General features: G+C 44.1%; 2 protein-coding genes across 3 annotated transcripts; one reads left to right on the top strand and one right to left on the bottom strand.

Annotated features, from left to right (window-relative positions):
- Positions 1–12,541: 12,541 nt before the first annotated feature.
- On the bottom strand, positions 12,542–32,110 carry BANF1 (BAF nuclear assembly factor 1). Of its 2 annotated transcripts, none has more exons than XM_040328839.1 (3): positions 32,013–32,110; positions 19,821–19,965; positions 12,542–13,018 (listed from the first exon to the last, which is right to left on the bottom strand). In XM_040328839.1, the coding sequence occupies exons 2-3, from the start codon at positions 19,944–19,946 to the stop codon at positions 12,872–12,874; spliced, it is 273 nt and encodes a 90-aa protein (XP_040184773.1). In that variant the 5' UTR covers positions 19,947–19,965; positions 32,013–32,110; the 3' UTR covers positions 12,542–12,871. The 2 variants fall into 2 exon arrangements, with proteins under 2 accessions (XP_040184773.1, XP_040184774.1); XM_040328840.1 differs by lacking the exon at positions 32,013–32,110 and adding an exon at positions 25,957–25,986.
- A 50-nt stretch (positions 32,111–32,160) lies between these two features.
- Positions 32,161–64,123, top strand: EIF1AD (eukaryotic translation initiation factor 1A domain containing). Its single transcript, XM_040328838.1, has 6 exons — positions 32,161–32,304; positions 35,869–36,053; positions 45,001–45,109; positions 46,879–46,987; positions 60,543–60,593; positions 63,475–64,123. Exons 2-6 carry the CDS (start codon positions 35,967–35,969, stop codon positions 63,659–63,661), a joined length of 543 nt encoding a protein of 180 aa, XP_040184772.1. The 5' UTR covers positions 32,161–32,304; positions 35,869–35,966; the 3' UTR covers positions 63,662–64,123.
- The last annotated feature ends 7,966 nt before the right edge of the window (positions 64,124–72,089 follow it).

The following is a 72,089-nucleotide window of genomic DNA, read 5'->3' as shown; positions in this document are numbered from 1 at the left end:
AGGTACAGGGCGTTAGCATAGTCCAGTCTGGAATTCACGATTGTTCCCACCACGACTGCTACGTCTTCTTTGGGGATAAATGGAATAAGTCTGCGTAGTAGGCGCAACAAATGGTGCGCTCCGCTGACTACTGACCCTATTTGTGCGTCCATTGTCATGAAGGTGTCAAAAATGACTCCTAGACTTTTGACTTTGGAGCTAGGGGTGATGCTTTGGCCCAGAATGGGCGGCGGTGTCCAGGTTGTTGCCAGTTGACTCTTTCGGCTGGCGTGAAACATAAGAAGTTCTGTTTTGGAACTGTTGAGTTTAAGATAACTCTTAGTCATCCAGTTTTCTATCGAAGAGAGACATTTCTCTAAACTGAGATGATGATCCTTTTTGTTGCAGATGCGAAAATACAGTTGCGTATCGTCTGCATAAGAGTGATAGAGTAGTTCTTGGCTACTGATAATATCAAAGAGAGGGCGAAGATATATGTTGAACAGTACCGGTGACAGGGGGGATCCTTGGGGGACTCCACATGGCACCGTGCGTTTTTCCGACGTGAAAGATCCCAGTTTCACTGTTTGTGATCGGTTTTCAAGAAAGGAGGAAAACCATGGTAAATCACCTTCTGCGATTCTGGCTACCTCGGCCAGTCGCATCAGTAACATTTTGTGGTCTACTGTGTCAAAGGCTGCGCTTAGGTCCAGCAGAACCAGGATTCTCCCTCGTCTGCGGCCTCGAGGGCATCGTCCCATATTTTGAGTAGGGCCGTTTCTGTCCCGTGTCCGGGACGGAAACCTGATTGAAATGGATCGAGTAGATTGTGAGTATCCAGATGCTGTTGCAGCTGTTGTACCACTATTTTCTCCATTATCTTGGAGAGAATATTTAGGCCTGTTATGGGGCGGCGGTGAGTTGGGTCCTTGGGATCCAAGTTAGGTTTTTTCAGGATGGGCTGGATTGTGCCCTCTTTCAGCAGGGATGGCACTGTGCCTTCCTTAAATGACTGATTTATAAGCTGTGTGATGGGAGGCGCCAGAATGTTGGCGCATTCCTTCAGCAGCTTGGTGGGAATGATGTCATTGGGTGCTGTGCTGTTCCGCAACGCACCAATGATATTTTTGGTGGTATCGATGGAGATGGGTTCCAGAGTGAACTTAGTTGATTGTAGAAGGTTTCTGTTGGTGTTTTGTAGTTGATTGAAGAGGGGGCTGAGGGGGGTATTATTTTGCAGAATACTTACCCGGATTCTTTCGATTTTGTCGATGAAGAAATCCGATAGTTCATTACAGAACTCTTGGGTGTCTGAATTGGGGACTTCAAGACATCCCGGATTCATGGTCTGGGTGACCATCTTGAATAGTTCTCGGGGGCGGTTCATGGCGCTGTTAATCGTCATAGAAAAATGATGTTTCTTGGCTTTGAAGATTTCTTTATGATATCGTGTTGTTATTGCCTTGTAGATGATGAGGTGATCTTCTGAAGGGCTTCTTTTCCAGGTGGCTTCCGCCCTTCTGCGCTCTTGCTTCAGTAGGGACAGCTGGTTGTTGAACCAGCCGGACTTTTTTTTCCGGATGCGGACTTTGCGTTTCGGTGCTACTAAGTCGGCTGATTGTAGCAGAGCTGCATTTATGGCATCCAGTGTATCTGAGGCTGTTAACTGAGGATGAATAGTTTCGATTCGGTTTCCCAAGGTAGATTTGAAGAGTTCCGAATGGAGCTTCTTCTGAGATCTAGCCCAGTGTATTGTCACCGGCTTGGGTGCTTTTATAACTGGTGGAATTTTGGAAATTATGAAGCTAATTGCATGGTGGTCTGTCCATGGCAAAGGTTCATTTCCCAAAATGTTTATTTTCAGATTTTGTCTGAAAATTAGGTCGAGTGTGTGACCTGAAGCATGCGTGGGACCGCATATAAGTTGCTGTAGCCCTAATCCTTCCAGGTGATCGATGCAGGCATCCGCAATGGGATCCTGTGAGGAGTTGGCCCACAGATTGAAGTCCCCGAGCAGCAAAAGATGTTTGCTGTTAAGGGTATAAGTGGATATGAACTCCGTTAATGATGGTAGAAGCTGCGATTTTGGCCCAGGTGGCCTATAGCAGAGGAGAATGTGAACAGTCTCCTGGGGGTTAGTTTGAAGTTGAAGAGTAAGGGTTTCCATAAATGGAAGAGGATTTTGAAGGACCGGCTTAGTGATTGCAATATGAAACTTATGGATCACCGCCAGGCCTCCTCCTCTTTGCCCTATTCTGTTTTCCGTTATAATTCGATAATTTTCTGGCACCAATTCTCCAAGAATGGTGTTGCAGTCGTCTGAAAGCCAGCTTTCTGTGATAAAGAGGCAGTCTAGATCGTTTTGTAGTAAGAAATCGTGGATTTCTGATCGGTGTTTTACTGCCGATCTTGTGTTGATCAAAGCACATGATATGTGCTTGAGCTGGGTTAAATGGTTGAAATTTTTGATGGTCGATCGTTGATCGAATCTCAAAAGTTGGTCTATTTTTAAGGCCTTTTTGGTGACGGCTGGTAATACTGTTGCGAATTGTCTCAGACCCCAAATCGTTTCTGCAGAGTATCGCAGTTTAACCATTGTTGCCAGTCACCGGGGGGGGGGGGATTAATTGCAATAGAGGGAAGATTCGCTGAATCCTCTCGCTTGGCCTTGGTCCAGAGGAAGGCAAAAAAACCCTGGCAGTGCTAAGCCAATTTGCTGTCGCAGGGAAAAAAAATTCCTTCCTGATCCCTGAAAGGCGATCGGACGAAACCCTGGATCAAGTACTGTTTGGAATGGGGGGAATGGGGGGAAGAAGGGTGTCACTGTAGCTGAGGAGTACCAAGATGGCCGCCGACCGGGCCACAGGCCTCAGGTTTGGGGGCTGTTTGGCTTGGGGGGTATGAGCTGGTTGTTAATCCAGGGGAGGATGGGATCCTCCAGGGATAGGGGGATGATCCCTGACAATTCCAGGAAAATTTCCAGGCTGTCAGTGCTCCTTTTTGCGGCGCACCGCTAGGCCGCGGCTGAAGCCGCGGTCTTTCCTAATTGCGGCGGCCGCGAATAAGGCCTGGTCTGGCGCGGATGCGGGAAAGAGCCACAGATCGCCAGAAAAAAGCGCTGCTATGCGCGGCGGGTGGCCGGGGTGATTATGGGTGACTGATTGGGGTGCATGCGGCTCTAAGAGAAGGTAAACAGCCGCAATTTGGATCGCTGGAGTGGCTGTCCTGAAAAGGACGGTCACTAGCGATTCCTGGGGGTGGAAAGATGGCCCTGAAAGACAGGGTCTTACCTGAAGAGAGGGGCCCACGAAGGGAAGGAAGGAGCCGGTCCTATGGGCTGCAAGTTGATTCATGCAGCAAAGATTGTAGGAGCCTGCCTGTCTGCGGTGTCTAGCTGGCTATCTGTCTGGTCCCTGGAGAGAGCAGACTCGTCGGGAAGCGTCCTACTCCCTCACTGAACTGACACTGACTGATTATCCAGCTATGCCACCTTACCTGTGTAAAATAATGTTTATATTTACATAATTTTAGTTTGCTCCGTTCACATGATCTTCTGTGTCAGTGAGTGGTGGGTGCTGGGAATTCTGGGAGCGGTGATGGCACCCATAGGTTTCCATATTCCAACTGTTGTCAGCGCTCCCTCTTCTCGCCTGCAGCCACCCTTCTCTGACACACGGGAGCTGGAGCTGTGGGATCACATGACCAGCCCAAAATGGGCTAAAAAATAGGTAAGCATACACATCTTTCTTTACATCCATTAGATAGCATAGGTAGCAGGTGGAGGTAAGTGACATTTTTAAACATGTGTTATGCAGGAATTCTACTTTAATGGGTTTCACCATATTCCATTATCTTTAAAAGTGCGAAACAGAGTCAAGTAAATAGAGACTAAAAATTTGAAATACAAGGATAGGAAGAAGAGATTATAGGAGAAGAGGGAGAACATGATAAAGGTAAAAGAGGTTAGGGGGACTATAAAGGGGTCAAGAAGGGGATGTAGGTACAGATAAAATAACTAAAAAAGACAATCTTGGACAGTATTGGGGAAGTTCAAAGGGAGGACTTACTGAATTTGTGTGGTACTCTAGTGTAGATTGAAAATTGTATCTAATTCCAAGTTTTGCAGAATCACTCTTCTGTGTGCTTTTGTTATGTACCACGTACCTGGTAGCCAGAGCCTGGTCGCAGGAGGAGGCCTCTCTTACGGCTCCGGCTCACGAGCTGCTGGAGTGGGGACAGCGGGCTCGGGAGCACGGCGGGGTAGGAGTGCCGGAGTAGCGTGTAGTAGATGCGGGTGCTGATCCCTTCTGGAGCGGTGGGACTGGAGACCACTGAAGCGGAGGAAGTGGGTCAGCGACCCTAGCTGAAGGTGCAGGTACAACGGCAACAATCTGGTAAGGTAAGCTGGTTAGCAGGTAATAGCAGAGTGATCAGGTAATCAGGTACGGAAGGCTGAGGCATAGTCGTGATACAGGCAGGAGGGTCTGGCAGCGGTGGATCAATCAGAGGAGCAGGGTCAACGGAAGCCAAGGTCAGAGGTTGGAGAGGTACGGATGGTCAACAAGCCGGGTCAGAAGGTTTAAACAGACAATCAGGTTCAGATGCAGATTAACACTCAAAAGCTGCAGATAAGACAGCAATGTGCTGGGAAAACTAGTGAGCTTTTAATGGAGTTTTGGCGCCAAGCCGAATTAACGTGCACGCGCACGCTCCCACCGCGCGCCTTCCCGTTGTGCCGTTGGCGCATGCGCAGTGGACGCGCAACGGCGCGCAGTTACAGATGACCGCTGCTGTCTCAACCGAATGGTGGTCCGCCGGGATTGAGAGGTAAGTCCCTGACAGCTTTGTAGCGGCAATCAAGCCTTTTGTCATTTTACTTTTGTCTATAATTAGTAGCCAAAGACCAATTACATGAGGAGTGGTTGTTTCCAGCAAAGTAGTGTACAGGTGTTAATGACATTTAGTAAATGTATGAGAAGTAGGAATAAACTACGTATCGACATCACCACGTGACCCCGGAAGCACAGGCGTTCGCAGCCTGCTGGCTGCCTTTTAAATTTTGTTTTTTATCCAAACTGTTCCGTTCCATGTATTGTCTTTTTGGTGTGATATCTAATAAATGATCCACCGTTTAAGAGGTAATGCACATCGTTGCCTATATTTTTTTTCTTCATACTGTCTCCGGCTTTGTCCGCTCTTGGAGCGACCAACAGTATTGGACCCATAGCGGTTCTCCCAGATATCAGGACGAGGAATTTCGAGGAGCTCAACGGTGATATCCCGGTCTACCACATAAACCCTGCAGAGGTTATCTGCAAAGCCATCACGTCCTTGTCATCTGAGGTCCAACCCATCTGGTAAGGGTCCCCCCTCTTTCATTTGTGTGTGGCACTTGAGGAAGTATCCATAGCGGTGGGGGCTGACAGATGCTCATTCCCTGCAACCTCACTTCCCTTCGGACACAGTGGCATCTGTATGTCCATCTGTGGACTTTTCAGTTCTAGTTTGGACATTTGTTGCTCAATTGAAATGTGATATGATCATATATGTTTAAGAGACACTATTTAGATCTTCATTGTGTTTTTTGTGTGTATTTAATTATTATTTTTATAATAGTTTTTTCACCCTTTGGCACATTAATGAATGGTGATTTTCATTATCACTAGTTTTTTGATTGCATTTTCAATAACTGTTTTCCATTGTTGGTCTATTCACTTAGTGAGTTTAATTAGCGCAACTATACCATTTCTTTCTACTATTTTCACATGGTTATCACATGTTTCTTGTGTTGCAGCTTTTCTTTCAATTCACGTTTATCAATTTTTAACCATTAGCGCAGAATTTACCCCCTTTTTCTTACAGGGATAAACTTGGTATTGGTCCAAACCCATGTTTATCCAAAGCTAGAAGGAAGCTGTCAGTGCCAGCTAATCGGTTAGGGCAGGGGATTCCCCATCCCATGGTTCTACATACACTGTGGTAACCAGATATGGTAACATTTTCTTAAAGCTTTGATTGCTCTAAAGAACCATAGTGGGAATTAGATAAGTTGAGGAGTGGAAAGAAAATTTCAATGACTTCCTTATTGCACAGGCCCCATGAATCCTGAGCCTCCTCTGCCCAAATTTGCAATAATTCCTGCAATCCAACACCTAGTGGGCAAATTTGAGTGAAAAGGAACTTTGCTGCTCCCAAGGTGGAGCAGACTTACACACGACCGTTTTTCGGGTTGTAAAAATTACTTTTTTTTGTATGTCATTAAAAACAATCATGTGTGGGCTCCAGAGCATTTTTCACGATGTAAAAAATGGGCATTAAAAATTTTGAACATGCTCTAATTTTTCACTACGTTTTTAACGTCGTAAAAAATGGTCGTGTGTGGGCTTTAACGACGTGAAAAAAACGTGCTTGCACAGAAGCAAGTTATGAGACGGGATCGCTCGTTCTGGTAAAACTAGCGTTCGTAATGGAATAAGCACATTCATCATGCTGTAACAGACTGAAAAGCGCAAATCGTCTTTTACGAACACAAAATCAGCAAAAGCAGCCCAAAGGGTGGTGCCGTCGTTCGTGTTGTACGTCACCACGCTTTGCTAGAGCATTTTTTTCACGATCGTGTGTAGGCAAGGCCGTTTTAACGATAGGGTTGAAAAAAAAACATATTTTTTTTAGACCATTAAAAATTTCATTTTTTACAACCCGAAAAACGGTTGTGTGTACGCGGCATTAGAATTAGGCCAAAGAAAGAGGATTTTGGATCCTTCATTCTCTTCAATAGCTTTTCTCAGGCTTTCCGATTGAACCAGCCTGGCCAAGGGGAGCATGGTGTTCTGACATCTCAAACATGTCATCATACAATCCTTAGACTCTTCTGACTCACCTAGACCTTTTGCTGTACTAACTTCTACCCTTCTTTAACGGCATGGCTATTGGGTGTCTTATACAGTTATTACCATGCTTTTGAGGCAGGAAGGCTACTTCAAGGAAGATTTACCACAGGACCTGTAAATCCTATGTGGCCTGGTGTGAGACTAGGAAATGTAATCCTGGCGTGTATGTTGTGGCCCGTATTTTGGCTTTTCTACAGACGGGGGTTGAAATCCGGCTAGCTTTGAGTATGATCAAGGGGCAGGTTTTAGCCTTATTTCAATAGCTTTTCATTTCTTGGGGTGTATCGTTCCTCCTGTCAAGCTGCTTTTTACCCCGTGGGATCTCAATTTGATCCTTTCAGTTTTGCAGAGACCCCCATTTGGGACAAGAGAGTGTATTCCTGGCTGCCATTACTTCAGTGTGAAGGTTATTGGAACTGGCAGCTCTATCTTTCAAGGAGCAGTTACTGATACTTTACCATGACAAGGTGGTTCTTCATCCCCTACTTTTTTTTTTTGTCTGTCGATGGTGGTTTCAGCCTTCTGTCTCAACCAGGACATTAGTCTTTTTCTTTTTCAGGCTTAAATTGCCATCCTTTAGCCATTGTCTATCCTTTAGATGCATTTTGAGCTGTCAAAATGTCTCTGAAATACTGGCAGACTATTTGTCCTTTCTGAAGGGCCAAAGAATGCTTACATGACTTCCAAGTCTACTAATTCCCATTTGATTCATCAGTTTATGTCTCAAACCTATGTTTGAAAGGAAAAGATCGACCTAGTCTGGTGACAGCTCATTCTGCAAGAGTGTAGTATCCACATGTGGATTTCAGTGCCAATTCAGCTTACAAGCCATCCCTGCTCTTTCACCAGGGTCCAGGTATCGTCCATATGGGATCAGGGACCAATCTGGAAAATAGAGCACTGAAGCGCAGCAGAGAACTGAGAAAGGCAGTACAATTAGAAATCTGTGCATCAAAGCAGAAAGAGTGACAGGTTCATCACTTATGGACAAAAACTCAGCAATTCTGGGAGTGGGAGGGGTTATGATGGGTGGTGTCAAGCATTGCTGTTTGCCAATGTATATTCATTCTGTCTCAGAATTAACTTTCTTGTAAGGTATGCTTAAAAAATTGTTTTGACTTCTTTAAGTTTTACAATACTTCCTGCATTGGATTTAGATAATGCAATCTGCTGACTGATTTGAGCACCCCGCTCTCTATATGGTAAATTCCCTTTGGACCCTTTCCAGAATTCATCTTCTTCAACCTTCTAACCATTTTGTCACCCAACAGAACTGCACCCTCCCCATTCAGATGCAGCCTGTTTGTACCATAGTAACCAACCAAATATTCAGACTAGTATTGCAGGAAACTGAAACCTTCCTTCTTACAACAGTTTCTCAGACACTTAGGCCCCTTTCAGACTGGGGCGGGAGCTGCGGTGGCGGTATAACGCCGCTAAAAATAGTGGCGCTATACCGCCGGAATTGCCGCGGGTATCAGCCGCTAGCGGTGCGGTATTAACCCCCGCTAGCGGCCGATAAAGAGTTAATATCGCCCGCAATGCGCCTCTATAGAGGCGCATTGCGGGCGGTATTGCCGCGGTTCCCATTGTTTTCAATGGGAAGGAGCGGTATACATGCCACTCCTCTCACCGCTCCAAAGATGCTGCTGACAGGAGATTTTTTTGTCTCCCGCCAGCGCATCGCCTCAGTGTGAAAGCCCTCGGGCTTTCACATTGAGTCTGCAGTGCAGGATTTTTTCAGGCGGGATAGCAGCGCTATTTTTAGCGCTTTACCGCCTGAAAAACTCCTCAATGTGAAAGGGGCCTTATTATCTCCCCATGCTCCTGCTGCATCAAGTGGCTTGTGACACAGAAGTATTTATAAGAATACAACTTTTCTTTAGCTTACTATGCAATTCCCTGAAATCATTTCAAAGAGGATCCAATTCTCTCAAATTTAGTAATTTGTTCCAGTATGGACCATGACAGTTCAGTCTTCCCCAGCCCCCTTCCAAATTGATCTACAATGTGTCAAATTCAAGCACCTGGTAAACAGCATGCTGTTCGGTAATCAAGATCTTTGTGTGGAGCGCTCCTCCCCCACTGGCAAGGAAGCAACGTGTAAAACTGTACTACACTAATCATTGCTGGCCTTTCTCTCCCGTCCATGCCAGGCACTTGTATGTGATATATGAGATGGATGAGAGGAGGGTGGGCAGGAATATGCCATATGTTGTGCGATAGCCACTTCACTGCATATGGGTGAAATCTCTGCCCTACTTATTCCTGTGCTCATCCGTACACTGCTCTGTTGACCTTCCATCTTCTGCCCTCCTGACACGAGTAAACTGCCCTTCTGACTCCTGTCCTCCCTGCTAAATCTCATTGTATACAGTAATGACCGGTTGGCAAATGGTGAAGTACATTTTCATATAAAAAATACTTTGTGTTTTTTTTTTTTAATTGTCTGGCAGGAAAAGTGTACGTTTGCACAGTTGCTGCCAAGGCCTAATCATATAAAACAAATACTCAGGTATCCCAGTTAAATACATAGGGCCAGTTTCTTAAAGACTTACGACGGGCGTATCAGTAGATACGCCGTCTAAAGTCTGAATCTGCGCCGTCGTAAATTTAAGCGTATGCTCAAACTGAGATACGCTTAAATGTTGCTAAGATACGACCGGCGTAAGTCTCCTACGCCGACGTATCTTAACTGCATATTTACGCTGGCCGTTAGGGGCGTGTACGCCTAGAATATGTAAATAAGCTAATTACGCCTATTCACGAACGTACGCCCGGCTGTCGCAGTAAAGATGTACGCTGTTTACGTAAGGGGTTTTCAGGCGTAAAGATAAACCACCAAAAACATGGCGCAGCCAATGTTAAGTATGGACGTCGGAACCGCGTAAATTTTTTTGTTTGCGTAACTCGTCCGTGAATGGGGCTGGCCGTAATTTACGTTCACGTCGAAAGCATGACGATTTGCCAACGTCATTTGGAGCATGGGCACTGGGATACGTCCACGGACGGCGCATGCGCCGTTCGATGGAAACGTCATTTACGTGGGGTCACAGTTAATATACATAAAACACACCCACAGTTTCTACATTTGAATTAGTCGGGCTTACGCCGGCCCTAATACGCTACACCGCCGTAACTTTGGCGGCAAAATCTTTGAAAATACCATACTCGCCTCTCAAAGTTACGGCGGCGTATCGTATAGGCGATACGCTACGCTCGCCTAAAAGGTATGTGAATCTACCCCTTAGCCTATTAAGGTAGGATTCCAGGCAAACGGATACACAAAAAAGGTATATGTACCCTGTCTTACCTGTTAAAGGATTTGCACTTCTGCTCAGCCAGATTACCTTTACAAAACCACAGAGCCACATAAATACACTATTTAATACACTATGTGGAGCTTTTCATCATTGTTTTACATGGTGGGCATGGTTGTCGGTGAAATCACTTGTGAATGAGACCCAATTGGATCAAATACGTCTGAACTACGTGACTAGGAGTGACTACCCTTTATATGCCGTTTATGATCCTCTGTAATAAGGGATCATGGAGATCTGGTAAGGAGTCAGTCCATAGCCTGGTGGAGGATTATCACTGTTTCCTTTGGACACGTTTTCTACTATATGACATTTGGCACAAACCACGGGTGTTTTTATAAAGACTTTTGTTAAAAACTTATGGACTTTATTGCCACAGTTATAATATTTTTTTTTGTTTATTTAGGATTTCCAGCTTCTGTTTATATGTGTTGTTTTATTGAAATGTATATATTCTTTTGTTGTTCTCATTTAGCACTGTTTATTAACACTGAGGGTTTTTGAGATTGCCACCTAGCACCGTCTAGTGGCTATCAATCTCTATTATTTTTGATGTAGCAGTGAGCTATATTTATTTTTAGATATCACTTGTATTCAGAAATCACCATGTTTTGCTTTCAAGAGTTCTTGCGTTTAGAGTTAGCGCGATTTATATATTTCTCACAGTTTACAATTACTTCAATTAATAATTTTGTGTAATTCACATTATAAAAAGTATGCAATATTAAAAACAGACCAAGTTTTTTGGTAAATGTTTAATCAAATAGATATTAGAAGAATTCACCCTTCCCAAACAAAGCCAAGCAAACTAATAGTTAAAAACAAATAATCATAAAACTTTTCTGGTGACATGAAATCACTATGTATTAAATGCAGTAGAATACCAACCATGCTTACAAATTCAGCAATCAATTAAAAAACTTTAAAGCGGGGTTCCAGGCATAATTTTTTTTTTTTTTGCACGCTAAAATTAAATCACATTAAATAGTCCCTAAAACATATTAATAGCTCCCCAATCGTTCCAGAAATCATTGCAATCACTTGCCTTATATCCTCCAGCTCATGTTGTGGCCATATCCATCATATGTGTGGGCATGTGAAGCCCAATTCCCTTTTCTTCCTGGTTTTCAGGGAGAGGTGCATGCTGGGTGATTTTTAGGCACAGTAATGCCCAGAGACTCCTGGGAAATTAGTGTCATAATTTCCCAGGAGGCAATGGGGTCTTAGGACAGGAAGTTGAACCACCTAGGACCAGGAACTCTGCAGATTACGAAATGTGCCTAGTAACAGCCAGATAGAAGTGAAAAACAAATCTTAAATTTTTTTTTATTTAAATTAAAGGCAAGCTGTTAATAGAAAGTACATTTTTAGCATGGAACTCCGCTTTAAATTTGCAAAACCACCAATGTGGTGATTCATAGATTCTAATAAAATGTAAACATTTTCTTTGAAACAAGGAAAAAAAATGGCTTGCGCTAGCTAAAAGCAGTTTTCACATTTTAGAGATTGGAGAAACAGAAAGTTAAAATATAACCTTCCTCAAGATTATATATGAGGCTTAAGAGCACCTTTAGACCTATGCATTTACCACAAGCCAAACACAAAATTCATTCAACGGGACCTCAACACAGTACAGTAGGCTCCAATGGACTTGCACTGTAGCGCACCTTAACACACATGCCATGGGTTGCAGTGTACTGTGGTAAAAATGCAGGTCCAGATTTTGATTCTTTGCTTTGTATTGGCAGCCTATATATAATAAATGGGCTGTTGTAATGCCATGCACATAATGAGCATGGAGTACCGCACTACAACAGATGTCAAAAGGTCTGAAGGGGTTCTTGAGGGCAAATAGTAGCAATCCCGCAAGTGGAAATGGTTGGACTAGAGGTAGAAAGTCGTACGTTAATTACACTCACTGCTGTGCCCTGCTGATTTAAATTTGTTACTTGAAAGTCCTGATCTATGTGTCTATGATATCCCATCAGTCAGTGTGAAAGGTTTACATCTCTTTAAGGTTATAAACACTATAGAGACATTTCTGACAGGTGAAAGATGGGGAAAAAAATAAAAACATTTTTTTTAAGCTGGATTTTCAAGTTGTAAATCAGAAGAATACTAATCCACAAGTAATTTACTTGCTACGCTGTCCAACAATCGCTACTCACATTAACAATACACTTGACTTGAGAAAAACACCTTCTACTGATAGCAACCAGATTGTAGAAAGAAAAGTTTTTTTTTTCAGACATCTTTCAATCGCGATGTGATTAAGAGTGAATAAATAACCCCAGAGCAATCCATAACACAAGGCAAAAAACAAACAAAAAAATAACCCAGAAAAACTGTCAGTTAAACTTTAAAATACAACATTTTATTCTTCTCAAAAGATGTTTTCATGCTGTAACTTTGAATTAAGAATATCTATACGATTTACAATAGCATATTAATATTGGTTAAAACATTCATCTATAACAAGTGTGTGGACCAAATTACTGATGCAGGAAGAAACGTGAACAAGTCATTTCATACTGAATGTAATTTGAGAAGTAGCAATCCAATTTTTCAAACGTCCAGATAAAAACACCCATATTTGTAACTTTCAAAATTGGTGGGCAACATTTAAAATGAACGATAAACTTCAATAACTGGGTTAGAGTTGACACCAAGGCAAACACAGGTTTACAAGAAGGCATCACACCATTCTTTAAGGCAGCCAAAGCAATCTCTTCCTTGTTTTGCATTTGCTCCACATGTATCTTTTAGCCAATCCTTAAAAAGGTCTTCATCCTTCTTCAGCACAAGGAACTGACCTAAGAGAACATAAGCCTAAAAAAAACAGTGAAATATAATGTATTAGTAAAGGGTAAACAGGCTTCTTAAAGCAAAAATAAACCCAAAAGATTTCAAGCGGAACTAAACCCACCTACGCTTTACAGCCAAGGAAGCCATCTTAACCTCCGTTTGATCTGCAGTTGCCATGGTGCTACACGTGATCAGTTATGACATCAGCCATTTGATGGTTTGACAGTTTGGTTGAGAGAAAAAGCAGCCATGACAGTTATCATTCGCAGCAAGCCTTGAATATAACTTTTTCAGAAAAACTTTAAAGTTTTAAATAACAAATATGTTATACTTACCTCCACTGTGCAGCTGGTTTTGCACAGTGTGGCCCCGATCCATGTCTTCTGGGGTCCCTCGGCGGCTGTCTCTGGTCCTCCCCGCAAGAACTACACATATTCATGAGAAAGAGCTTGCATTGTGTGTAGTCCTTGCGGGCGTGCTCCCGTGATACAGCGAGCGGCCATAGCCGCTCACTGTATCACTCGGCCCCGCCCCTCGGCGCGCCGCGTCACTGGATGCGATTGACAGCAGCACCAGCCAATGCATCCGCTCTAGCCAATCAGCGTCCAGGCTGAGCGGGCGAAGAGAATGTGGGGACCGAGCGCGGTACTTTCAAGGGGTCAGGTAAGCATAACGGGGGGGCCGGTATACTCTGAAGTTTTTTCACCTTAATGCATAGAATGCATTAAGGTGAAAAAACGTTTTCCTTTACAACTCCTTTAAAATCGATGGGTTTTAGTGTAGCTTTAACTGCTTCCCGAAAACAGTTACATTCAAGGCATGCCATAAATGATAACTGTCACAAGCGATTGTGCGCTAGACCAAACTGTCAAGTCATCAAATAACTGGTGCCATAACTAATTACTTGTGCAGTACCATGGCAACTGCAAATCAAACAAAGGTTAACATGGCAGCTTCCTTGACTGCAAAGGATTGGAGGATTTAGTTCCACTTTAAATCAAAAGTATTGTGTATTTTCAGTGTGAACATATTTAGTTATTGCAGCAATTGTTTTAATGTTATCTAAACATTGAAAATACAAAAACAAACAATCGAACCGTGTGTTCGAGGCTTTAGTCCAATATTTCTATAAAACAACTTCTAAAGTTTTAAAGTGAACCTTTGCTTTGTCCATGGAGGTTTCTCCAGTTTACTCGAATGTTGGCTCCTGTAGCCGTTTACATAATTTCCACATCCTATGGAAGTTGTTACATTTTTCAACATACAAACATTAGATCTACATATAAAAGGTGACAAACTTGAACAGATGATACGTGAAATAGACATGATTGTATTCACTCTCATAATTTTAAATTAACAAAAGAATGCCAAATTATCTGAAATCTATTATTAGTGTAGATTTCAAACTGCTACTTTTCCAAGACTGGCTGTTCCAGAAAATTCAGCTCAACAACTGACAGTTTAACCACCGGAAGGATTTTCCCCCTTAATGACCAGGCCATTTTTTGTGATATGACACTGCGTCGCTTTAACTGACAATTGCATGGTCAAGCAACGTTGTAACCAAACAAAATTGATGTCCTTTCCCCCCCCCCCCAAAAATAGAGCTTTTTTTGTGGTGGTATTTGATCACCTCTGCGGTTTTTATTTTTTGCTCTATAAAACTAAAAAAGAGACAATTTTGAAATAAATAATAAAAAAAATTCTTCATCAGCTAAGGCCAATGTGTATTCTTATCGCAATAAGCGTATATTGATTGGTTTGCGCTAAAGTTATAGCGTCTACAAAATAGGGGATAGCTTAATGGCTTTTTTTTTTATTAGTAATGGTGGCGTTTTGCGATTTTTAGTGGGATTGCGGCGGACACATGGGACTCTTTCGACACATTTTTGGGACCATCGACATTTATACAGCGATCAGTGCTGTACAAATGCACAGATTACTGTATAAATGTCACTGGCAGGGAAGGGGGTTAACACTAGGGGTGATCAAGGTGTTAAATGTGTGACTGACTAAAGGAGAGAGATCACTGTTCCCAATCACTCTCCGCTCCTGTCAGAATGGGGATCTGTCTGTTTACATTGACAGATCCCTGTTCTGTCTCTCTGTGGAGCAATCGAGGGTGGCCAGCGGACTTTGCAGCCACGTGCATCGGCTCCGGCGTTGCGGGCGCAACCCCCATCGCTCTTAAAGTGGCCGACTAACACCTACGGCGATTCGACCAGGAGAGCTAACCTGCTGCAGTATAATGACGGCGGCTGGTCCTTTAGCAGTTAATACATCTACAATAGAGTTTCAAACTATAGAGATAATAAAGTATAACTGAAGGCAAAACTTTTTAGCTTTGGATAGAGTGGAGAGGGATTAGAATATGTGTCAGGTTTTTTTGCCTCCTGTGTCCTTATTAGGAGGATTTCCCCTCTCTATTTGTCCTAGTGACCATCATAGAAAGTAAAAGAAAAATAATACATTTTGAATTGGCCCCAGAACAGGAATAGAAGGGAAATTTTCCATTGGGGACAACCAAGAGTTTCCTTTGGGAGGTATTTCTTCTCATTTCTTGTTGTGGCTATGGAACAGAAAGGGAAGGGAAATCATTGGGACACAAATGGCACAAACTGCCAGGGGTTGTAACCCTCTCCTTACTCTATCCAAAATGAAAAAAGTTTTGGTTCCAGTTAGACTTCAAAGTGTGCTTAATGATAATATGAGGCTGTCCGAAAGTTGAAGCTGAATCAGAAATTGATCTTTTTAACACGATAATCATCCAAAGCAAACTAGCAGCAAATCCATCAAGGAATGGCTCAAAAACGAATACCTGCTGGTACACACTACAGCTGAGCTATTGTGTTCTGACAGGGGGACGGCCCCCCCTGCCAGAAAACTCTGATCAGCACTCTCTGCCAGCGCTGATCGGAAGTCTGCCAGCTGCTGGTTTTCTAGCATGCATGTGCGACAGACCGATATACACATGGGCAGAATGTCAGCCAGTATCTTTTGTACCGAAAATGTCTCACTGCATTCTGCCCGTGTGTACGGGGGCTTAACAGAGGATTATGGAAGAGCCTAATCAAAGCTCTGATCTGAATCCTATTAAAACGTTGTGGGCGGATTTGAAAAAGCAGTCTATGCAAGGAAACCAAAAAACATCTAGTAACTGAAAGAATTTTGCATGGAGAAGTGTTGACAAATGATACCAGCGTCTGGGGTCAAGGGTGTACTTTCTTTTTCCTACATTACACCACTGAATGTACTCATGTTTTTGTTAAATAAATTATTGAAAAGGCAAATTTCCCTTGTGTTTCATAAAAAAAAATAAAAAAAAAATAATGATATATATATATATATTATTATTATTATACAGGATTTATATAGCGCCAACAGTTTACGCAGCGCTTTACAACATCAGGGAAGACATTATAGTTACAATACAATTTAATACAGGAATGATCAGAGGGCCCTGCTCGTTAGAGCTTACAATCTAGAAGGGAGGGTGAAGTGGAACAGAGGGTAGTAGATGTGGGGGTGATCAGGTGGGCAAAGTTAAAATCCAGTTATATATATATATATATATATATATATATATATATATATATATATATAGCGAGATATCAGGGGTCTTAACAGACCTCTGACATCTCCCCTTTGAGACAGAGAAAGGGACACATATTCCCCAGTCCCTTTCTCATCAGACTCAGCTGCACTGAAAATGAAAGGAGAGAAGACAGCGGCTTCTCTTCATTCATTAACCGAGACATCGTAATCGCAGGAGGTTACAATGTTTCAGTTATGTGAATGGACAGAGTCAGTGATCACTGACTCTGTCCATTCAGAAAACGAAGGAACCGGGTTTACCGGCTCCTACCTCCGCTCCCCATCCTGAGATACGGAGGGGGACACGGAAGGGGACAGATCCACGGAGCAGCATGGAGGGGGACAGATGCACGGAGGGGGACACGGAAGAGAGAGGGGGGACAGATGCATGGAGCAGCATGGAGAAGGACGGATGGGGACTGGAGGAGGATAGGGGACAGAAGCACCGATCACCGCTGAAAGCCGCGGTGGCGGTGGTGGGGGGTTTGAGAGAGAGGACTGGCTGTGGCTGTCAGACTTTTAAATCTATACAGGGTGATCAGTGCTTGTAACTCCTCCACAGCACTGATCACCCTGACTGCCCAGGTATCGGGTGAAGTATCGGAGCATTTGCCCGAGTACAAGTGCTCTGGCAAATGCTCGGTATCGGTACCGATACTAGTATTGGGCCTTCCTTTCACTCTGGGAAGCAAATTTACATACTCTGTACCAGAGCTGCACGATTAATTGTCAAGAATGGTTATCGCAATCTTTTTCCCGTTGCAATTCTTGACACAGGGTTTCACAATCTTTGACATGAAAATAATTTTCTCTCTGCACTTTGGTATGCAAAGAATTTCCTGTCTGCTCTCAGCCAAAAGTCAAAGTCTGGGCAATCTGTCAAGTTTTGAAAACATTCTTTATCAGTGGAAAGTTAAGTCTAAACATTGTATCACATTGACTTGTACATCAAAGGAATAAACTTCTGTATGTAAATTAGGAACGTTTAACCACTTAAAACACCAAACCTTTTTCCGACAGCTCTTTTCAAGTTAAAATCATTATTTTTTTTGCTAGAAAATTACTTAGAACCCCCAAACATTATATCATTTTTTTAGTAGAGACCCTAGAGAATAAAATGGCAGTTGCTGCAATATTTTATGTTGCATTGTATTTGCGCAGCAGTCTTTTTAAATGCAATTTTTTGGGAAAAAAATTACTTTAATGAATTTAAAAAAAAACTAGCCAGTAAAGTTAGCCCATTTTTTTTTTTTTTTGTATAAATGTAAAAGATTTTACGCCGTGAGAATCGTGATCTTTATTCTAAGCAAATTGTGATTCTCATTTTGGCCAGAATCGTGCAGCTCTACTCTGTACAGTACTTCCAGGTATATAACTCACTCTCTCTCCTTCCAGTAACATGTATACAAGCCACACAGCTACAAGATCATTTTTTTCTTTTAAAAAAAAGTTATATTGCTCATGCCCTGGATTGGGTAAAATGCATTAGGGAAGAGGGTAGCCATGTAAAATGTGTTATCTGTTAAACAAAAACTTTTTGAAGAGAAAAAATATATTTTGCCCCCAAAATGTATATACACTGCTCCAAAAAAATTAAAGGAACACTTTGAAAATATATCAGATCTCAACGGGCAAAAATCTCATGCTGGATATCTATATTGATATGGACTGGGTAATGTATTAGGAATGAAAGAACGGCACATCATTTGATGGAAATTAAAATGATCCACCTACAGAGGGCTGAATTCAAAGACACCCCGAAAATCTAAGTGGAAAAATTATGCAGCAAGCTACTCCGTTTTGCAGAAATGTCATTGCAACAACTCAAAATGGTCCTCAGTAGTTTGTATGGCCCCCAAGTGCTTGTATGCATGCCTGACAAGCATCAGGTCATGCTCCTAATGAGACGACGTATGGTGTCCTGGGGTATTTCCTCCCAGATCTGGACCAGAGCATCACTGAGCTCTTGAACAGAATGAGGTGCAACCTGGTGGCACCGCATGGACCAAAACATAAAGTCCTAGAGATGTTCTTTTGGATTTAGGTCAGGTGAGCGTGGGGGCCATTCAATGGTATCAATTTCTTCATTCTCCAGGAACTGGCTGCATGCTCTCATCACGAGGCCGGGCATTGTCGTGCACCAAGAGGAACCGAGGGCCCACTGCACCAGCGTAGAGTCTGACAATGGGTCCAAGAATTTCATCCTGATACCCAATGGCAGTCAGGGTGCCATTGTGTAGCCTGTAGAGGTCTTTGCATCCCTCCATGGATATGCCTTCCCAGACCATCACTGACCCACCACCAAACCGGTCATGCTGAACGATGTTACAGACAACGTAAAAGTTCTCTGCTGCTTCTCCAGACCCTTTCACGTCTGTCACATATGCTCAGGGTGAACCTGCTCTCATTTGTGAAAAGCATGGGGGCACCAGTGGCGGACCTGCCAATTCTGGTGTTCAATGGAAAATGCCAATCAAGCTCCACAGTGTCCGGCAGTGAGCACACTAGAGGACGTCGGGCCATCAGGCCACCCCCATGAAGTCTGTTTCTGATTGTTTGGTCAAAGACATTCATACGAGTGGCCTGCTGGAGGTCATTTTGTAGGGCTCTGGCAGTGCTTATCCTGTTCCTCTTTGCACAAAGGAGCAGATACCGGTCCTACTGATGGGTTAAGGACCTTCTACGGCTCTGTCCAGCTCTCCTAGAGTATCTGCCTGTCTCCTGGAATCTCCTCCATGCTCTTGAGACTGTGCTGGGAGACACGGCAAACCTTCTGGCAATGACATGTATTGATGTGCCATCCTGGAGGAGTTGGACTGCCTGTGCAACCTTTATAGGGTCCAAGTATCGCCTTGTGCTACCAGTAGTGACACTGACCCTAGCCAAATGCAAAACTAGTGAAAAACAGTCAGAAAAGATGAGTAGGGGGGAAAAAATGTCAGACACCTCCACCGGAAAAAACATTCCTGTTTTGGAGGTCGTCTCATTGTTGCCCATCTAGTGCACCTGTTGTTAATTTCAATTTAACAATCCCCTCTGTATACACCCCTCCCCCTCTGCTACTTAACTGACCAGATCAATATCCCAGGAGTTCTGATTCAAAAGTGTTCCTTTAATTTTTTTGAGCAGTGTAGTTTTGTACTATTTTACAATATCAGCACACGCTAACATGATTTCTTACAGTAAGCTGATCTTAAAGACACTCGTAAAAAAAAAAAACTATAAATTTTACCTTATCAAAGCCTTTATTATCAAGCCTCTGTCCTAGCACTTCGCCAATACCAGCAACGCATTGAACAGACTTCTCTCCCATAGGCTCAGCCACAAAATCCCGATGCTTTTGCGATGTGGAAGACATCTTTAATGGTTATCTTCAACTAGAAGAACAAATTTTATAAAAATAAGCATACACATTATGAATATATTAAGCAAATAGACTGAATATGGAGGTGTATAAAAAAAACAAAACTAAATTCTGAAAAGGTAAGGAGTAAGAAAAAAAGTGGATGCCATTTTGAAAGCAGCTTTAAAAGATGCACTTGATTTGAGTGAATTTATATTTTACACAAGGATAAGGAGCGTCCCTCAGGATGACCAATTGTCTCAGGGAGAGCAGATTTTGTACAGATTTCACATTCTTTGGACAAGATTTTGGAGCCCCCTCTTATACAGAACACAAGATCTTACATCAAGGATGATAGTGATTTTTTGCAGAAATTAGTATCGGTGTCTAGATGTGAAGGGAATGAAAAATTAGTTACCCGAGATGTTAATAGCCTATATACAGCTATACCCCAACAAGACTGCCATCTTTTAGGTTGATAAAGAGCAGTAGAAAATATACTAGTGCACAGATTCAGCCATTTGAAAACATTTTGAATTAATTCTCACAACTAGCATATATGGATGATTTTGAGAGCAGAGACATCTATACAGGTGACATGTACCAACCTTATTGTGCCACATGGATAATGATGTTTCCGGCATCGGATGCAAAATTAAACTAAACTAAAGACCCAAGGTGTTTTTACAGTTCGGGACTGCGTCGCTTTAACAGACAATTGCGCGGTCGTGCGACGTGGCTCCCAAACAAAATTGGCGTCCTTTTCCCCCCCACAAATAGAGCTTTCTTTTGGTGGTATTTGATCACATCTGCGGTTTTTAGTTTTTGCGCTATAAACAAAAATAGAGCGACAATTTTGAAAAAAATGCAATATTTTTTACTTTTTGCTGTAATAAATATCCCCCAAAAACATATATAAAAACATTTTTTTTCCTCAGTTTAGGCCGATACGTATTCTTCTACCTATTTTTAGTAAAAAAAAATCGCAATAAGCGTTTATCGATTGGTTTGCGCAAAATTTATAGTGTTTACAAAATAGGGGATAGTTTTATTGCATTTTTATTAATTTTTTTTTTTTTTTTACTACTAATGGCGGCGATCAGCAATTTTTTTCGTGACTGCGACATTATGGCGGACACTTCGGACAATTTTGACACATTTTTGGGACCATTGTCATTTTCACAGCAAAAAATGCATTTAAATTGCATTCTTTATTGTGAAAATGACAGTTGCAGTTTGGGAGTTAACCACAGGGGGCGCTGTAGGAGTTAGGGTGCACCTAGTGTGTGTTTACAACTGTAGGGGGGTGTGGCTGTAGGAATGACGTCATCGACCGTGTCTTCCCTATAAAGGGAATGACGCGATCGATGCGCCGCCACAGTGAAGCACGGGGAAGCCGTGTTTACATACGGCTCTCCCCGTTCTTCAGCTCCGGGGAGCGATCGCGACGGAGCGGCTATAAACAAATAGCCGCGCCGTGGTCCCGGATCGCTCCCCGAGCGGACCCGACCTCCGCATGTAGCGGGGGGGTCCCGATCGGACCCCCCACCCGCTAATAGGCAAGGACGTACGTGTACGCCCATGTGCCTGTACGTGCCATATTGTGGACGTATATGTACATGCGGGGGTCGGGAACTGGTTAAAGGGGTTGTAAAGGAAAAACATTTTTTCACTAAATAGCATCCTTTACCTTAGTGCAGTCCTCCTTTACTTACCTCATCCTTCCATTTTGCTTTTAAATGTCCTTATTTCTTCTGAGAAATCCTCACTTCCTGTTCTTCTGTCTGTAACTCACCACTGTAATGCGAGGCTTTCTCCCTGGTGTGGAGAAAGCCTCTTGAGGGGGGAAGGGGCGAGCAGGCAAGTCAGGACGCTCTCTACTTTGCAGATAAAGGAGCTGTGTGTTAGTGGGCGTCCTGACACTCCTGCTCGCCCCCTCCCCCCTCAAGAGGCTTTCTCCACACCAGAGAGAAAGCCTCGCATTACGAGTGCTGGGAATCACTTGCTAGCATTTGATATCTTTCACCCTCCTCGTACCTTTAGAAAGTAACCAGTTACACTTACCGGTAACAATGTTTCTGGGAAGTCTTCCAGGACGGCACAATGAGAGATGACTGGTTCCACCTGACAGGAAACACAATCAATCAAGAGGTATAAAAACCCCGCCCCTCCCCGTGCTCCTCAGTTTGTGACAAAGTATAGACCCACACCAGTGCACAGGATTGAAAACATACCACAAGAACTCTATACAAACCAATATATTTAACAAGAGCGGTGGGAAGTAGGCCTACCATCCTGGAAGACTTCCCAGAAACATTGTTACCGGTAAGTGTAACTGGTAACTTTTCTCAAGTCGTCTTCCAGGACGGCACAATGAGAGAGAAGCAAGTAACTTGGGGCGGGACCACTTCAAGAACCTTTTGGCGAACCTCGGTTCTGGAGTGAGCATTTACCTTCACTCCAAATGCTTGATGAAGATATCTCAGCTGGATCCTGCAGCTGATCTGCAGGTCTACTCCACCAATGTCCCTGCCTTCTCCACTTCAGATGCAGGAACTAGTGGGCCATTCAAGATGGAATCATAAAACATGATAAATTTGTAGGTTAGCAATGTTGCCTGCCTGACACATCTAACAACCACAGCCTGTTGAGCCTGTAGGTCAGGGATATGCAATTAGTGGACCTCCAGCTGTTGCAAAACTACAAGTTCCATCATGCTCTGTGTTTGGCTGTCATGCTTGTGGCTGTCAGAGTCTTGCTATGCCTCATGTGACTTGTAGTTCTGCAACAGCTGGAGGTCCGCTAATTGCATATCCCTGCTGTAGGTGATACTTAGAGCCACTAAAACGATTAATCGGAGACCTGTGTTGTAATACAAAGACACTAGATTGATCAATAGGAGGGCCTGTTATACTACCCGGGAATTAAAACTGCAAAATAAGAGAGCCCCTGAAGACAACCTTTTTGTTCATTTTTATTGTTTCATCAGCAAGATTAAAGGGAAGCCTAATTAAGGGTAATAGATCAACAGAAGCTTGATCCCTGGGTTGTTAAGACATACCCAATCTGTGGCTTTACTTACACCTGAGTGCCTACTCAGTTGATTAATGTCCATAGCAGGAGTAGAACGCTCATACTGGAACATCTAGTTCTGCTAGAAGGGCGAAATGAAGTCCCTGCACCGAGCCGTAACCTATTCGGTCAGGAATACATCTTTATAATTCATCTTCAGGCCATAATACTCCTCTGAACAGAACTTCCCAAGTTCTTACTAAACAGGGTGATTCTTTATCGCCTTCCTCCAGTGTCCTATAACCCTACTGGGCTTCAACCCTAGGAAATGGTTCTGGCATTCCTGAATTTAAGGGGCTGAGGATTTCTGACATGCAACTCCTGGCCCTTCCACGGGGAAAAAGGGGAGAAATACAAAAACGGTGATAAATGCATTATTAATATCACCAATAATAAAGGTCATATATTGTGGGCACAGCACAATAGATTTAGACAGAAAGGACACGAGCATAGACAATAATGTTGTGTAACCGAGTGTGGCTAGCTAAACCAACATATCAAATATGGGAAAAGACCCAAATCTGAACTTCATTGTAGACAGACAGTACTCACACAGTCTGGTTTACTGATGTGCGGCCAATATGTAAAAACATTAAGGCACACGCAGACCCTAACTGCTGCGTGTTTCTGAAGTGCAGCTAGCTAGGTCATAAGTGATATAAATACAGAAAGGACAGGAACCCTCTTTAGGCTCCATTCACACCTAGGCGACAAAACGCCCGACGCCCGATACACTGGAGGGGCGAATTTCCATTGCTGTCTATGAGATGGTTCACATCTCACGCCGAACGCCTGCTGCCTGAAAACAAGTCCCGGACCCTTTTTTTCAGGCGGCATTGGCGTTCGGCCATAGACAGCAATGGAAATGATTTGTGGGAAAAAAAAAAATAATAATAAAAAAAAAAAGTTACACAAATCGCGGCAAAATAAGCCGCATACGCGGCGTTACAAAGTGAATGCAGCCTTACTGTGGTGTTTTACTGATGTACAGCCGAACAATGTCATAAACATAACACAGAAAGACCCAACCTTCTATGTTGCGTATTTCTGACGAACCACCAAATACGGTTATAAGATAAATATGAACACAGAAAAGACACAAACTCCCCTGTTGTGCTTCTTCTGCTGTGCCACATAGTAAAATAATATGGAACACAAGACAATCTTTTCTGATATGTAGTTCTGTAGTGCAGTCAGATAGAACCAACACTGAGAAAGGACACAAGCAACTTGCAGCATTGTGCTCTTCTGAAGTACAGTAAGATAAGGCAATATGAAACAAAGCACAGACAAGCTTAAAATGTTGAGTATTTCTGCTGTGCAGTGACATAAAAACAGAAATAACTGACAGCCTTCCCAGCTGTGATCTTTCTGGTGTAATGCAAAGCAAGGCAATAACCCCAGGATGTTCATTCCTGGGGCGAGGCTGTGGTACACAACAGAAGGGACAGATAAGCTTTAAGGCTCCCACACCCGTGCGACCCAACCTGCGACTGCAAAACGCAGGAGAAAAGTTATACACTATGGCTACCAATAGGTACCATTCATGTCTGTGCGACTCCAGGTCGCAGGGTCTCCAAGCAGTCCCTGCTTTCTGGATCCACAGACCTCAAGATTACACAGGTCGCAGAGAAAACTTGTAATTTTCAGGACGAACAAGCGAGGGGTCCCCAACGCTGTATCTCCCTGGAGGACTGCAGCCAACGACCCCCTGCTGTGTATCCCTAAGAAGCAGCCAGGTAGAACAATGAGAAACAGAAAAGACACCGCTCACTGCTGTGCATTTCTGATATGCAGCCAATAAGGCAGTAAATATAGACTATACAGGACACAAACAATCTTTGTGTATATGTAGCCATATACCAATACTGAGCAGAGATGCCACTATCTCAATGTGTCTCCCTGCTGAGCAGCAAGAACAAGGCGGAAAAAGGACAAGCAACCTTCACTGTTGCGTCCCTTCAGATATGCAGCCGCAGTATATGCAAGACATAAAGGACAGACAACCTTCAATCTTGTATATGTCTGATGTGCAACAATATAACAACTTAGAATAGAGATAGCACATCCATATTGAAGCGATTTGGCATGCGACTCAATATGCCAAATCGCACGTCTAAAATTGGCAGCCATTGCCGTTACTAGCTCTGTCTGAATGGGCACAACGCCACCTTGCTGTGCTGTACCGGTTACCAAAGGCAGTATATGTACTACCCCTGGCCCAGGTTCAATTTGTATTTCTATATAGCCCAACAAATCAATCTTCACTACTGCCTTTCTGATAAAGGACCAATAAGGCAGTAATACAGGACACACAACCCAGACAGACTTCAATCCTGTGTATGTCTGATGTGTAGCAATATAGCAATTATTAGCAGAGATGTCACAAGATGTCACGAGATGTGCATTCCTGTCATGCGGCACAAAAGCAGAAAGTACAGACCACCTTCACTGTTGTATCTTTCTGATCTGTAGCCAGATAAACAGTATAATGGACACCAAACAAGTTTCAGTGCAGGGCATTTCTAATGTACAGCAATATACCCCCCCCCCCCCCCCCTACAAGCAGAGATGTTACAAGACGCAATGTGTATTTCTGCTAAGCCACAAAACACCCCAGCAAGGACAAACCTTCACTACTGAGGTCTACTGGTGTGCAGCCAAGGAGGAGTCATGGTGGGCTGTAGATACTAACACTTCACCACCAGTAAAGGAACAAATCCTAAAATGGTTGGACACCTTACTATATTAGCTGTTGTCCTACCTTGCCTCCATTCCCTGAGACTTAGCAATGCTAGCCAGCTCATACACAGGTGGGGATAATCAGAAACTAAAGTCTCAATGAGCCCGGCCCTAGAGACCAGAGAGGATGTAAACCCATTCTCATTCTTTCTAAGCTGCTGCCATAGTGCTGATCTATAAGGATATAGATGTCTCCTGCATGTATCCTTACCTGTCAAATGTCTCCCCTCTGTCTGTTATAAGAACTGAAAAACTGCAGATTCTGTGGGTGTGTCTGTTGTCTGGAGCTCGGTCGGTAAAGTCATGATTTCAGACTCTCCGCCCTCCTCTACACTCCCCTTGTCAACATGCATTTTCCTTTGTATTTCTTACACTGAATTCTGCTATGATCACTAACATCCAGTCAAAATCCAGAAAAGTAACCACATGACTTCAAAAAAGGAGTGGGGGTCAGAATTAAAAAATAATGCCTGTCTGAAGCTAGTGTATGAGATATGTAAATAACCTGTCACTCACAGCAAGGGGGCGGAACGGACTAAGGTTTATCTCTGCAAGTCTGTTTTATTTCACTGAACAATAAAGAGGATTGCTCAGAGCTGGATTAACTCTGTGTGGCAAGACTGGGCACAGATGATAGGAAATATTTTACTCTACATAGTGACATCAAAATAAAAAAATGTGGGTTTACATCCACTTTAAGACAGAGGTGGTCACCAATTTAGCCTGGCGGTAACTAGCTACATGCAGGCCTTAATCAAGCAATCATGAAGCTCTTGCATATGTTTGCACAGAAAATCCTTGAATAAAAGATGTAGGAAGCGATTTATAGCAAAACGCCCTTAGATCTGCCACTGAGTGGACTGTAGCCTAAACCAACAAAAGGGTTTTTCTTACCTCCTGCACTATAACATACCCAGTGTAAAGGTGAGTGAGAGGTTAGAGCTTACACATACAAGCTACCCCAAAAAGGGGGGGGGTCTGTCACAAGGGACCCCTTAGGCCGCGTACACACGGTCGTTCCAAACCGATGAGAATGGTCCGACGGGCCATTTCCATCGGTTCACAGCTGAAGTGGTCTGATGTGCGTACACACCATCGTTCCAAAAACCGACCGGGTCAGAACGCGGTGAACCACTGCATAATCCTCATTGCTGTTTGTTCTCTGTATCTGCCTAGCTACCCGCAGGGTAGGCCTATATGGCGTTGTTTGTTCTGTATGTATGCGGCTTTGATGCCTTGTACACTTACATCATCTGCCCTTCGCATTGATTTTACTGTATGTAACTATTTTGTAAAACTCAATAAACATATTTTGAAAAAAAAAAAAAAAAAAACGCGGTGACGTCAAACACATGACGTGCTGAATAAAACAAAGTTCAATGCTTCCAAGCATGCGTCGACTTCTGAGCATGTGCGGGTTTTGAACCGATGCTTTCTGTACTAACCATCGGTTTGGACCGATCGGGCAGCGGTCCATCGGTTCGATTTTGAAGCAAGTTTTAAAATTTTGGACCGAAGGAAAACAGACCGATGGGCTATACACACGGTCGGTTTGGACCGATGAAACTGAACCTCGGTCCATTCTCATCGGTTTTGTCCGACCGTGTGTACGGGGCCTTACTGTGCCACACAGAAGCTGGGTCCCTGCCACATTGTTGAAAGTTAGGTCAGCTTTTCACACTACTACACTACTTTCATCCTACTTTGCTCTGCTACATTGGTCCTACATTTATCCTACATTGGTCCTACATCCATGAACAGGATACTACTTTGGTCCGACTTCAATGATATTCAATGGGCCTGAAGTAGGATCAATGTAGGACCAAAAGTAGTACAGGGAGCATTTTCAAAGTCGGATCGACTTGTGTAGGACGCTACAAGACGCTCTCATAGGGAAACATTGAACACAGAGCAAAGTAGGATGAAAGTAGTGTAGTAGTGTGAACCCAGCCTCAAGCATCTTGGAGCAACTTCAGATTACTAGCAGCTGGGCTAATAGGGCCAGTACCGAATGCACCTGCTGACCAGGGGAGCTTACTCCTGAATCCTCCAACCACTGCACATTAATAACTTGTTTAGTGGTATACATGGCCTGTAAGGAACTCTTGTATCCATCAGGACCCCCCCCCCCCTTTTTACCACAACCTGACGTGTAGGGAGATGCTGGCAGCCTACTGTTGTGATAACCACAGTGTCTGATGTAAGAGGGAGCTGTGGCTGGTGGTTTTAGCAGTAGTTTCTGGGCTATTTGTATCCAGACCCCAGGTCCTGCACTGCACCACTCAGTATATATACGGGGAAGATGGGGGGAAGCAATGCCTTACCTACCTCTTTCCCATCGGAGGTGGTTTAGGCCCACTCGCTCCTCTGCACCCCAGGGGAGATTATGTCCAATGCCCAGAAACCAACTGGCTGGAATTGGGGTTTTGCAGCTAAATTCTCAAGGCAAAGGAAAGTACTCACCGTTGTCGTCTTCCCTTTTGCCACAGCCACTGGACTTGCTTTTCCATCCTTATGGTCCACACGCAAGGAGGATAGCTGCCAAAGTGCCCCCCAACTGCTGTCCCCATAGGAAGCTGTAGGATTAGGCTGTGTCCTGCACTGTATCAGTCAGTATATACACAGGGGGGGGGGGCGCGCAATGCTTGCTTCTGCTGACTCTCAGCCTTTCCTCCTGGGTAAGAAAGCCACCGCCATTTTCCCGTAAAAAATTACGCGGGTGTTTGTCGCCCTCGCAAGCTACCAGGAGCCAGGGGACAGACTCCCCCTGGAAAGAACCGACAGCCAGCACCCCTGTCTGAATGGACAGGTAAGGGGGGGGGGGGGCAGGATAATGGACCCTAAAGTTCTGGGTACACCACTGTATCCAGGGTCCTTCAACTCTAAGGGGGGGCTCTTCCAATTACTGCCCCCCCTGAGGACAAGATAGGGAGAACTTTCTTTTTTTCCTCTTCTCATGCCAGGTATTCCGCTGATAGCATCCTGCGAGGAGAGAATGTATGCCTTCTTTCTTGGCCTTCTGAGCTGCTGTGAGAGGCTTGAGGCGCCGCCATCACCGCCGCCAAAGAGTGACGTCACCTCCGGCACTAGCGGAGGAAACTACCATCCCCTCCAGGCGTCGGGAAGATGGCGCCGCATGCTATACACCGAGCGACGCCATCCCTGAGAGAGCAACTGAACGCGCGAGCGGAGCTCATCAGCGAGCGGCGCCATGCCTGTGAAGCAACTCTCAGAGGAACGATCCTCCCAGCAGATGAACAAGCCAGCCTGCCTCCGGAATGGACACCCAGACAGGTAGGTGGGAAAAGAAGGAACAATGGCCCCTGAGGTTCTAGGTACATCGCACCAAGGGTCCTTCAGTACTCAGGAAGGAAAGGGATACCCCCCAGGAAGGACAAGATCATCCTGATGGGCCCAGAGGCTTTCCAGGCATGCAGCCCAGCTCCCAGGGGGAGACCTCCAGCCCCAGGCCTATAAGAAAATAACAAACGGTTTCGCTGTGGGGAATCAAAAACTGAGGAGCACGAGGAGGGGCGGGGTTTTTAACCTCTTAAATTGTGTTTCCTGTCAGGTGGAGCCAGTCATCTCTCATTGTGCCGTCCTGGAAGACGACTTGAGAAACATAATTTTCCTTTTGTTTTGTAAAAAAAAGAAAAAATCCAGCAGTGATTAAATACCACCAAAAAAAGCTTTATTTGTGTGCATTTTTTTTTTATAAACATTTCATATGGGTACAGTGCTGCATGACCACACCATTGCCATTCAAAGTGTGAAAGCTGAAAATTGGCCTGGGCAGAAAGGGGGTAAAAGTACCCAGTAGGCAAGTGATTAAAACCACTTTGTATGTAAATATGCACCCTCATCAGGAAGTAGTGATATCTGAATCATGGCTGCAGCTTTTACCCCCCCAACACACCACTGTTTCCAGGCCCTAGCATCCCACCAGGTAGCCCAGGGCCACTGTGGGTGGTGCAGCTGGTATAGAGATAAAGGAGGAATGTCTGTTCCCCAATCGTCTCTATGGTGTATGAAACCAGAAGCAACAAGGATTTAGTCACGTCTGGTTTGGCTGTTTGTTTACCAAGTATTACCAGCTAGTAGAGCAGCCGATTAAATAGATCTCTGCTTGATTGACTGCTTTAGTGGGGAGAGGAGAGATCTGGGGGTCCAATAGACCCCAGATCTCTTAGCGAGGAGTACTTGGCACTGGTCATAGGATCACAAAGGGATTCAAAGTAGAACTAAAGGCAAAACTTTTTTCATTTTGAATAGAGTAGGAAAGGGTTATAACCAATCAGTTATTTATTTATTTTGCCATCTGTGTCCCCTTCCCTTCACTTCCTGTCCCATAGGTAAAACAAGGCGAGAGGAAATCCCTGCAAATGAAAGGCACCAGAACTAGAAGATTTTCCCTCTATTATGATTTGGGGACAACCAAAAATTTGTAAATTTCTCATATGTCCCAACTTTCTGAGATGGTAAGGAGGGACACATATCAGCAAAAGTATGCAGGCATAGGACACGCCCCTTGTACAAAAGAAAAACAAAACAATATTGATTAACCACTAGCTGACGGCCGTACGACTTTGTACGGCCGCAGCGCGGCTCCCAATCTCTAACAGGCCGTGTTTTTACGGCCGCCCCTTTGCACGTTCCCGAGCGCGCAGCGGGGAACTGCTGTGCTGGCCGTGTCCCTTGGACACAGCCAGTCACAGATCGCCGTGAACGGCCAATCGGAGCGGCCGTTTCCTAGGCGATCTGTGCGGCCAATGAGAGATGATCTCATATGTTTACATATGAGATCATCTCTCATTCCCGGCTCTCGCAGACAGCGGTGCTGTCAGGGGAGAGAGGAGACGGATCTGTGTCTCTTGTACATAGGGACACAGATCGGTCACCCCCCCCCCCACAGGTAGAACACTAATTAGGGTACACATTTAACCCCTTCCTCACCCCCTAGTGTTAACCCCTTCCCTGCCAGTCACATTTATACAGTAATTAGTGCATATTTATAGCACTGATTGCAGTATAAATGTGAATGGCGCCAAAAATGTGTCAAAAGTGTCCGATGTGTCCGCCATAACGTCGCAGTCCCAATAAAAATCGCAGATCGCCGCCATTTCTAGTAAAAAAAATAATAATAATAATAATAATAATAATTCTGTCCCTTATTTTGTAGGCGCTATAACTTTTGCGCAAACCAGTCGCTTATTGCGATTTTTTTTTTTTTACTAAAAATATGTAGAATACGTATCGGCCTAGACTGAGGATAAAAAAAAAAACGTAAAAAAAAAATTGAGCTATTTATTATAGCAACAAGTAAAAAAATGTTGTTTTTTTTCAAAATTGTCGCTCTATTTTTGTTTATGGCGCAAAAAATAAAAACCGCAGAGGTGATCAAATACCATCAAAAGAAAGCTCTATTTGTGGGGAAAAAAGGACGTTAATTTTGTTTGGGAGCCACGTCGCACAACCGCGCAATTGTCAGTTAAAGCGACGCAGTGCCGAATCGCAAAAAGTCCTCTGGTCAGGAAGGGGTTTAAGTGCCCAGTAAGGAAGTGGTTAAACCCACAAGTGCTTTTATTTACCACTACTATTCCTTTATATTGGTTTTTGGAATTAAATGTAACAATTTAGAAACACATGATAGGTTTAGCACTGGGAAAAACACTTTTTGATGTATATAAAAGGCACTTTTTATCTATCTATACCGATCAGACCAACATGAGGGACGAATGAGGGACAATTGGGAGCTCTGCTTTTCTTTTACTTTTCAGTAAACATGACAAATTGGGAGAATTTCCCCAACGAGGCACAGACAATAATAAAACCTAATCTATAGGTTCTAGTCGCTCTCCCGTCCGTCCAATACATATTGCCTTTCGTTATCTTTAGGCCCCAGAGAGCCAGACAATCCCGCCTTCCTTATAACGCTGGGATGTGTATCTGGCTCTCAGCCTTTGCCCTGAGCACGTTCTGTCTGTATGGTGTGCTGCCCTCCAGTGGTCACTCCATCGAAACGTCCTTTCACTCATCAATATACAGACAGGGGTTGCGGTATATTACAGAGCGGCGCTGCAATCTGCCGCTAAACCGCTCACAAGGGCCGCCAGAACTTGTAGTTCCTCGAAGCGCACCGCCTGAAAGCCCTGCAACACTTCAAGAACCGTTTATATAACCGGGTATGTCTTTCGCCAAGGCGCCTGTATGTCACCTCTCACTGTACAAACACAGAATCGTAATAATAACCACACAACATTAACGCACCTTTAAGGATGAGGTAGCTCCCTTCCCGCCAAGCTTCTCCACGACAAGAAGATCTACTTCCGGGGTGTAACACGCTGAAACTCTAGGCACTTCCGGTAGAAAGGGAATGCGGAAGTTGACTGCACCCACGTGAGCAGCTTTCTGTGGGCAGCCATGTTCATCTACCTTGTCATTAGAATAGGGTGTGAAGTCACCGGAAGACTCCAATCCCCCAGTCTTCTCAACGGGCGGCCATCTTTGGACTCCAGAGACTTAGACAGAGGTGGACGGTGCTGTAGCCTGAGAGTGGAAGGTAATACTGTATTCTGTTCAGAGCACGTTTATCCCTTTTACTGGTATATGAAATAGAATAATAGTAGTTTCCATTTCTTTTTAATTTATTAACATGGCTTATTACGTTCACACACATGTATTAAAGGTTGTATTGCAGTAAACGTTATAACTCACATAACTTACAGTAAAGATGATGAGAAGTACAGGGGCAGCCATAACTTATTTTGGGGAATGCTGGTTGCCTGGCTGTTGTACTTATCTGACTGAACATTATACTGATGTGGAGGGTCAAAGTAAGGGTTCATTCACACCAGCCTGTGTGCTAAAAACCCATGTGCGTTGTGTAGTGGCAGTGGGATGTATTGTTACTTACAATGCATCACAACTCCATTGATGTGTCATAGAATGACACTTAATTTCAAGGACAAGTACAGCCAAAGCTTATGGATCACGGGAGTGCAGTTAATTTTCCACTCCTGTGACCCGGTTTCAGGAGAGCGTGGGCTAAAGACCGCTCTCTGCTGACATCACAGAAGTTGGCCCAGGCACCGCGTCATTACAACCACAGGATCTGCCAGATTCCTGGACCGACACCCGGCTCAGAGTCTCAGCAAGCTGATGAGAGCCTGAGCGGCCACCCTCTCCACAGCTTGGCGGTCCAGTGAGCAGAAATCTGTGACTGACAGTCTACAGCTCTCTACTCACGGAGCTGTGAGAACCAAGCGATCTGCTGTGTTCGATCACTTGGTTCTCAGTGTTAGAGGTGACGGGGGACAGATGCTGCATCCACCTAGGTAAGTATGATTCTTAAAAAATAATACACAAGTCTATCTAGTATAACCAATAGAGAAAAACAATCTGATACAAAATCTCCATGTACACAATACCCACAGTTGATCCAGAAAGGTGGGAAGGAAAAAAACAAAAAAAAAACCTAGCATGATCCAATTTGCTCCAGCAGGGAAAAAAGTTCCTTCCTGATCCCCCCAGAAGATAATTGGATATTCCCTGGATCAACAATCTTATTACCTATAAATATTCACGTCCAGTTATATTTTGTGCATTTAGGAATCCATCCAGCTCCTTTAACCACTTAAAGGGGTTGTAAAGGAAATCCCCCCCCCCTAAATAGCTTCCTTTACCTTAGTGCAGTCCTCCTTCACTTACCTCATCCTTCCATTTTGCTTTTAAATGTCCTTATTTCTTCTGAGAAATCCTCACTTCCTGTTCTTCTGTCTGTAACTCAACACAGTAATGCAAGACTTTCTCCCTGGTGTGGAGAAAGCCTCTTGAGGGGGCGAGCAGGCAAGTCGGGACACTCTCTACTTTGCAGATAGAGAGAGGAGCTGTGTGTTAGTGGGCGTCCTGACACTCCTGCTCGCCCCCTCAATAGGCTTTGTCCACACCAGAGAGAAAGCCTCACATTATGGTGTTGAGTTACAGACCGAAGAACAGAAAGTGAGGATTTCTCTGAAGAAATAAGGACATTTGAAAGCAAAATCGAAAGGATGAGGTAAGTGAAGGAGGACTGCACTAAGGTGTAAAGGAAGCTATTTAGGGAAAACATTTTTTTTCCTTTACAACCCCTTTAAGCCCAGATCCTGTTTTTCAGACTCAGTGTTTACACGTTAAAAACACGTTTTTTTGCTAGAAAATTACTTCGAACCCCCAAACATTATATATTGTTTTTTTTTTTTTTTCTAACACCCGAGAGAATAAAATGGTGATCATTGCAATACTTTTTGTCACACTGTATTTGCACAGTGGTCTTACAAGCACACTTTTTTTGAAAATAATTCACTTTTTTTAATAAAAAAATTAGACAACAGTAAAGTTAACCCAATTTTGTTTATTGTGTGAAATATAATGTTACCCCGAGTAAATTGATACCTAACATTTAACGCTTCAAAATTGCGCCCACTCGTGGAATGGCGTCAAACTTTTACCCTTAAAAATCTCCATAGGCGACGTTTAAAAAATTCTACAGGTTGCATCTTTTGAGTTACAAAGGAGGTCTAGGGCTAGAATTATTGCTCTCGCTCTAACGATTGCGGCGATACCTCACATGTTTTTTATGCCTTCGCTCCTGCACGCAAGCTTGTCGGGACGGGGCGCTTTAAAAAAAAAATGTTTTTGTTTTCTTATTTATTGCACTTGATTTTATTTCTTTTTACACTGTTTTAAAAAAATAAGCAAAAAATTAGTCACTTTTATTCCTATTACAAGGAATGTAAACATCCCTTGTAATAGAAAAAAGCATTACAGATCCTCTTAAATATGAGATCTGCGGTCCAAAAGACCTCAGATCTCATATTTACACTAAAATGCAATTAATAAAAAAAAAAATTGTCATTTGAAAAAGTGACAACAAAAAATGTCCCTTTAGGACGTATGGGCGGAATGCCCTGCTATGGTATGGAGACGGGTGGGGACCGTATCCGATCGCCTCTGCCGCTATCGACTGCTCCGGTAAGTGACGGAGGGGGGGCTCTCTCCCACCGCCGATAACGGTGAGCTTGCGGGGAATCTGCCGCGGAGACCACCATTATCGCTTACAGCACCGCCGCCTAAAGAGATGGATATCTCGGTTGTTGCCATTACTACGATATCCCTCTTCAAAAAGAGGACGTATATAGTCATGTGGCTGAGCTTAAAGCGGAGCTCCACCCTCAATTTTACTTAATGTTAATATTACTAATGGTACAACTACAAATCAATGCTACATCCGATAGTTTTAGATAAAAAAAATGTACTGTACCATCTGCACTAGTATGTCTTCCGGTCTGCATCCCCTCGGGTTTCCGTCGGGTTTTCTCTGGCTTCCTGTCCCGCGCTGTGTCTTCTGGGAGCTTGTCTCTGAGCCTCCTAATTATCAAAGTTGGCCCTGTGAAAGCAAACATCGCGTGACTTCGTGTAGCAGGAAGTGACGCGGATGTAAACAAAGCAAGGAGGGCGAGCGTTTTGAACAATCTCCATTACACAGATCCAGCGGAACAAGGAAGTGCCGAGCTGTGGGCTTATGCCCACAGTTAAAATGGAGCAGGAACCGGATGGAGGAATATAAGTTATTTGCCACTGTATAGCAGCGGATCGGCCGGGGGAGACAGTACACGTGCGTAGCGCTAATTCGGGTCATTATACTTTTAAAGAGCCATTAAAAAAACGTTTTTGGCGTGGGAGATCCGCTTTAAGTGGTTAAAAAAACAATCCACTGAGCTGGCCAGAGCTGGTTCTTTAGGGAGTTTATTCCACATTTTCACAGCTCGAACTGTGAAGAAGCCTTTCTAAATGTAGAGTTTTTTTTTATGTTTTCCTCCAGACGTAAAGGGTGCCCCATTATCTTTTATTGACCTAAAAGTGAAGAACTCCACACCAAATTCTGAACAGGGTCCGTGTGACAGCCAGACAACTGTTCGCCTCCTAATTTTTCAGATGAAGCACACTTGCCTTGTATGATTGGCCGTGACCTGCAACTGGCATAAATCATGTCAATTCACAATATTGGCTAGTAAAATGGTGGGTGGGTGGCAGCCCTGTGTGTATTCTAACACTATAAGTAACATGTCCCCTTTTTTTTGATCAGGTTAAACCCACTGAAACTTTAAAGACTGTCTGTCTGTTTCACATGTCTGCAAAACCTCCGTGTTTTATATGTCAGTCTGCTACTTCCATTTCTAAAACATGTCGAAAGCAACTAAACGGAAACATGTAGTGAAAGAGGTTCTACTTGACTATGTCCAACCTACAGAGAATCAGCGCATAGTAAAGGTCAGTGTAATTTGCATGTTTTGCTTCTTCCATCAGCAGGTTCTGCCAAAACTTTCCAACAAGAATCTCATACAATGTATATGTTTTATTAACAATTCATACATAAAATATAGGGCTGGAATATACACTTTGTTGTCAAAACTATTGGGATGCCTGCCTTTATATACACATGAACTTTAATGGCATCCCAGTCTTGGTCCGTAGGGTTCAATATTGAGTTGGTCCACACTTTGCAGCTATAACCGCTTCAACTTTTCAGGGAAAGGTGTCCACAAGGTTTAGGAGTGTGTCTATAGGAATGTTTGTTTGACCATTCTTCCAGAAGCAAATTTGTAAGGTCAGGTACTGATGTTGGGGAGAAGGCCTGGCTTGCAGTCTCCACTCTAATTCATTCCAAAGGCATTCTATCGGGTTGAGGTCAGGACTCTGTGCAGGCCAGTCAAGTTCCTCCACCTCAAACTCGCTCATCCATGTCTTTCTAGATCTTGCTTTGTGCACTGGTGCGCAGTCATGTTGGAACAGGAAGGGGCCATTCCCAAACTGTTACCACAAAGTTGGGAACATGAAATTGTCCAAAATGTCTTTGTATGCTGTCACCTTAAAGGGGTTGTAAATGTAAAAAAAAATTCTTCCCTAAATAGCTTCCTCTACCTTAGTGCAGTCCTCCTTCACTTACCCCATCTTTCGATTTTTCTTTTAAATGTCCTTATTTCTTCTGAAAAAATCCTTACTTCCTGTTCTTCTGTCTGTAACTCCACACAGTAATGCAAGGCTTTCTTCCTGGTGTGGAGAAAGCCTCTTGAGGGGGCGAGCAGGAGGGTCAGGACACTCTCTACTTTGCAGATAGAGAAAGGAGCTGTGTGTTAGTGGGCGTCCTGACACTCCTGCTCCACACCAGGGAGAAAGCCCTGCATTACTGTGTGTAGTTACAGACAGAAGAACAGGAAGTGAGGATTTCTCAGAAGAAATAAGGACATTTTAGAAGCAAAATCGAAGGATGAGGTAAGTGAAGGAGGACTGCACTAAGGTAAAGGAAGCTCTTTAGGGAAAAAATGTTTTTCCTTTACAACCCCTTTTAAGAGTTCCCTTCACTGAAACTAAGGGACCAAGCCCAACCCCTGAAAAACAACCCCACGCCATAATCCCCTTCCCACCAATTGATTTGGACCAGTGTACAAAGCAAGGTCTATAAAGACTGAGGTGGAGGAACTTGACTGGCCTGCACAGAGTCCTGACCTCAACCCTAATAGAACACCTTTGGGATGAATTAAAGCAGAGACTGTGATCCAGGCCTTCTCGTCCACATCAGTGCCTGACCTCACAAATGCGCTTCTGGAAGAATGTGTAAACATTCCCATAGACACACTCCTAAACCACGTGGACAGCCTTTCCAGGAGAGTTGAAGCTGTTATAGCTGCAAAGGGTGGGCCAACTCAATATTGAACCCTACAGACCATCACTGGGATGCCGTTAAAGTTCACCTGTGTGTAGAGGCAAGCATATTGCTACAGCATCCCCTCTACAACGCCATCATGCAGCATTATAAAGATAACACATTACATGGATTCTGCTTTGTTGTTGCATAATGTATTCACAAGTGCCCCCAATAGGAAGCAGCTGCCTAAGGGGGGCATTAGGTGGGGGGAAAGGAGCCATGAGTGCTGATAGGGGACTCGAGAAGGAGGATTGGGGCCATTGCACAGAGAAGGTAAGTATGACATGATTGTTTTTTTTACTGTAAACAAATAAGCTTTACAATAACTTTAAAGTTTAATGGAAGCAAAAATTATTTTTAGTTTTGGATAGAGTGGAGAGGGATCAGAATTTCTTTCAGGTGTTTGTTGCTGTCTGTGTCCCTGTTAGAGAGATTCACCCTCCCTAATTGTCATGTTTACCATTATCGCTGAAAGTGGGGGGTGGGGGAATCCAAAATTTTGGGTGGTCCCCAGAAAAGTATGGAGGGGAAATCTTCAAATAGGGACATTTGTTCTGGTGACAACCAAGGATTCCTTCACTTTGGAGAGATTTTCTCTCACTTCTCCTTTTGGCTAAGGGACAGAAAATGAAGGAAAGTCTCCCCGATGGGAAAACAAGACTAGAAGACGAATTCAATTTATTTTGTATATTAACCTTTTTAGGCTGATTGTATGCAAATATGCGGCCCCACTAGACTGGTTTTTTCCCGTGGGGCTGCATATTTGTGTATCTCCCTTTGTGCTGGGAGCATGGCGTGAGACCGGATCTCACTGATGGATACAGGACAGGATAAAGATCGGGACCTGGAATGTCTGATTCCGGGTCACCTGATCGCTCCGATTGGCTATCACAGTGATCAGTCACTGTGGGGCCCACTCCTGTGTTTTTGTCTCTCTGAATGGACGAGAGAGAAGCATTATATCTTTGTCTCTCCTTGCAGAGAAATGGGGGAAGGGGGGAGAAAGTGTGTGTGGTAAAAAAAATAATAAAAATATGTCTAGATCAAGGTTCGATCTAGGTCTTACATTGGGTTAATGTTTGGGTCAAAGGTCATGGTCAGTGTTTTTGGACAGGCTTTTTTTTTCATAATTAAGGGCTCTTTCACACGGAGCGGACCGTTTCTGGGTCCGCTCCGTGTGTCCGCCAAAGCTCAGCGGGGATTCCCGCTGAGCTGTCGGCGGATAGGGAGGTCCCCGCACACAGTGCAGAGAGCGCCCTGTCTCTGCTCCGCTCTCCCCTATGGGGGATCGGCTGCAGACGGACCGTCTGTCCGTCTGCATCCGATCCGTTCCGCCGAACAGAAGAAAAATAGGGTTTCTTCCGTTCGGAAAAGCGGATCCAGACTGACGCGGACGCTAGCGGATGCTCCATCCGCTAACGGACGCGATACCATAGGGATTCATTACAAGTCCGTTAACGGACTTGTAATGAGCGGACGAACGGTCCGCTAGTGTGAAAGGATCCTTAGTGTCAGTGTGTTTTAGGTAGGATAAAAAAAAATGTGCACTAGGTTTCTGGGCTATAATACGGGTACAAACAACAACAACATATACATATTTGGATTCCTTGCGATTGTCAGGAGCAGGAAAACCTATTTTGGGTGGTAGGTTATGGTAGTATCAAGAAATATACAGTTAGTGCAAAAAAAAAAACTATTTTGCGCCAGTTTTTTTCTTTTTAGATAAAAAAAACAAGGTATAATCCACCTGGATGCACAAATTAGTTGTGATATGTACAGGTTTACTAACGCATGTCAAAGTTGCATAATTGGGCTTAGGCATAAAGATTTGTTTTCCCCTTAGGTGTGAGGGGGATGTAAGAACAAATTCACCTTTAGTGATGTTGTCCTATAACAAATCCTCCCTTCTGAGTGCCTCCTCTGTAAGCTAAAACTTGCTTTCCTCTCCGGTATAGTGATTCATTCATCCCTATGGGAAAACCAGAGAGTGCTGGGGGTTTCCATGAGTACAAATAATCCATAGGAATGAATGAGGCCACTGTGCATTGTGAAGAGTAGCTTACCAAAACCTTGTTGGAGGAAAAAGGTGTTATCCATGTAGTTTGCACTAAGGCTACTTTCACATTGAGGCGTTGCGCAGTCGGCGGTAAAGTTCCGCCATTCTTAGCAGCACTTTATCGTTGTTTTTGCGGTGCTATTTGGCCGCTAGCTGGGAGCTTTTAATCCCCCGCTAGCGGCCAAAAAAGGATTAAAACCACCCACAAAGCTGTGCTGCCCATTGATTTCAATGGACAGGGGCGCTTTAGGAGCGGTATATACACCACTCCTACAGCGCCTCAAAGATGCGGCTAGCAGGACTTTTTTGAGCGTCCTGCCAGCGCACCGTTCCAGTGTGAAAGCCCTCGGGTTTTCACACTGGAGTGAAAGAGGCTTTTTCAGGTTGCTTTGCAGGTGCTATTTTTAGCTCTATAGCGCCTCAGTGTGAAAGAAGCCATAGGGCAGTGGGGTGTTTTATAAAAGGGCAAATCAACAGTGCTCAGGACTTCACTGTGCCAAAATACAAAATATTCAAACAATCCACTGCAGGGCATAATGTATCCTGTGATATATAACCATAGACTGCCAGCTAGTCTTCAGAACACTCTTTATTGAATCAACAATAGATAAATAAATGCTAGAAGGCATTAAAGACTTATGTAAAGGTATAATGCCAGCTTGCATCCATTCCCAAACTTGGCGGCTGTGGTGGAAAAAATACTCTCCTAGTTGGCTAAGGGACAGCCTGTGGCGGTGTAAACGCTCGGCTGATGGACTGTCAGAACCCTGGGTCTGCTCGGGGCGGCACACCAGAGGGATGTCCGATAAGCCAGAAGCCATAGAAGGATGCCAGTGGAAAGCAAGCTGTATTGGTTGCTGTGATCATGCATTTACATAGTTACATAGTTAGTCAGGTTGAAAAAAGACACAAGTCCATCAAGTTCAACCAAAAAAAATATATATATCGTACAATCCCATATACCCAATTCTATCCCCACAGTTGATCCAGACTAAGGCAAAAAAAAACAGCAGATCATGATCCAATTTGCTACAGCAGGGCAAAGAATTCCTTCCTGATCCCCCGAGAGGCAATCGGATTTACCCCGGATCAAGTTTACCTATAAATGTCAGTACCCAGTTATATTCTGTACATTTAGGAAAGTATCCAGACCTTTCTTAAAGCAATCTACTGAGCTGGCCAGAACCACCTCGGGAGGGAGTCTGTTCCACATTTTCACAGCTCACTGTGAAGAAACCTTTCCGTATTCGGAGATTAAATCTTTTTTCCTCAGGCTGGTGGTGTAATGGTGTGGGGGATATTTTCTTGGCACACTTTGGACCCCTTAGTACCAATTGTTCATCGTTTAAACGCCACGACCTACCTGAGTATTGTTGCTGACCATGTCCATCCCTTTGAGTACAGTGTACCCATCTTCTGATGGCTACTTCCAGCAGGATAATGCACCATGGCACAAAGCTCAAATCATCTTGCCACCAGTTTCTTGAACATGACAATGAGTTCACTGTACTCCAATGGCCTCCACTGTCACCAGATCTCATCCAATAGAGCACCCTTGGGATGTGGTGGAACGGGAGATTTGCATCGTGGATGTGCAGCCGACAAATCTGCAGCAACTGCATGATGCTATCATGCCAATATGGACCAAAATCTCTGAGGAGTTTCCAACACCTTGCTGAATCTATGTCACAAAGAACAAAGCATTTGTTTATCTATTGTGGATTCAACAAGGAGTGTTCTGAAGACTAGCTGGGTGTCCATGGAAATATATCTTTCTCTCTCTCGCAGCATACATTCTGCACTGCAGTGGATTATTTAAATATGATTATTCAATGTGGCCTTTGTCAGGTAGTCTATTGTTCAGGTTCCTCCTTTCATGTTGGAAAGGATAGAGGTCTCTGCAGAGAAGTAGTAGGTTTCTTTTGAAGCAAACAAACAACAAAAGACTAGATCTTGCAGCTTCACAGTCGGGTCCCTACTGCGCATGCGCGAAGCGTGCATTGCGCTCTTACTGGCCCAGCAGCAGGGGAAGGAGGAGGAGGGGGCCGCGGCGAGGTCGGACGGAAGTGGGGACAGGGTACCTGTCAAAAAACGGTCTCCACCCCAAATGTGGCACAGAAGGGGGAGGGGTGGAACTTCACTTTCAAGGCAGGATACAAGACTTTGCAGACTAGAAAGGACAGATATTCTCTTCATATGATGGAGATCTATGGCATGCTGGATGAGCGGTCTTTTATAACATAGGGTGAGGTGTTCTGTAACTTGTGCAGTGCTGAAGACACTGCATGGTCCATAGTAGGTCAGTAGCTGAATGCAAATTACAAACCTCTCTCCAGTAACACATTTGCCCAATCACATTACATTAGAGATGCACCTCCTGTATGGTTCAGGGCTTCAAAGGGTCTGCCAGACAGCCAGTGAATGCAGCTCTATATGGATTAGGCTGGAATCCTGGTTTGTTTGCTAGAGTAGGATTACATTGTGACCTGTTGTAGGTATATAACAGGGGTCTCCAAATTTTTTAAACCAAATGCAAGTTTACTGTCCTTCAGACTTTAAGGGGGCTGGACTGTGGCCAGTGGGAGTAGAGAATGCCCCGGTGTCAGTGAGAATAAACGATGTCCAATCATTGGATTTAGTGGTCGGAATAGTGCTTAATTTTTGGTATGAGTGGGAGGAATAGTGCTCGGAATAGTGCTCTATCGATTGGTGTCATTGGGAGGAATGGTATCCCATGATAAGGATCAGTTGGAGAAATAATACCCCAAGGACCTGGATGAAAGCAAAGGGCCACAGTTTCGGGACCACTGGTATATAACAAAGTTATTTCCTGAACTGGAGACAGTAGTTATTTGCACTATGAAGCTTATTTGTGTGTTCTGAGCTCATGTTTAAATGCTACACATGAACTATACAGTAAAACCTTGGTTTGAGAGTAACTTGGTTTGAGAGCGTTTTGCAAGACAAGCAAAATGTTTTAATCAATTTTGCCTTGATATAAGAGAAGTGTCATGTCACAACTGAGTATAAAAAAAGAAGAGAGTGTAGCAATATGGTTACATTTAATGAAGGTACAACATTTAGCAACTTATTGCTACACTTAGAGGTGCCCCTCTTCTCTTTTATACCCTGTAAAAACAATGCTTTGATATACAAGTGTTTTGGATTACAAGCATGTTTCTGGAACAAATTATGCTCACAAACCAAGGTTTTACTGTATAGCTATTCGCAAATGAATATTATGTTTCTGAAATGATACTGCTTTATAATTTATAACATTACCCAAAATAAAACCTTCCAGAAGCATTACTGCACACTCATGTAGCAAACAAATGTACAGTACATCTTTTATCTATTGTTATAAGTGGCTTTACAACGTGTGAAACTGACTTGGTTACCGTTGTCATCTATTTCTTGCATCATACTGTGTTTTTTTTTATATGCTGATACAAGACTACAGGCTTGACTGGAAACTCTCTCTATGCATTTTGAGGACATCTCTCCTACATATACAGTACTTCTCCTAATTTTCCTCAGCTTTCCACTCTGCTGCAAAGTTTATTCATTCTTATTCCATCCTCAGAAACCTTTATTCCTCGTTCATTATTTTTATATATATATATATATATATATATATATATATATATCTATCTATCTATCCTGCTGTGCTCCCTGCCCGGGGCTCCCCTTTTCAATTTGTCCTGCTTCTTTCCTTATGTTCTCCTCATCTTCCATTAAAGTGATTGTAAAACAAGAATGCTTTTTTATCTTAATGCATTCTATGCATTAAGATAAAAAACCTTCTGTGTGCAGTAGTAGCCCCAATACTTACCCGAGCCCATCTCTATCCAGCGAAGTTGCTGTTGAGACTCCGCTGCCTGAGACTCTCCTCCTCATTGGCTGAGACAGCAGCGGAGTGCCATTGGCTCCCGCTGCTGTCAATCAAAGTCAGTGTGCCAATGAGGAAAGAGGGGCGTGCCTAGCCGGGTGGGGGGGCGTCCGTGTCTAAATGGACAAACAGAGTTGCGGCTCTGCTCGGGTGCCCCATAGCAAGCTGCTTGCTGTGGGGGCACTCGTCAAGGAGGAGGGGCCAGGAGAGCTGAAGAGGGACCTGAGAAGAGGAGGATCGGGGCTGCTGTATGCAAAACCACTGCACAGGGCAGGTAAGTATAACATGTTTGTTCTTCCTATGCAAAAAAAAAGAGACTTTAGCATCACTTTCATTTATTTTTTTTCTCTTCCTCTTCTGGGGTCACCTGCTGGCAATGTAGGCTTTGAGTGCCCCCATAGCAAGTCGCATTCTGTGAGGGCATTTGTGCAGGCTCAATCCCGAGCCAGGTTGTGTGCGTATATTGACACGCACAGTGTGGCTCGGCCCCACTCATCACATGATTTGTTTGACAGCAGCAGGAGCCAATGGGGGCCACTACATCAGCACAGCCTGTGAAAGCAGGGAGAGAGGAAGGGGCTGCTATAGATGCAAAGCGCTGGATCGAGTGAGTTCAATAAGGGAAAAATGTATTGGTTTTACAATCGCTTAAATCTTGCTTGTTTATTGTCTTGTTTATTTCCTTTCCTATTTGCCTTCTACCTCCTTTTCAAATGCTTCATGTGGATAATGCTTAATTTTTCTGGTAAATGCACCTGACTCTAACCCTACCGTATGTGCATTCAGAGGTTTTGAAAGTATGGGAGCGTCACACCAGCTTGTACAGACTTTTTAAAATTTAATTTTGTAACTGCCAACGCATTTCGGGGGCTCAGCACTCTTCTCTGTGCATTCAGAGTATTGTTACCCCCCCTTTTTTTTCCCTCTGTGGCCAGGCCTAATTTTTTTTCCTGTACAACAATGGGTTGTCTTTCATTCCCAGCTCTGAGAGAAAGATGTACTCAAAAACGTTTTAGGTTTGCAGCAAGGTGAACATTGTAGCCGACTAAGCTTCATACCTTTTCAATTTACATTCCCGCTCTGCTTTTTTTTTTTTCTCCTGATACCCAACTCATATGTCAGTGCTTGAAATGGAAAATAATCGAGGCTCAGTTAGCTGGGATTTTTTTTTTTATTTTTTTTTTTTAGGGAGCTTTTGCTTAACATTGGTGAATACGCAATCTACAAGTAAGTCGTGACACAGTAGACTACACTAGTGAAATATATTCATAAAGGCTTATAAAAGAGAAGGGAAACATTTGTAGAGAGAGATTTGGTAACAGGGCATTGTACCAGGATAGCCACTGGGGAAACAAGAAAATACTGAGATAACTGATGGCATTAGTTTATTTTGATTTTCCTAAACCAAAAGCATTTAAAAAGGCTTCTTTTTTTTTTTTATTATTATTTATATCTTTGTTATAGCCAGTAAATATCGCTCCACTTTTTTGTGTATTTGTCATTGTAACTATTTTCGACCTGCATGACCTGTTTCACTCTGTTTGTGTTTTTTTTTTTTTTTTCATAGGTTTTAGGTAGTCGTGGAAATAATCTCCATGAGGTAGAGACTGCAGAGGGCGAGAAGTTTTTAGCTAGCATGCCCACAAAATTCAGGAAGAACATTTGGATCAAGAGAGGTAATGAAATGTGTAACACTAATGTGTAACACTATGCTACAGGGATTTCGGTCTGTAGATGACTACATGGTGCCTTGTACAGTGTATTTGGCAGTACAGATAAACAGTAAAACAACTTTACAACTATATGTGCTTATTGAGACTACATATGTGATTAAATAACCTGTTGGCAATCGTTACATTTGCAGGAGTTTCGTTTTAACTAAGGGCAAAAATGGCTAAAGCCAGGCATACATGGATTGAATTTCAGCTGGTTCAGGGAGTGGTCAATTTTCTTTATATATATATATATATATATATATATATATATATATATATATATATATATATAATATATCTCTTCCGTTCATGGATGGACACAGCAGCATATTGACCTTAGGGTATTATCCTCCTTTTGTAGGAGATTGACTAGGCAGAAAAACAGCATGTTAAGTTTCTGCCTAGTCGATCTCCTAGAAAGGAGGATAATACCCTAAGGTCAATATGCTGCTGTGTCCGAACTTAGAAATGGATTTTACGGTGTGTTCAAAAATCCTAATATCTATCTATCGATCTCTATATAATCTCTATCTCTATATTATATTCTCTAAATAGGAGCCTGGGAAGCCCTGCACCAGTGATCTGCCGATCATTGATGTCATACATGTCTCCTGCAGACTGTCGGTGTGAGCTGTCTTCCCCATACATCGTACAGTCAGGCAGTTTCACACTGGCAGGAAGACTCACTGTACTACTTGAGCGCTCAACAGCACCGTGGTAGTTCATTGAGAACTACAAGCTGATGGACTCAAACGATGTCTGGGTTGTAGCTCGTATACACACAGACCTGTGTGAATGAATGATACTGACATGATGGCGGAGCCTCGCACAGCTGCGTTGGTTTCAAAAAGTGACCGCTAGCAGTATGGGGAACTTCTCCCCATACTGCTGTCACAGGGAGAGGAGGGAACGGTGAGCTGCTGCAGCAGTGGAAACATGTAACATGTTCCCAAATGTGAACTTATCCTTTTAGGCCTCGTGCACACTGGATATTATAAAAAAGCCAGTAGCGTTGGCTGTAGAATGAGTTTTGTAGCGTTTTTTTTTCAGCTTTTTGCATTAAAAAAAAAAAAAAACTATACTCCCTCAATAGGTTATGGCTTAAAAACACTGATACATGACAGAATTACTTTTTTTTCAGCTTTTATCAGAGTTAGAGCATTTTTACAGCTGAAAAATTGCTCTTAAGCCCAGGTTCACACTGGGCTGTGGGAGTGAAGCTGCGTGAGTTCAGCTGAACTTGCACGATTTCACTGCCGCTTGTCAGTCCCGTTTTCGGACGCGATTACAGAGACATCTGTGCAGGTTTCTGCACAGATGTCAATGTAAATCGTGGGCCGAAATCGCAAAAAGTATTACAGAAACAATTTTTTTAAATCGATGCAGCGTCGAATCGATTAGGACGGTGCCATTGCCAGGAAATGCCACCAATTTGACATGTCAAGTTGCATGTCCAATTGCACCAGTGTGAACCAGAACTAAAACCCAGAACAAAAAAACACTGATAATAGCCTTATGTATACATGGACACCTAGGATAACATGCTGGGGTGTTTACAAACTGCAAAAATAAAATGCCTGCAGCTGTAAAAATGTCCAGTGTGCACGAGGCCTAAATGTCAGGGCAGAATTTATTCAGATAATTGCCATCGTACATTTTATGCAAAATTTAATTTATCAGTACTCTGTATACCAGCACATGTAATAAAATATATATTTTTTTTCTTGTAGAAGATTTTGTTATTGTCGATCCAATTGCTGAAGGAGAAAAGGTAAAAGCTGAGATATCCTTTATCATCTATAAAGATCATCAGAGACTACTGCAGAAAGAAGGCCTCTGGTAATTTTTTTTAATCTTTATTTTTGTAAAAGTATTGGGTTGCATTGAAAGCATGTTATTATGCTTGGTCCACATTGGCAGTATTTTTTCCTTGTTTTTGAACCAAACAGGTGGTCTTTTTAAAGGCGATATGTAATTTTCTAAAAGTGAATCTGAGCTTGTCTATTGCAGTGCAAAACAGGTTTGCTTAATGCCAGCCCTGTGCACTGCTTTATACATAATCCAAACAACTTATTCTTGTAGCACCACTTGCTGACCGCCGCACGACGATATACTACGACAGAATGGCACGAGCAGGCAGATGGACGTATATATACGTCCCTGCCTCCCAGCCATTCGGCCCCTTGTAAACCACTTCAATGAATGTTTTGCAGCCTTGTTTACTCCCCATCAAGTTGTCTGCGTTGATGAGTCCCTGATTTTCTGCCCGCTTGTTTTTCAAACCGTACCTTCCCAGCAGGCGTGCCAGATACGGGGTCAAGATGTATAAGCTCTGTGACAGGGCCACAGACTTTTTATGGTTTACGAGGTAAGAAATAGTCACATAGAGCCATAGAACTGCCCAGATTACATGGGCGCTGGCAAGATAGTGTGGAACTTTGGTGTCGCCCTTATTCGGAAGAGGGTACCATTTGTATGTGGACAATTATTACACGAGCGTGACACTTTTTAGTCACTTGTTTAATCATCAAATTGGCACATGTGGCACCGTACGACCTAATTGCCAGGGCTTACCCCAGAGGCTTGTAGATTACTGTCTTAGGCTGGGGGAGAGAGCCTGCTCAAGGTGTAATAATTTGCTCGCTGTGAAGTGGAGGGATAATAAGAATGATTTTGTTCTTTCCTCCCTTCACGCAGACACGACAGTCCAAATTCGTATGGCGACTGGTGTTGTGGAGAAACCTCTCTGTGTCCACGAGTACATTTTTGATTTCACTCCATGAATATCTTGGCATTTTATGGCCTTTGAAACTGATAGGACCTTAGAAATCCTGAAGGCATTGATTGTTTTTGGAGGGCCCCATACGCGGCCAGGCTCCCAAAAAGTCCCACACGTGGTATCGCCATACTCTGGAGAAGCGGCAGAATGTATTTTGGGGTGTAATTCCACATGCCCATGGCGTGTTTGAGCAATATATCATTTAGTGACAACTTTGTGCAAAAAAAAAAAAAAAGTTTGTATTTTCCCGCAACTTGTGGCAAAATATAAAATATTCCATGGACTCAACATGCCTCTTAGCAAATAGCTTGGGGTGTCTTCTTTCCAAAAAAGGGATTTGGGGGGGGGGGGGGGGGGTTGTGTGCCATCTTGGCATTTTATGGCCTTCAAAACTGTGATATGAAGTGACGAGTGAAATGGTTTGGTTTACAGGGTCCCGTACGCGGCTAGCCTCCCAAAAAGTCCCACACGTGTGGTATCTCCCTACTCGGGAGGAGCAGCATTATGTATTTTGAGGTACAATTCCACATATAACCATGGCGTTTGTGAGCAATATATCATTTAGTGTCATTCAATCACTTGGGACAACATTTTTTTAATATTCAATGGGGTCAACATGCCTCTCAGCAATTTCCTTGGGGTGTCTACTTTCCTAAATGGGGTCATTTGGGGGGGGGGGGGTTGTACTGCCCTGCCATTTTAGCACCTCAAGAAATGAGATAGTCCTAAACTAAAAGCTGCATAAATTCCAGAAAATGTACTCTAGTTTGTAGACTTTTTTTTTTTTTTTTTTTTACCAAAGACTGAATACATTTTGGCCTAAATGTATGACTGACTAAAATTGAGTTTATTAGATTTTTCTTATAACAAAAAGTAGAAAATATCTTTTTTTTTTTTCCAACATTTTCTGTCTTTTTCCGTTTTACATTGCAAAAAATAAAAATTGCAGAGGCAATCAAATACCATCAAAATAAAGCTATATTTGTGGGGGGAAAAAAGGATGCAAATCTTTGTTTATGTACAACATTGCATGACCGCGGAATTACCAGTTAGGCAGGATTCACACCTATGCAGTTTTAGTGCTTTTTGCAGATTTGCATCACAGTCCGGTTAACATGGCTTCCTATGGAACACGTTCTGTAGCGCAAATCTGTAAAATGCAAAAAGCACCAAAAATGCATAGGTGTGAATCCAGCCTTAAAGCAGCGCAGTGCCAAATTGTAAAAATAAAAAGTCCTCTGGTCTTTAGGCTGCCAAATGGTGCGGGGCTGAAGTGGTTAATTGCGTTACCATGGATACATTATATTTAAAAAATAATGGAACAAAACCTTATGAATTTCTCAGTAAATATGAAAATACAAATAACCATCTGTCTTATATTGGAACATATACATTTATTTAAAGTTATTAAAGACAAAAGCATTTAAAACAAGATCACAGTAGTTGTACCTACCTACATAAGCCCTCTAATTGTAATCCCAAAGTTTCATGTCTCATGTTTTTTAACAGATATACAGCGGGTATAAAAAAGAATCAGAATGAAGTAAAGTGATCTTGTGCTATATTGTGCAATCGCTTAAACACTGAAATACCCCCAAATATGTGTGTAAATGTCCAAAAATAGAATAAGTGCAAGGAATAGCACAAACTTAACTAACGTGTATAAAAATATAAATTAAGAAAACTGGGGTTGGGACTTTAAATGAGGCGTATGAAAAACACACGCCTCCATCCCTATTGAATACAAAAAAAGCATAGGTGGAGGCGGGGACACACCCCTAGTCACCTGTCCTCCATCTACCCATTAGTCTTTACATGCCTCCAATGAGGAGACTTCAAAAGTTTAGTTAGGACTGCAGATCGCAGAGAGCCTTGGCGCGGGCTCTGCAGCTTACTCATGTACTTGCAAATGCGTGCAACCAATCTCTGCTTTTAACATATACAGTTAGACAGTTGAATTTGGCTTGCTGTTTGGGTGGTATGTATGAGCCTGGTTATAAACGTTTACTATTTTACTTATACTATTGTTTGTTTAAAAACGCATCTCATTTAAAGTCCCAAAAACCCCCCCTTTTTTTAAAATATAAATTAATGTCCCACAACTTCAATGGATATTGGAAAGCTTCTTCCAATAGATGTCAAAGAGAGTTGATGAATCAAAATCCTATGAGAAGTGCTTAGTATCCAAAAACTAGTCTCTCAGAACTCTCACATCATTAGATGTCATAACTCGCATTGATAAGATGGTTCGACATCAAGCAAAGTGGTGCCCCAGCCTCTTCAGATCTCTTCAGCTCTAATATAGCTACAGCTGCTAACTTTCATTAATCGCTGAAAAATGCAGTTCCTTCCACGAGTGTGGATATGCTCAAACGTACAGGATAAAAAGATGGGGAAGGAGAGAAAAGGAGGCTTCCAATGGTGTAGTACGTTTGAATAATAAAATACATTTATTAAAGTGGAGGTTCACCCGTACATAACATTTTTTACCCTTAGATTCCTGCTCATTTTGTCTAGGGGAATCGGCTATTTTTTTTTTAATCGAAGCTGTACTTAGCGTTTTAGAGATGCATCTTCTCCGCCGCTTCCGGGTATGGGCTGCGGGACTGGGCGTTCCTATTTTGATTGACAGTCTTCCGAGAGGCTTCCGCCGGTCGCATCGATCGTCGTCGTATAGAGCCGCACCGACGTTCGGCTTCTTTCGGCTACTCGTGACGCGATGGATGCGACTGTCTGAAGCCTCTCGGAAGACTGTCAATCAAGAAGGAATGCCCACTCCCGAAGACCCATACCCGGAAGCGGCGGAGAAGATCGCTCTCTACCACGGTAAGTACTGCTCAGATTTCTTTATCGTACATCACGGGACACAGAGAAGCATAGTAATTACTATGTGGGTTATAGAGAGTACCTTCAGGTGTGGAGACTGGCACGCCCTTAAGGCAAGAAGTTCCCTCCCCTATATAACCTCTCCCATACCGGGAGTACCTCCGTTTTTTGCCAGTGTCTAAGGTGTTGGTCACGAGTGAACATGTGCTCCAAGGAGCTCCACTGGAGGGATCCATATTGGATGTAAAAAGCCTCCATAAAATCCGGATCCGTCCAAAGTGCTTCTGAGCCAAAGTGGACGGTACCCGGGCCCCGGTTAAGAAGAACGGGGTTTGGCCTGTAATGCTTCTCTTTGAGAGCTGGATCCTGGTTATTCAGTACTTTGGTCAATTTCCTAATACCAAAAGTCTACTGACAGGGTGCGATATGGGTCCAGGGGTGTGGTGTTCCTGTCCATGGACCCCGGTCCCTGAAGGTCTATAGACGCTGCTCTCCGTGATGGGTGAAGATTGGACTGTCTGTTTATGCAGAGTCCTGCAGCGTTGGATCAGGTAAGTGAAGGTGCTTCAGGACTTGGTCCTAGGAGTAACCTTCCTTTATTTGAGCCATTATGTTTGCCTAAAGCTATCTGTCTGTGCTTCTCCTATATGGTCCTGTGTGTTGTGGGGAGGAGGGGTATCTCTAGTCAGGTAGTTAGCCCCTCCTGTGCAGGTTAAAAGCAGAAAAAGTTGTCCAAAATGTTTGGCTTCACTTGGCTTACCTGGTCCTCACATGGAGCTGCGGTGTTCCATCCTCATGCATGAGCGCGTAGCGTCATGCGCGCGCGACATTGTTGTGTCTTAGGCGCACGCACGCGCGCAAATGAACTTTTTTGTACGCTGCTTCGGTGCGCACGAATGTGCGCGGCGTGATCCGTGAGATGCGTGTGACGACATGTGCGCGCGTAGCCTCGTGGTACACGCCTAACAGCGGCGCGCGCAGGGGGTCTATCTCAGCTGTTCTCTATGAGACTTCTAATTACAGGACAGAGCAGGTCAGGTGATTACACCTAGTCCTTATATGCTCCAGTCCACCTAACTGGTTCTGGCTGACGGTGGACACAGAGATCTTGTGCACATACTTTCAGTATTTGGTACTGGTGGTGGACAGTGACATCTGCTTAAGACGCATAGTGGGCTCTGCACCTTGCCAACCATCAAATAGCAGCGTCAGTGCTGGTCTATAGGTTCGCAAGTAGTTGCAACTATTGTGAGTACCTCAGCTTTATCATGGCTAAAGGCTCAGGGACTAGAAGCAAAAAAGCAAAGGGATCGCCATCTGGCTCAGAGGATCTCGGGCATGCTCCTGCGGCTGCTCCTGATAAATTGGAGGAGGCCCAGGGTGAACCATCAGGGCTGTCAGATGCCTGTTCTGCCCTTGTCCCACCTGCTCCAGTTTTTGTGACACAGGAGGCTCTGGCCTCAGCTATGGGGGGTCTGGAGCAGAGATTAGCGACCTTGATTGCATCCTCTCTCTCAAGGGAAAAACGCACAAGGTCCCCCTCTCCCTCTGAGGAGTCCCTCGATTTGGGGCATGCATCCTCAGAAGAGGTTGATTTACCCTCTGGAGATCTGGCAGAAGGTCAGTTGGAAGTAGTGGACTCTGAGGATTCCACTTTGGGAGAACCCTTTTCGGCGTCACAATCCGAAAAATTGTTGGTCCAGTCCCTCACTGAGATGGTCCGTTCGGCCTTCAAGTTGCCACTTTCAGAGCCAGCTTCAAGTGCAGTCTCATCTTTAGGCTCCTTAAAAGCTCCTCAAGCTAATTATTCCTTCCCGGTTCACCCCCTGCTGGAAGGACTTATCTACAAGGATTGGGAACATCCAGATAGATATTTTCTTCCTCCTAAGAAGTTTTCGGTTTTATACCCCATGGAGGAACAATTCACTAAAAAATGGGGCATCCCCAAGGTTGACACAGCTGTGCCCTGCGTAAACAAATCTTTGACCTGTCCAGTAGACAACGTTCTGGTATTCAAAGATCCGACAGACAAGAGATTAGAGACATTATTAAAAACCTCTTTTGCTTCGGCTAGAGGAATAACCCAGCCTGCAATTGCGGCTATTGGGATTTGCCAGGCCTTGAAGGACCAGTTTAAGGGGGTCTTAAAGGAATTGCCGGCACAACAGGCCCAGAATTTGGCTGAGTTTCCCAGAGCATTATGTTTTGCCATAGATGCTATCAAGGACTCCATTCAGCAGTCCTCACGTCTCACTCTCTCGCTAGTTCATATGCGCAGATTACTCTGGCTGAAGAACTGGTCTGCTGAAGCCCCGTGTAAAAAATTACTGGCGGGGTTTCCCTTTCATGGAGAGCGTTTGTTTGGGGGAAGATCTGGATGCTTATATTCAGAAAATTTCCAGTGGCAAAAGTACACTGTTGCCAGTAAAGAAAAGGTTTAGGGGTCACCCCTCCTTTAAGAGATCCTCCTCTCCTATCCCTAGTACTTCCGGTACCAGGCAGTTCCGACGGCCTCCTGGACGATTCAATGCAGGTGGGAAGCCACAGGGCCAGCCTCAGGCTTCCAAAAAGCCTTGGAACCGTAAGCCACAGGCCAAGCCAGCATCTAAGTCAGCATTATGAAGGTTCTCCCCCACTCAGCCGGGTGGGGGGAAGGCTTCAGCTGTTTGCGGAGGCTTGGCTAGACAGGATCCAAGACAGGTGGGTCCTCTCTACGGTCTCCGGGGGCTACAAGCTGGAGTTGAGCGAATTGGCTCCACTGTTGGCCTATCTAAGGTCTCAAGGCATATCCATAGTAGCCTATCTAGACGACCTATTGGGGGTAGACCGGTCAGTGGCCAATCTAAACTCAGCGGTACACAGAACCGTAAAATTTCTGGAATCCATGGGTTGGGTTCTCAACCTGGAAAAGTCAGCCTTAATGCCTGTGCAAAGGCTCGAATATTTGGGTCTACTCATAGACACAAAGCTAAAAAGGGTCTTCCTGCCCCAAAGGAAGTTCGAGGCTTTAAGAGAACTAGTTCAACTAGTCAAAGCAAAGCGTCAGCCTCCCATTCGCCTCTGTATGAGGTTACTGGGAAAGATGGTAGCAGTTCCACTCAAGGGAGCTTCAACATGCCATTCTGTCCGCTTGGAACAAAAAGGTTCAAGCCTTGGATCTCCCTATGTCTCTCTCCCGGTTAGTCCGGCAGAGCCTTTGTTGGTGGCTGGTTCCCCGGAACCTGCTAAAGGGGAAGTCCTTTGTTCCCGTGACATGGCAGGTTGTGACCACGGACGCCAGTCTGCTAGGCTGGGGTGCAGTCCTGGGAGGTTTGTCTCTCCAGGGGAAATGGTCAGCCTCCGAGAGGTCTCTACCCATAAATCTGCTGGAAATTCGAGCAGTCTATCTAGCCCTGTCAGCTTGGTCAGACAGGTTGAAGGGTCTTCCGGTCAGGGTTCAATCAGACAATGTCACTGCCGTGGCATACATAAATCACCAGGGGGGGCACAAGAAGTCGTGCAGCCCAAAGAGAGGTGAATCGAATCCTGACCTGGGCAGAGAAATATGTCCCATGCATATCTGCAGTGTTCATTCCGGGAATAGACAATTGGCGAGCAGACTACCTAAGCCGCCAACAGGTGCTTCCGGGGGAATGGACTCTTCACCCCGACATCTTCCAGAGCATTTGTCGGAGGTGGGGAGCACCAGATGTCGATCTCTTTGCATCGAGGTTCAATGCAAGGGTGGGCAACTTTCTGTCCCGGACAAGGGATCCACTTGCTTACGGCACGGATGCACTGGTATTCCCATGGGACCAGTTCTCCCTAATGTATGCGTTTCCTCCGCTGCAATTATTACCCCGCCTTCTTCGCAGGGTAAAGTCGGAAGGAAGACCAGTGATTCTGGTGGCTCCAGCGTGGCCCAGAAGGGCCTGGTTCGCGGACATTGTAAGGATGTCCGTGGGGCAACCGTGGTCCCTTCCGCTTTGGCCGGACCTATTGTCCCAGGGGCCAGTATTCCATCCTTCCTTACCGTCTCTCAATTTGACGGTTTGGCTATTGAGTCCCATATCTTAAAGAAAAGGGGTCTCTCTAATGCGGTGGCATCTACTTTGATTAATGCCAGAAAACCGGCATCCAGACTTATCTATTACCGAGTTTGGAAATCTTATGTGGCCTGGTGCGAGACCAGGGGTTGGCATCCCCGGAGGTATCTCATTGGCAGAATTCTGGAGTTTCTGCAGTTAGGGGCAGACATGAAGTTGGCCCTAAGCACCATTAAGGGCCAGATCTCGGCCTTATCGATTTTTTTCCAAAGGCCACTAGCTACACATTCCCTGATCAAAACCTTTTTGCAAGGGGTGATCCGGCTTAGTCCACCAGTCAAGATTCCCTTGTGTCCATGGGATCTGAATCTGGTCCTTTCTGTCTTACAGAAACAACCATTTGAGCCCTTGGCTCATATTCCTTTGGTCCTTCTGACCAGGAAGGTGATATTTTTGGTAGCCATAACCTCCGCTAGGAGGGTTTCGGAGTTGGCGGCCTTGTCTTGTAAGGAACCGTACCTTATATTCCATAAGGATAGAGTGGTCCTACGGCCCCACCCGGCTTTCCTACGTAAAGTTGTTTCAAAATTTCATTTGAATCAGGATCTTGTTCTCCCGTCTTTTTTCTCAGAACCTAGTTCGGCAAGGGAGAAGTCTTTGCATACGCTAGACGTATTAAGAGCAGTTAAGATCTATCTTAAGGCTACTGCTCAGGTCCGGAAAACTGATACATTGTTTATCCTGCCAGAAGGTCCCAGATGTGGGCAGGCAGCGTCGAAGTCCACTATCTCCAAATGGATTCGGCAGGTCATTACTCAAGCCTATGGCTTGAGGGGAAAGGTTCCCCCGTTTAAGGTTAAAGCACATTCCACTAGAGCGGTGGGTACTTCCTGGGCAGTGCATCATCAAGCCTCCATGGCTCAAGTCTGCAAGGCCGCGACATGGTCGTCTGTCCATACTTTCACTAAATTTTATCAATTGGACATAAGAAAGAATGAGGAGAGCGCCTTTGGGCGCAGTGGGCTGCAGTCTGATTCCTCATGTCTAATGGCGCCCGGCTTATTTCTTGGGGTCTCCCTCCCCTCATAGCATTGCTTTAGGACGTCCCACATAGTAATTACTATGCTTCTCTGTGTCCCGTGATGTACGATAAAGAAAATAGGATTTTTATAACAGCTTACCTGTAAAATCCTTTTCTTGGATTCGTAGACTCGTAGACCATCTACGAGTCTCTTCCACAAGATTTTTTACCATTGGATCTATCCGGCTCCTGACGATCGAAGGTCTGCACATCAAAAGGCGCTTCTATTGATCTCATTACTGTCCTGGAGTTCGTGAATGTCTGACACACCGTCGCTGACGAGTGTGTCCACGCCAGTTGGTAAGAGTACCTTATATTCACTATTTGGATATCACTGTGGATCGCTGATGAGATCTGCATTGGCTGTACAAGTTATCTGATTCCTGTATCTGAGAAAGACCTACCTCACATGGTTTTTGCAATCCAGTCCTTCCTCAAGGAATCTCCCCTTCTTTCATTATTGGACTCTAGGAGTTATTGCACATGCACATTTATTATTTATGACATATCACTTGTTGGACTTGTATTACTTATTATCACTTGTGATTTTCTTTTTGTCACAATATGGTTACATGCTTTTTTTAAGTCTTTGGACACATTTGGTAACGTGCTATATTCATACTATCATCCTTGTGTGTGTGACCTATCTATATATTTTGTTTTACCTATATTGAGATCCCCTCCAGTGGTCTCCTGCGGTATTACATTTATTTTATATACATCACCATCCCACACTATTCCTTGAATAGTTTGGTTTGATGTTAATTAACACAGGATTCCTTACATGGAACATGTGCTTTTGATTATTTACTACACATTGTCTGATTCATTTCAGATAATGCTTAGCGCTGCACTTTTCTTTCTTTAAATCAGGAGGGAGAGTCGGGCTGCTGCACACAGAATGTTGTGTGTTTCTTTTTTTTTTTTTTTTTATCTTAATGCATACAATGCACCAAGATAAACCTTCAACCTTTTTAGAACCGCTTTAACTGAACTTGAGCAGTTCTGTAAAGAGTGAGCAAATATTGCAAAATAAAAAGTATAACGTGGTCCATTAAAATACTGACATAAGAGCGGTGATCCTTTTTCCAACTGTGAATTTAAATTTTTCCTGGCATTTTCATGTGCTATCTGTCACTTGGATGTTTTATAAGTTGCACTAGTAATTCCAGCTGGATAAAAAAAAACGGTGTCTGTCTTCATTTCAGGCTGAAAAGCAACAAACAACGATAAGCCTCTCGTTCTGGGAGGACGTCGTATGACGTCCTCGCCTTTACCAAGCCACCATGGGGTGTGCGCGCCCCCGCCACGTCACTGGGAACCCGATGTGCGTGCCCGGCGGCCGCAATGTCTGCCAGGCGCCCGCAATTGCCCAGTAACTGAGCAGGACTGTGGATCTGTCTAAACAGAGATCCACGTCCTGTCAGGGAGAGAAAACCGATGGTGTGTCCCTTGTACATAGGGACACCGATCGGTCACCTCCCCCAGTCAGTCCCCTCCCCCTACAGTTAGAATCACTAGGGTACACATTTAACCTCTTGATCACCCCCTCTAATCCCTTTCCTGTCCTGCCAGTCACATTTACACAGTAATCGGTGCATATTTATAGCACTGTTCGCTGAATAAACGTGAATGGTCCCAAAATAGTGTCTGATGTGTCCGCCACAATATTGCAGTCACGCCATTACTAGTAAAAAAAAAAAGCTATAAATCTATCCCCTATTTTGTAGACGCTATAACGTTTGCGCAAACCAATCAATATACGCTTATTGCAGCTTTTTTTTTTTTTACCAAAAATATGTAAAAGAATATGTATCTGCCAAAGCTGAGGAAAAAATGTGTTTTTTTTTTATCATATAATATATTTTTGGGGGATATTTATTATAGCAAAAAGTAAAAAATATAGCACTTTTTTTCAAAATTGTCGCTCTTTTGTTTATAGCGCAAAAAATAATTTCATTTAGGTACAGTGTTGCATGACTGCGCAATTGTTGTTCAAAGTGTGACAGAGCTGAAAGCTGAAAAAATGGCCTGGGCAGGAAGGGGGTGAAAGTGCCCAGTATTGAGGTGGTTAAAGGGGGTGATTCTCTTCAATATCCACTGTACTTGCTGTGCTTTAAATGTATTTTTTCTTGTATAAGGATAAGTGATGGTTTATTTGTATGTTCAGATTTACTGAGAATTTCATAAGGTTTTGTTTCAGTATTTTTAACCACTTCCTGCCCGGCGTATACGAATATGACGTCCGCAGGAACCTCTTGTACCTCCGGGCGGACAACATATAACGTCCGGGGGGGCGCGCACACAAGCCCGTCACATTGCTGGGGACACGGTGCCCGGCGGCCGCGATGTCCGCTGGGCACCCGTGATTGCCCGCAATTACGGCAGGACCATGGATCTGTGTGTGTGTGTGTGTGTGTGTGTGTGTAAACACACAGATCCATGTCCTGTCAGAGGTGAGGAGACTGATCTGTGTTCCTCTGTACTGGGAACACACATTGTGAGTCCCCCCTCCCTCTACAGTTAGAATCACTTCCAGGGAACATATTTAACCCTTTCAGCGCCCCCTAGTGTTAACCCCTTCCCTGACAGTCACATTTACACAGTAATCAGTGGAGTTGTTTTTTTTACCAAAAATATGTAGAAGAATACGTATCGGCCTAAACTGAGGAAGAAAAATTGTGATATTTATTAAATCAAAAAGTAAAAGATATTTTATTTTTTTTCAAAATTGTCGCTCTTCTTTTTTTGTTTATAGCGCAAAAAATAAAAACCGCAGAGGTGATCAAATGCCACCAAACGAAAGCTCTATTTGTGGGAAAAAAGGACGTAAATTTTGTTTGGGAACCATGATGCACGACCACGCAATTGTCATTCAAAGTGCGACAGTGCAGAAAACTAAAAATTGGCCTGGGCAGGAAGGGGGTGAAAATGCCCTGTATTGAAGTGATTAAAATATGATTTTTGCCTGGTAGCTCTCTTAAGGTGGTGCTACTAGAATAAGTTGTTTGGATTGAGATTTGATCCCCTGAGCTCCGGATAGATTATCATTCATTGAGTGGTTTTGAAGTCCGGTGTGTAGTGTTGGTTTTTCTGCTTTATACATACCTTCGTTGCTCCCACAACTAGTCCATTCACCCAGAGAGCAAAGAGAAAAAGCCTGAGCGGTGGGAGGCGGAGGTCCCGGACATTCAGGGGGAGGATTGGGATGACATGTGGGCGCACCCGGCACCTGGTGTCGGCTAGGGATAGACTTATCCATTTTAAATTCCTCCATAGGATTTATTATACACCTGCTAGGCTGGCGTCTATTTATCCGGCAGTACAGGCAGAGTGCTGGAGATTTACATTTGCTCCAGCGGCTGCGGAACATATCTTTTGGAGCTGCCCTCTGATCTCCATTTTTTGGACAGAGGTTACATCTTGTGTATCGGAAATTTTAGTGACGGTTAGGGTGTGCCTCTTGGGGCTGGTCGAGGATGTGGTCCCGTCTACTCAATATACTTCTATTCTATGCAAGAAAGGCCATATTATTACGGTGGCGCAGACTGGGGGCCCCTACTTTGGGTTTCTGGAAGGGCTTAGTTAATTCTATGATGCCATATTACAAGTCAACGTACTTATCGAGGGGGTGCGGAGGGAAGTTTGATAAGGTGTGGCGGGCATGGTATAACTCGGATTTGACTCTGGGTTGATGTCTTTAATTGGGGACTGGCTGACTGTGAGGTACTTTGCTTTATGTTGTGTAGATGAGTTGGACACATAGAGGTCCTACTGCAGAATCCGAGCAGGAGGGGTTGTGGGGTGCATAAGGTTCCGAATATTGCTGGGGAGGGAGTGCTGAGCGGGGGGGGAGGTGTTCTTGGTTTGTTAAATTGTTAGTCAGGCTCTGTCTATGTTAGATAGAGGTCACTGATTGTACCTGTGTAATGGGCCATGTTGGGCCTTGTTTGGCCCAGTAAATACTGGCCGGCTGCTGTTTTGTTTTCTGTCTCTTGTAAAACTAATAAAAAAAAAAGAGAAAAAGCCTGGCATAAGATTCGAGATACTTTGGTCAGAGCTTATCCAGGAAAAGGGAATCTCTTCCTGTCCAATGTGACGGAACGGGTACCTGGTAAATGGCTGCATTTGGGGAGGAAGGGAACAAAGTTTTCCATCTACCCATATCCAAAAGTATTGATGCTTTACTTTGCTGGGGGTGGGGGAACCAAGGAAGGTGAATATGTGCAGGAGGGGCCTGACAGTTATGTTAACTTGTTGCTTTACTCGAGCACAGAAAAGAACATGTTAAAGTATACAAGTCACAGATTCAAACTTAACATATAAAGAGAACGTTACCTCAGTGAAAATCGCATGTCACCACTATCGGTAGATCCAGAGATCTAAACTGCTGACGATTTATCAAAGTCAAAACCTGTTCTCTAAGTTAGGTCTCAGCCTGCCTTGTTGCCTCTCAAACGTCCCTGTAGTATTTTAATATTATGTATGGCCTCATTCATGAATAGGGGGTAGACCCAAGCTCAGTGTTTACATGAAAGCCAATGCTAAATTTGCGAGTGTTTGCACAGAACTCACTTTTTTTAATTTTCAAGTGAATCTATGTTAAATATCGCTATCTGGCAATTTTTTTTAAACCTCACGCTTACAATTTACTAAATTTTATATATTTGTTTTAATTTTTAGGCCAGCTGCATTCAGTAAAGAAACTGAAAAAGTTGCCACAGACAAAGAGAGGTGAGATGTGTTTTGATTGTAAATAATATATTGATGGGGACATACATGGTTACTGATAGACCCATATTGGCAGCCAGATCTCCTAGGAATGTGCTGTTTGTGCCTTGCATCTGAAACTCAATTTTTGATGTTGTGTTTTCTTTTCTTTTTTTGTGAATTACTACAGTGAGAGAAAAAAGTATTTGAACCCCTGCTGATTTTGTATGTTTGCCCACTGACAAGAAAATTATCAGTCTATAATTTTAATGGAAAAAAGAAATGACCCTGGACTGCCGCACTCTGATAGGCGATTTATTGAAATAAAATCCAAAGCTGTATGACATCCAAAAATTCACGCAACACTGCAATCAAAAGGCTAACATGTTTCACATCATGGATAGATGCTTAGTCATGAGCTATGACTAAGCATCTATCCATGATGTGAAACATGTTAGCCTTTTGTCCCCTGCGTCCACTTCCTACTTAATTGCAGTGTTGCATGAATTTTTGGATGTCATACAGCTTTGGATTTTATCCTTTGTTTATTTTGTTTCAATAAATTGCCTATCAGGCCCCGTACACACGACCAAACATGTATGCTGAAACTGGTCCGCGGGCCAGTTTCAGCATACATGTTCGGTTGTGTGTAGGCGCGAGCGGGCCGAATTCCAGCAAACATTTGCCCGCCGGGCCTTTTCCCAGCGGGCAAATATTTGTGGACGTGTTTTAAAACCGTCCGCTGGAATCCTGCCCGCTCGGACATGTACGGTCGTCAGTACAGACCTACCGTACATGTCCAGGCGCCCGCCGTCCCTCGCATGTGTCGAATGACTTCGACGCATGCGTGGAAGCCTTTAAATGGCAGGCCCGCCCACGTCTCCGCGTCGTCGCCGCGTCATCGTCGCGGCGACGACGCGGAAAGCCCCGCGTATTGTTTACGCGCGGACTTCTGTACGATGGTGTGTACAACCATCGTACAGAAGCCCTCTGGCAGGCATGTACGGTGAAAACGGTCCGACGGACCGGTTTCACCGTACATGTTTGTTCGTGTGTACCCGGCCTCAGAGTGCGGTAGTCCAGGATCATTTCTTTTTTCCATGGATCAGCTCAGTCTGCACCTGTTGGTGCTACAGGACGGTAGCACTGCATAGGTCGCAGGCTTTGGAGCGGTACTTTTTTTTTTTTTCCCTCTAATTTTAATGGTAGGTTTATTTTAACAGTGAGAGACAGAAAAACAACAAAAATATCCAGAAAAATGCATTTAAAAAATAAGTTCTAAAGTGATTTGCATTTTGATACGTATTTGATCCCCCTATCAATCAGCGAGATTTCTGGCTCCAAGGTGTCTTCTATACAGGTAACAAGCTGAGATTAGGATCTTCCTTCCTTCCTTCCTTCCTTCCTTCCTTCCTTCCTTCCTTCCTTCCTTCCTTCCTTCCTTCCTTCCTTTCTTTCTTCTTTCTTTCTTTCTTTCTTTCTTTCTTTCTTTCTTTCTTTCTTTCTTTCTTTCTTTCTTTCTTTCTTTCTTTCTTTCTTTCTTTCTTTCTTTCTTTCTTTCTTTCTTTCTTTCTTCCTTTTCTTCCTTTTCTTCCTTCCTTCCTTCCTTCCTTCCTACCAAAGAGCTGTCCAAGGTTACACAAGGACACAAGGCTGGAATTGGCTACAGGACCATCGCCAAACAGTTGGTGCAATTATACGCAAATGGAAGAAACACAAAATAATTGCCAATCTCCCTCTGTCTGGGGTTCAATGCAAGATATCGCCTCATGAAGTTTAATTGTACAGGCCCGTCTGAAGTTTCCTAATGAACATCTGAATGATTCAGAGGAGAACTGTCTGAAAGTGGCGGGTGGTCAGATGAGACCAAAATCAAGCTCTTTGGTATCAACTCAATGTGTTTGGAGGAGGAGGAATGGTGCCTATGGCTCCAATGACTTGGAGAGGATCTGCAAAGAGGAGTGGGACAAAATCCCTCCTGAGATGTGTGCAAACCTGGTGGCCAACTACAAGAAATGTCTGACCTTTGTGACTGCCAACAAGGGTTTTGCTGTACTAAGTCATGTTTTGCAAAGGGGTGAAATACTTATTTCACTCATTAAAATTATAACTTTTTTTAAATGCATTTTCTGTTTTTTTTTTTTTTTTTTTTTTTTATTCTGTCTCTCACTGTTAAAATAAAATTATAGCCTAAATATTTCTTTGTCAGTGGGCAAATTTACAAAATCGGCAGGGGATCAAATACCTTTTTCCCTCACTGTATCTTAAGATATCTTCTCCTAAATTCTAAAAACAATTTCCTGACCTACCATGTGAGAATGTTGCGTTACTTACATGTTCACATTTCTGCTATTTTGCCTCAATCCCTCCTGCACAGATCTAAGGCAGAGGATAGGGGGGGGGGGGGGGATGAGAGCCTCCTTGGTGTACTTCCTGTTTAATGGAAAATGTTTGTGACTGTGTTCCTGCCGACCTAGAGACTTGTGCAAGTTCTAAGGGTTGGAAAAATGTTGTCATATAACCCAGTAAAATACACCTTTTGTTGACAAAGCTTTTGCTTTGAATAATATAGCACTACACTAAATTGAGCTGAGACACAGTGGAGCATGCAGTCCTTGACTAAAGCCCCGTACACATGATCGCAATTTCCGATGGAAAAAGTCTGACTGACTTTTTTCATCGGAAATTCTGACCGTATGTATGCTCTATCGGACTTTAGATGGAGAACATGTTCTCTTTTACTCCGATGGAATTCCGATGTGAGTTGGGCCGGGTAAAAGCCTGATCGTGTGTACAGGGCATTACTCATTCACAAGCCAAATAATAAAATGGCATTTTAACAATTAAATTAAAATGAATGAAATGTAATGCATATATAAAGTATCAAATATCTTCTATACTATAGCAACAAAGAAGGGGCTGCAGAATCTATAGCTGGGGAGAAGTCAGGAGCAGAAGACACAGATGAAGACTCAGAAGATGACAGTGATCTGTTTGTCAACACTAACCGTGTCCAGTACGAGGAGAGTGAAGAGGAATCATCCGATAGTGATGAAGAAAGTGAACATGAGGAGGAAAAAGCGGAAAAATAATGTGTGATGCTTTTTGTTGAAAGAATGCCGAAATTTTCAGACATGACTTTAACCTGATTTAGTGCCTATAAAGGATATGGACTTAAAGGGCCGAGCTGTTTTGGAATAATACCAAATGTGGACTTTTTTCTATGATCAAACTTTGAATGATCTTGCTTTGAGATCAGACTGTGAAACAGTAGGTTAGATCAGAAATTAACTTTTTGTTCTCGTACATTCCTTAATCACTTCAATACTGGACACTTTCACCCCCTGCCCCCAGATTTCAGCATCGTCACACTTTACCCAAATGAAAGTTTTTAACTTTTTTTTTAGTTTTCTTTTGGTGGTATTTATTCAACACTGGATTTGTTTTTGACATATAAACAAAAAAAATAAGAATTTGAAAAAAAAAGCACCCCTTTTTTTCCTTGGTTTCTGTTTTTGCAAATAAATCTATCGTCATAAATTCATGCCAAAATATATTGTGCTACATTTCTTTGGTAAAAATTTGCAAAATCTGTGTAGATTTATTTCGTGTGAAAGTTATAGTTTACAAACTATGGTGTGTGTGTGTGTATGTGTGTGTGTGTATATATATATATATATATATATATATATATATATATATATATATATATATATATATATATATATATATGTGTATATATGTGTGTATATATATATATATATATATATATATATATATATATATATATATATATATATATATATATACACACACACTGATGGCCTATCTCACTTCTTGAGGCCCCTAAAATGTCAGGATAGTACAAATACCCCCCCAAAAAACATTTTGCAAGTATACAACCCAACAAATTTAAGAGGCATGGTGAGGTGTGTTATATATATTTTTCTCTTATCGTCCATGGACGGACACAGCTCCTTAAGTCTTGACAAGTGGGTTATGTTCCTGTTTACAGGAGAGGACTAGGCAGAAACATGTTAAATGGTTAAATACATGTTAAATTAACAGAGTTGAACAGCCCCGCCCAGGGGGCGGTCCCTCCAGACATAACCCTCCTCACTGCAGCATGCAGCCTCAGTTTCGTTCTGCCTAGCAAAGGAGAAGGACGTATGGCTCCCTTTGGGCCCAGCGCCCTGAGGAGAAATTTTATTTTATTCTATCTTATTTTATTTTCACTTTTTCTTGAAGAATCTTCTTTCAACTGTCGGCTGAGTGACAGGCTGGATATTATAGATCCTTGTAGTCTACTCAGTCCGACCAGCAAGCGTGGACACACCTATGCAAAGAGGCTTGGTCTGCCACGCCATACCTCATGACTCCTGAGGTGGCCGTGAGCTTTGCTCCGAGGTCCACATATGACTGGGCTGTGGTGTTGCCTCAATCACAGTGGACCGGGCCGACAGCTACCTCCATTGCGGTTGTAGGTCTGTCAGGAATGCGTCAGCGAGTCCTCGCTCGGACGGGTAAGTACAGTCCCTCCTACTTCGGTGGGTTGGTACGGCTGGGCATTCCTGGGGTTCGGAGGTGCCCTGACAGTGGAGGAGCACTCCTCCCTTCCCTGCTCCTTTCCCTTGCTGCATTGCTAAGGCACACTGTCCGGGGGGGGGGGGGGCTTTCCTGAGAGGGCTGTGTTATCTGGCATACAGGGTTTTTCCTGTGGGGGTTTTCACTGTAAAGGCTCTAGGAGGCTTTCCCTGTTTAAAAGGTGGCATTTGGCCGACGCTGGCGCCATTTTTTGGGAGGTTTTCAATTACATTGAAAACTCCCATTGGCGGCCATTTTGTCGTAGCCGCGCCATGTGCAGCGGGCGGCCATCTTTGTGCAGTTTTGTCCCCTAATGCTGTATCTACGGCGCACACAGGTCCCTGCAGACGCCGTAGTTCCTTCATGGTTTATTTCCTCTCCACACGCTGTGTGATGAGAGCGGTCGGCAGCGCTGGGCAGTCTCCTCCTGAGGTGAGTCCCCTGGCTAACAGACTTATATTGGGATAAGTTTTTAACTCCCCGGGTCAGCGCAGCAAGTGGGTAAGATGCCCTGTATAGGGCCCTGGGAGCGTCAGTTTTTATGTTAAGACAGGTATTACATACACATGTAAATGTCTTTTATATTTGGAGTCAGTATCTGGTCCTTCCCCAACATGCTCAGCGGCAGGTGTTAGCACCTGGGATCTCCACAGAGACTTCTTTGTTAGCCCTGGACACTTTTGGGCCAGGCTGGGGGCGGAATGCGGACGGGCGGGGGTTAAAAGAGTGCCCCCTCCCTCTGTTATCCCCTGGGGAATGCTCCGTATTATTGAATTTGTGACTAAATGTGTGTTTTATCTTTTTGTCTATGGTTTATATGACTCTTCTTTTGTGTGTCACCTTTTAAAGTCCCACCCTCAGGGGGGTACTTTTGTTTTTTCTGCTATGAAGCCATGGACCAGGTACCTGGGTAGTAAAAAAAAAAAAAGCAGGATAAGGCATTTATGGGTGCGCTTCTCACTGCTGTAAGGGACTCTCTTAAGCTGTATAGTGCAGCTGTGTTTCCGCCGAGGGCTCAGTCTTTTTTTTTGGATCACAAATCAGACCGCTCTGTGTAGGTTCTCTCCTTCTTGCCCTTCTTTGATAATTTCTAAGATGCGGAATGAGAAAAGCCGCTGAGGTAGTCCCTCACCGCCTGGCGGTTCAGTGCTCTTTTGAGGAGAGCCCTTTCAGGGGATCCTCCGGGTGTTATGTATAGCTGACCACTCTCCCTATTACAAGAGTCCCCGCTTGTATGGATCTGGCTGTTAGAAGATCCGAGGTACTGGCCCTTGTCATGTTTACCATGCTGGGGTCCGTCTTGCGGCCTATTGTGGCTACTACTCTGGAGTCTCAGTCAATTTCTGAGTGAGCATTTTGCACCAGACAGTGGAGGAGCACCGTCTCTGTACCAAGGATATTAGGCTAGCGGACCCGTTGGTCCAGGGCCTCATATAGGTCTGTGATGCTTCTTTGAATGCTGTGCCCTTGTTATCCAGGGCTTCTGTTTCAGAGATGGTATGCGGTGGTGTAGTGGTTAATTCCATTACTTGTCAGCAAGAGTCATTGGTCCGAATTCCGGACACTGACACCAATCTAGCTGGAGCTTACTTTGTCGCTCTCTGTGTCTGCGTGGGTTTCCTCCGGGTACTCCGGTTTCCTCCCACCCTCCAAAGACGTGTGCAAACACTTCAATAATATACATGCAAACTTTGTGTATGTATTAGTACGGGGCCGACAAGGGCTCAGCTGGAGGACTAAATTGTCCCTGGGTGCGTAAACGCCATATGCAGTCGTCTTCCCTCCCTGCTCTAGGTGTGGGGGGGCGGCTTACAGGTTCACAATTCAGTGAATCTCCCTGCTCTGACTGATGGGGGGCAGTCCTGCATGGTGCAGTGGTAAGCCACCTGCACTTCGGTGCACAAGGTCATAGGATCGAATCCATTAGACCCACCATGGGGCTGCTACCTGTATCTGCGAGGTGGTCTCTTCAGAGTCCTAGATAGGGTTTACGCCTATCCATAGAACAGAGTTCTTTTCTCGTTTATTCCTCGCCCGGCTTGTCGTTCTGCCTGAGAACAGTGCGGGACTTGCAAGTCCCGCAGGGACGCATACATGCATGTCCCGTTTTGCATATGTCACAGAATTTTCTGTGCTCCGTGATGGGGGAGGGCTTCTGTCAGTCTGTGGCCCTCCCTCTTAATCTGGCGTTGGCACAGAGGGTTTTCGCCTAGGAGCTTGCAATTATCCTAACTTTGTTGGGACAGTGAGGTTTTGCCTCGTGGGCTTCTTGAACGACCTTCTTCTGAGGGCAGCTTCTGTCTCAGACCTAATGGAGCCGTTTATAGCCATTCAGACCCCCCGAAGTCTCGGGTGGGTGCTAAACATTTGGAGCCGGTCCTGAGTCCGACTCAAAGGGAGCGAAGTTCCTTCTTCCCCTGGAGAAATTGCAGACTCTTCAGTCTGCAGTGAGGGTATTAGCATCATGCTATCGGTCTTCTCTCCGGGTGCATGCTGGTCCGGGACCTGTGGGTAGCCTTCTTCGAGGTGGTACTGTATGCCCAGTTCCACACTTGGGCTTTCCAGGTAATACTGTCCAGGTGGTAAGAAATTTCTTGTCTCTGTAATCGCCAGATTCAGGTGCGCCACCTAGTCGGAGTCTTCTGAGTTGGGACGGAGATCCCCGGATCTTCGGCCCGGGAAGTTGTTCCATCCTTCCAGTGGTCGTTGTTTACGACGGACGCAGGCCTCACGGATTGTGGGGACCCCTGGGGGGGTCCAGTCGGCCCAGAGTCGCTGGATTTGCATGGACCTACGGCCACAACTTCCTGAGTGTGCCTGCTCTCTTCTGATCTTGGTGGCTACCCAGGGTCGGGCCTGGTTAGTACCTAGGTGGGAGGCCGCCTGGGTGCTGTGGACCCTGTCTACCGGTCTTTGTCCCACTATTTGGTTGATCAGGCTTTGATTCTCCTCGTGTTCGAGGCAGTTGCAAGGTACTAGCCAACAACACCACGACCGTGGCTTCGGTCTACCATGGGTATGCCAGCAGGCGGGCTACTGGAGTCACCTGATGCTGGACCAGGGTGACTGGTTTTCTGTGCCCGGGGGTGTTTCAGCTCCCTTGCAGGAAGTGAGTCTCACAGGGCAGGCGAGATTATGGCTCAGCGGTAGACTGCCTGCCCTGCAGGCAGTTGCCTCTGGGTTCAAGCCCAGGAAGATCTGTGTTGTTACGTGGCCCGGGCTCGCCTTGGTTTTTTTCCACTCGTGGATCTCCTGGCCGCTCGTCTCCACTGCAAGGGTGTCGAAGTAGTGACCAGGTCCAGTGCTCTGGTACTGACGCGTAAGTTGCGCTGGTGACCCTGTGGGGGTCTGTATCAGCGGCCTTATACCGTTCCTCCATTTGTGCTGATTCCTCAGGTGCTCCATAGAGTGGAGGCTGAGGGGATCCGGATGTTCCTAATCACTCCAGATTGACATTGGCGTCATTGGTACGCCGTTTTCAGGCGCTTCATAACGGAGGTACCCTGGCCGTCGCCAGGGCGAGAGGTCCTTCTGTCTCGAGGTTCCATACTTCCTTCTGTTGTACAGTCACTAACTTACTCAATATGGCTATTGGTAGCCAGACTTTAAGAGACCGGGGTCTGTCTGACTTGGTCATCTCAACCATGTTGAGGGCATGGTAGTCTTCTTCCAGGAGAATCTACAGTCACACCTGGCAGACCTACATCTCTTGGTGTGAAGAGATGAAGTGACGTCCACGAACGTATTCGATGGCCAGGGTCCTGCTGTTTTTTTTTTACAGCTTGGTGTGGATCTCAAATTACTTTTAAGCACCGTTTGGGGACAGAGTTCAGCCTTGGCTGTGTTCTTTCAGTGGCCCTTTGGGGCCCGTTCCCTGGTGGGTACCTCTTTGTGCAGGGGGTTTGTCATATTCTTTCCCCTCTTGGCCCATCTCTTCCCCAATGAGTTTTGACTCTGGTGCTCTTGGTTCCTCAGGAGCTTTCCCTTTGGAAACTTCAGAGAGATTTTCTCTTAACACTATCTCGGAAGGTGGCCCTTTTCTTCCGTTAGAGGGGTCTCTGAGCTGGTGGGCTTGTCTTGCAAGCCGCCATGCTTGATACTCCATAAGGATTAGGTGGTGGTGCGCCCGCGACCTTCCCTTCTTCCAAAGGTGATCTCGGACTTTCGCCTGAATATGGGCATTGTTCCGTCCATCCTTTTTGCCCTCGGCCGGCGCATCCTACGGAGGTTGCTTTTCATACTTCTGGCGTGGTACGCGCTTTGCGGGTGTATCTACCTGCTACGGCTCAGTTTTGGAGATCTGACCCTCTTTTGTGTCAGTGTCTGGTCCACAAAGGGCCTGGCGGTCTCTTCGACCACCCTGTCTCGGTGGATCTGACAGACCGTCATACAGGCCTATGCTCTTAGGGGGCGGGCCCCCCTTTTTTCCGGTCGCGGCACTTTCGACCAGGGCACCTGGTGCTTCCTGGGTTTTTTCCGACTTCATACGTTTGGTGTCCCAGGTGTGCAGGGCGGCGACATGGTCGTCCGTTCACGTTTTTGTTTTTCAAAATTTCCTGGTTGCTGTGAGTGCATCATATCATGCTTTCGCCCGCTAGCGTTTGCAGGCGGCCATTTGAGGTTGCATCTCCTCCGTTTGAGGAGCTCTGCTTGTTTTGGGGTGAAGTTAAAATTGGTTTTACTGATATATTTCCCACCCCTCGTTTTGACACTGCTTGGGGACGTCCCACTTGTCAAGACTTAAGGAGCTGTGTCCGTCTATGGACGATAAGAGAAAATAGGATTTTTTGTACTCACCGTAAAATCCTTTTCTCTGACGTCCATGGACGGACACAGCTCCCACCCCTCCTTTTTAGGTTTGTACTGCTTGTTACGAACTGAGGCTGCATGCTGCAGTGAGGAGGGTTATGTCTGGAGGGACCGCCCCCTGGGTGGGGCTGTTCAACTCTGTTAATTTAACATGTATTTAACCATTTAACATGTTTCTGCCTAGTCCTCTCCTGTAAACAGGAACATAACCCACTTGTCAAGACTTAAGGAGCTGTGTCCGTCCATGGACGTCAGAGAAAAGGATTTTACGGTGAGTACAAAAAATCCTATTTTTTTGTCACAAAAATAAATAAATATTTTTATAAGATATTCAATAAAATTGTTATTTTACATACTGTCACCAGAGCAGTAGTGTCATTATATGACTGGTGTGGCAGTAATCGGGGGCACTGACAGTATATGTTTTTTTTGTTTTTTTTTCTCTTCTTGACCATTTTTTTTTTTGTACATACTGTCATCAGAGCAGCAACATTACTTCTCTGGGGAGGTGATCAGGTTGTATTGTTTATTTACACTATGATTGCTTATTACAGTGATGATCATTGCGTAAACAATCATTTTACATTGTGAATGGCATCCATTCATCTGTCCTTGTGTACTATTGTGATAGCTGTGATTGATCACAGCTATCAAATGGCACAGGTTCGCTGTGATTGGTCAGTTATAACATGGCATGAGGGCCAACCACAGAGATCACAATAGGCACCCCAACAGGTCATGTTTTCAGGATTTCCTTCAGATGAAATGGCTGTGGTAATTATTAAAGCAGTGAAACTGATCAGATCACCTGTGCAAAATAATGGTAAAGCCTGAAAACACGACTTGTTGGTGTGCCTTGAGGACTGGAGAAACTGCTCATATTATTCTAACAATATACTTGTAACCAGAAACCTAATTAACATGTGCTAATTAACTAATCCCTTAAAGTAGTCAATGTGACATTGTGCCCATCATGACTTTACTACAGGTGAGACTTGTTATCACCGAGCTTCACACAGTAGCTTATACATTATAAGTGTAAACACAGGACACCTTCACACAATAACAGGAGTCGGCCCGTCTCCTACATTGTACAGAGGCCAATGTGATCAGCTCTCAACTAACATGTTGAGTTCAGAATCAAACAAACCAAGAATAGGCTTTACATATATCCTGGGAGATATTGTGGATAAATATCACTGTCCCATTTTAAGTAATCCAAGATATATTTTCTCAGTCACCCTGTGCCAGGATGGCACAGGGGGACTTGGACACAAGAGGTGCATGAGGAGCTGAAACAAGGGTTTCCCAACCTTTCCAAGGGATTCTGGGTTCCACAGGCCCTCCCATCACACTTACTTTTTGCATTATGGTACCAATCTATTACCCTTATCAAAGACGCAGCTTGTAAATATAAAGAAAAATCAGGAAGCGCAAGGCCTCCCATTTTTTTTTTTGTGTTCTAATTATAATTTCTCTTTTTATTCGTGGTGTCTTTTGAGCCAAATGAAACATAGTTAGGTTGAAAATAACACAAGTCCATCCAGTTCAACCAAAAAAAATAAAAATATATAAATAAATATATATATAAATAAATTACAATCCCATATACCCACAGTTGAACCAGAGGAAGGCGAAAAACCCCAGCAGAGCATGATCCAATTTGCTACAGCAGGGGAAAAAATTCCTTCCTGATCCCCCGGGGAAAATCCGATTGCCTCTCGGATCAACTTTACCTATAAATGTAAGTACTCGGTTATATTATGTATATTTAGGAAATAATCCAGGCCATTCTTAAAGCACTTTACTGAGCTGGCCAGAACCACGTCTGCAGGGAGTCTATTTCACATTTTCACAGCTCTTACTGTGAAGAAACCTTTCCGTTTTTTGGGGAGAAATCTCTTTTCCTCTAGACGTAAAGAGTGCCCCCTATGTCCTCTGTGTTGACCGTAAAGTGAAAAATATCAAACACCAAGTTCACTATATGGACCCTCCTTATATATTTGTAGATCATATTCCCCTTAATTTCCTCTTCTCAACAGTGAATAAATTCAGTTCCTCTAATCTTTCCTCATAGCTGAGCTCCTCCATGCCTCTTATCAGTTTTGTTATCCTTCTCTGCACATT

The sequence above is a fragment of the Rana temporaria genome, chromosome 11, assembly GCF_905171775.1.
Source record: "Rana temporaria chromosome 11, aRanTem1.1, whole genome shotgun sequence".
Lineage (NCBI taxonomy): Eukaryota > Metazoa > Chordata > Amphibia > Anura > Ranidae > Rana > Rana temporaria.
The sequence above is the reverse complement of the archived record's forward strand: the minus strand, read 5'-3'. Positions and strand labels throughout refer to the sequence as shown.

Coding starts and splice junctions, on each gene's coding strand:
- BANF1 (XM_040328839.1), bottom strand. CDS start 19,946: ATGTCTTCCACATCGCAAAAGCATCGGGATTTTGTGGCTGAGCCTATG. Junction 13,019..19,820: donor ATAATAAAGGCTTTGATAAG/GTAAAATTTATA, acceptor TGTTTTTTTTAG/GCTTATGTTCTCTTAGGTCA.
- EIF1AD (XM_040328838.1), top strand. CDS start 35,967: ATGTCGAAAGCAACTAAACGGAAACATGTAGTGAAAGAGGTTCTACTT. Junction 46,988..60,542: donor CTGCAGAAAGAAGGCCTCTG/GTAATTTTTTTT, acceptor TTTAATTTTTAG/GCCAGCTGCATTCAGTAAAG. Junction 60,594..63,474: donor GTTGCCACAGACAAAGAGAG/GTGAGATGTGTT, acceptor TCTATACTATAG/CAACAAAGAAGGGGCTGCAG.